The sequence below is a fragment of the Zeus faber genome, assembly GCF_960531495.2.
Source record: "Zeus faber genome assembly, chromosome: 2".
In the NCBI taxonomy this organism is placed as follows: domain Eukaryota; kingdom Metazoa; phylum Chordata; class Actinopteri; order Zeiformes; family Zeidae; genus Zeus; species Zeus faber.
Window position 1 is genome coordinate 3,747,065 of NC_137189.1, and position 72,089 is coordinate 3,819,153.

General features: G+C 42.6%; 3 protein-coding genes across 4 annotated transcripts in view; 1 reads left to right on the forward strand and 2 right to left on the reverse strand.

Annotated features, from left to right (window-relative positions):
• Positions 1-3,911: 3,911 nt before the first annotated feature.
• LOC307227613 (grainyhead-like protein 1 homolog) lies at positions 3,912-12,599 on the reverse strand (the record flags this gene model as incomplete). The annotated part of the gene is made up of 11 exons (XM_079996992.1): positions 12,541-12,599; positions 12,012-12,162; positions 11,320-11,431; positions 10,716-10,810; positions 8,764-9,038; positions 8,562-8,658; positions 7,936-7,964; positions 7,622-7,710; positions 5,691-5,776; positions 5,037-5,101; positions 3,912-4,026 (listed from the first exon to the last, which is right to left on the reverse strand). Exons 1-11 carry the CDS (start codon positions 12,585-12,587, stop codon positions 3,912-3,914), a joined length of 1,161 nt encoding a protein of 386 aa, XP_079853118.1. The 5' UTR covers positions 12,588-12,599.
• Positions 12,600-24,014: 11,415 nt separating this feature from the next.
• Positions 24,015-34,926, reverse strand: taf1b (TATA box binding protein (Tbp)-associated factor, RNA polymerase I, B). Its single transcript, XM_080022548.1, has 15 exons — positions 34,836-34,926; positions 33,460-33,558; positions 33,105-33,189; positions 32,847-32,944; positions 31,769-31,861; positions 31,551-31,656; positions 30,867-31,026; positions 30,693-30,792; positions 29,882-30,029; positions 28,993-29,161; positions 28,826-28,869; positions 27,203-27,293; positions 26,381-26,451; positions 25,412-25,640; positions 24,015-24,948 (listed from the first exon to the last, which is right to left on the reverse strand). The coding sequence occupies exons 1-15, from the start codon at positions 34,851-34,853 to the stop codon at positions 24,717-24,719; spliced, it is 1,743 nt and encodes a 580-aa protein (XP_079878674.1). The 5' UTR covers positions 34,854-34,926; the 3' UTR covers positions 24,015-24,716.
• A 25,795-nt stretch (positions 34,927-60,721) lies between these two features.
• The window catches only part of LOC307227599 (14-3-3 protein beta/alpha-1-like), a 15,759-nt gene continuing 4,391 nt past the window's right edge, over positions 60,722-72,089 (forward strand). For both annotated transcript variants that reach the window (XM_079996973.1, XM_079996974.1), the window contains exons 1-2: positions 60,722-60,840; positions 61,874-62,306. In XM_079996973.1, coding sequence (XP_079853099.1) covers positions 62,013-62,306 — 294 coding nt within the window. In that variant the 5' untranslated portion in view covers positions 60,722-60,840; positions 61,874-62,012. The remainder of the gene's footprint in view (positions 60,841-61,873; positions 62,307-72,089) is intronic.

Genomic DNA, 72,089 nt, shown 5'->3' on the forward strand with positions numbered 1-72,089 from the left:
GCGTGTGTGTGTGTTATCATGTATGTATGTGTCTACAGGGCCTGGCGTCGCAGCTGCAGCGGTGCACATTACCACGGGGTCAGAAATCACTCCTCCCTCATGCTTTCCAAGAACCCCCCCTCCCGCCGCTGTTCCTTTTTTCTCCTTCTTTTCTCGGGGGAAATGTGAACTTTGATCCTCTTAGCGTGGACGTCCGAAGACAGCAGTTCTCTCGGTTTTACCTGAAAGAATACCCTTATCACAGCAGAGGCACTGATCTGTGGTTATAGTCTGGGATTGTCAAATGGTGAGTTGGGAAAAAAATGATGTCTGTTTTGTTGTTTTTAAAAAAAAATTTCTCTGCTATCTGTTTTTCTGTTGGATCGATGTTTTGCTCTCCACCCTCTTCTCCGGAGCTTGCATGGAAAAATAAAAAAGTTAACGCTTCTCAATACTCCCTTTTTATCCTCACTTCTCTGAGATCAGATTAGTGTCGCACTTGCCGTGGATGTCCCCCCCCCGACTCCCCCGCAGTCCTTCACGAGGCCCCAGGGGGCCCCCAGTGAAATGAATAATAGCCCAAACCTCACCATCGTTTCACTTAGAGGACGTCAGTACCGTGAGGGATGGTACAACAATGTACTGTTTTGATCTTGGTTTCGCTAGGATCTTCCACACTTGTAGGGTAGAGTATCGACACTAAATCATATCCAACAATAACACTCCTCTCAGACAGTGGTCCCAGGGACAAAATCCTATTAAATGGGGGTCATGACCTAATGCGTATGGAATGAAGGGGTCTTGATGTGTAAACGTTTTAGAACCACCGGTCTAGTGTTACTCAAACTTGCAAGAACCTTGTATTTTGTGCTGTAAGGTAACTGTCGATAAAAAGTGCCCAGCGAATGGCAGATCCTATGTATTTTAGCCTTGTGGCGTCTCTGATTCAGTTGACCTGTCAGTTGGGAGCGTTAATCTCAGAGTTCCGGCCCGGCAGATTCCCGGGGGAACCCAGGAGAAAACCCTGCACAGGCCTCAGGGAGTCAGAGCACAAACTCGCCCCACGAATGCAGTATGAGTGTGTCTTGCGGGGGGGCGTGTGTCTCTAGGTGGGTGGAGTTGCTTGAATGTAGGTCACACTCCGTCCAAAATAGGCCGGCTCCGAATCATGCACCCAGATGTAACACGCTCCGGATAATGCACTAATTCTGCTCGCGCCCTCGCTCACCTCGAACCTCATGATGAGACAAGTTTCACAAACTGCGGGAGGATGGCGTTGAAGAGCATTCCTAACTTCAACATTTCCACACCGAACTAATTGTGTTTTTTGAAAAGAAAAGCTTGTGAGCAGTAACAGATTCCCACTTAAAACTGCAGGGTGCCAATTTTGCTGTTTTTTGTTTTTTTTGTTTGTTTTTTTATCATGCAAGTTCACATCCTCTGACTCCTTCCAGCGGTTTTCTCTCCCGTTGGGTTCTGTTCTTCACGGTGTTGTTATACACCGGAGTGTGAGACTGTGGCCCACATCTCTGCTGCTCAGAACCCTTGAGAATGTCGAGACTTCACCCGTTACTGTCCTTGCTGACTCTTCTATGAGCGTCTGTGTCATTCAGGCTCTTTGGTAAAATTTAAACCCATTGTCTTGTTTATGGTTAGGCCGTCAGCCCAACATGAGACCCTCATGTTATTCAGGCTCTTTGGATGGGAACTGGAAAGTTTTTCTGTCAGTCTTTAAAGCCTGCTTCACACCTAAAACGACTAACGACGAGTCCATTCATTCACCAATATCAATAAATATATTTTTTTATGGGAGTGAATTGTGTGTTATTTTTCCCCCACTTTGAAAACACTATATAAAGGGAGTTTTAAACTCTGATTCATGGAACATGTTGCAGCTGAGTAAACTACTCGCTGTGTTCGGCCCGTTTCCCCAACATGTTTTGTGACCCAAAACTCAGACGCAGTTCACCCGATGACCATTAGGAAGGAGGAGGAGGAGCCGACTGTCGGATAAGCTTACGCATTTGATGTGAAGCAAGCTCAAGACTATTCTTGACAACAACAACAAAAGAATCACTACGTGTGGAATGACAGTGGCAAACTTATTTTCCGTAGACTTCCAGAAGTTTTGTCTGGCTTCCACACTTTTTTTAAAACACCTCTTAAATGCTGTAGTTAAGATATGAAGTCATCCAAAAACCAAAACCACAGGAAGTCACACGCACGTTTCTTTAATGAAAAAAAAAACGCACATCAACGCACTGTATCGTATAGTACGCACAGCGACCGCATCTGTGCACATGACAACGGCAAAATACGTTGTTTTGGGGTTCCCCCCCACCCCGCATTGGACCATTCGCTGAGGCAGTCAATTCCAAACCCCAGTCTAACACACTTGAAACAACAAACACTTCCTGTGGAGTCTGCTCTTCCCAACTCTCGTATCCTGTCGCTCCACTCGTCTACTCGTATTTTTTTTGCCACAATTGCATCCAAAATGAAAGATACACAATCCCTTTCTCACACACACACACACACACACACACACACACACACACACACACACACACACACACACACACCCACGAGGGTGATAAGAAGGGTTTAGTCACTCCTCTTTGTACTCGCTGAACATACTATCAAATAATATAATAAAATCACAAGCAGAACATTCTTCTTTAGGTAACCCAACACCACGTTAGGAACATTGATAAATAAAATAATAGAATGGTTTCGTGCTTCAAAGAGAGGAGGCGGCTGTAGAATTTGCTTCTGTCATCCATCACCTTTGTGGGGTGAAGGGACTGTTGGTGACCCCTTTGGGCCCCCGGGGGTCAACATTTGTTTAAGCTCCAGGAGGCCCTGTCCTGACCCCATGCAGGGCAACAAACCAAGAGTGATGTAGTTACATACAGTATGTGGCTGGAGCAAATCCCGTTTTAGAGAGTGGAGCGCTGGGAGGAGTGTGAGACCCCACCAGACTGGACAGACTGGATTGACAGCCATGGATGGGATTTGGATCAAGGAAATTAGTGTTGCAGTGGAATTGCAGAAGAATACTTTGGTGCACTGGGCAGCTCCCAGTGCCCAATAGTAGTAGACTGGAGTTGCAGCAGGCAGCTCCCAGTGTTCCATGATGGAGGACAGTGGCTGTATCGGGACGATCACATTGTCTAATGATGGACAGCGGTGGTCGTACTGGCCAGCTCAGTGCGCCCAATAGTAGAAGACCGTGGTTGCACTGGGCAGCTCACTGATGTGTGAGTGTGTGTGTGTGGCAGGGGTGAAGGCATCCAGTGTGTTTTATGGCTTTCAAAAGTGCGGTCAATCAGCAGGGCGCACTTGTTCATAAACACCATCACTTTCTATGTATTACATGTTCCATATAAGAAAACAAGAAATGCTCTCGGTAGTTTCACAGTCTGTTAATCTGAATCCTATCAGAATTGGACCCGAGCATTAAGTGGTGTGTGTTTACCATTTGCAGGTTGATGTATTTTGGCTGCCAAACAAATGAAGCCCAGCCCAGACTCATAAGCGTCAACCAGGTGACCTTTGTTTCCACTCCACGCAGACCGTCACAGATGAGGAGTGCAGGCCAGGCAGCGCTGGGCACGCCTGTGTCTCCTTTGCGTTAATACGATACCCTGTTACCAAAGGTGAAAACTTCACACTTCAAAAACGTCACTTCTAAATTAGTTCTCTGCTGTGCTGCGCAGTGTGGATTGAAAATGTTATGAAGTTCTAAACACTCAACCCTGAAAAGTGGAGCAATCTCATCAGGAATTTACCTTGACCTCCTACTTTGACATAACGAGTCGGTGTTTGTAAAGCCGGCGAGGGCACTCAATCCCAAAACGCTCATCTAAAATGTGATGGTGCAGGGAATGGCCACCTCCTGACGTGGATGGTGTTTAAAGTCTGATCCGGTATCAGATCTCCGTCAGCGTCAGAACAACCCGCCCACCCACGTCCTCAAGGTCCATCTGGAAGGTGTCCTCATTGGAGTAGCGCTGGATGACATTGTCGTCCATGTTGAGCAGGATCCTGCGGGATGGACAAAGTGCGCCGCGTTAGATCACGTCTCGGTGGAGAATGTACTGTACATCCACATAGTAGCTTTTAGTGACACAGATACCATTACTAGCGCTATGGTGAGGATCGTTTTCAGAATTTCTCTGAGAAGTTCAAGATGAATTTGAGGGAATTGGAACTTGAGAGAAATTATGGAAAATCCTTTGCTGAGGAATTATTATGATCCTTCCATGTCATGTCATAAAAATCACAATCATTAATCAACCATTACTCCTGATATGATTAATGATATTGCCATAATTATCACTATTTATAGTAGTTGAACCACAGTAGAGCTACTACTACCAGCACCACCATAATATTATTGTGATTATTATTGTATTATAATAATTATAATATTAATAAAAACTATGTTTTTTGATGATTTATGTACATAATTTTATGTAAATATTTTTTAAGAAGCTTTACTTAACTTTTTTATATTATATAAAATATATTATATATAAAATCCTTGTATGTGTGAGCCTACTTGGCCAATAAAGCCTGATTCTCATAATAACAGTTTAAAACATGAATGTGATTTTCGTGTGGGGGTGGTGTGGTTTAAGCAGCCACATCTGTGATCCATCTTGGATCTACAGTAGGTAATTGGGCCGGGGATCCGGGTGGCTGTATGCCTGTTGCTCGTCAGAAAAATCAACGAGCAACAGGTAACCCCCCCCCCCCCGCACGCACACACACACACACACACACACACACACACACACACACACACACACACACACACACACACACACACACACACACACACACACACACACACAGGAGGAGCCTCTGTCATGACATGTGACCATCTGCTTCCGGCTTGTTCCACCTTGCCAGGGAGCCCTGAAAACGCAAGTAGGGTGGCATGTGGCAGGCGGAACTGCCACATTGATAATACAATTCCTCATAATGATAATAATAATAACAACTAAACTACTCCTAATAACTTTATTTGTACGTTATTGGAGCCACCTTACCCTTTCTTGCACCTCTTGTAGACTTTCCCAAATCTATCCAGAGGGATATCATACTTTTCATTTACCTGGAGGGACACAAACATTGGAGAAGGAAGTGTGAGAACAAAGAATTTATAATGCTTCTCTTTCTGCTCCTAGAATTTGGAAGGCCAGCCGCTGAAATTCAGCTTGAAAGATGGGACGTGTGCAACAGAATGAAACTACATGAATACACAAACCTGCCTCCATTTTTATTTATTTTATTTTTTTTACCATGGTGACACACCAGATTACATGACCCTCCCTCCTAAAAAAAACTCCCTGAGAGCCCTGGAGTAAGATGTGTTTTGTTGAGGGTCAACACGTCCCACAGACCAGAATGACCACTTCCTGCCAGACACAAACAGGAACCCCCCCCCACTTCCTGTCACACAGCAAACCAGACTATTCCACAAGCATTTCTTTTCGAGATAGTGGCAGAGACAATAGTGACAGGATGGGACGGCATCAGTCAGAACGGAACCAGAAATGTCAGGCGTCCCCTCTACCCGGAAACTGCGTTGTGGCGTTTTGAAGTGGTGGGCGGTCGGTGGGCGTTGGTGCCTCCACAGACAACGGCCACACCAGGAGGCCATGTGGCCGTTGGGCATCCCGGCCCTAAAGTGTGTGACTCACAGCTTCGAGCAGGCTGGACAGTGTCGCCGTCTTCAGCATCAGAGCGTCAAACACCTCCTCTTCCTCTCTGCGCACGTACAGCAGCACTGGGGAGGGAGAGAGAGAGAGAGAGAGAGAGAGAGAGAGAGAGAGTGACAATGGAAGACAGAACGTGATTTCTCTTTTTTAATCGACCCTTTATTTAACCAGGAAAATAACCCTTTAAGTCTCCTTTTCCGAGGGTGACGTGGCCAAGAAGGCAGTGGCAGTAACACAGTCACGCTCAATACCCGTATCACATCCAGCTTATAAAATAAACATTTACATTCCTCCTGAAGCAAACTTTCTAATAATGCCCTTGAATTCCATATTCCAGTAGAACTACCAATCACTTCACCATCGGTACGATAAGACAGATTGAAGATTAAATTAAGCATCGAGCAGAGCCTCAAAACCTCCAAAACAACGCATTGCTGTGTCATATAAAACAAAGTGCCTGTGTCAGGAGCCCCCCCACACTGACAGCAGCAATGTTGGAAGCAGGGGATTCTCACAATGGCGGGACACACACACGCACACTCACACGCAAGCACCACCCCTGACATGTGAATGCCAAAATAATAAATAAATAAACACAACATTGCGGATGGATGAATGGAAGCTGGATGGATGGATGCCAGGGCAAACATAAAACGCTTTCTCCTAAACCAGCCAGAATGTTGGCCAGTGAGAGAGAGAGAGAGAGAGAGAGAGAGAGAGAGAGAAAGAGAGAGAGAGAGAGAGAGAGAGAGAGAGAGAGAGAGAGATAGAGGGAGGGAGTGAGAGAGATGAGGGGAGCGAGAGGAAGAGAGATTAATAGAGGGGAGAGAGAGTTATAGAGGTTGAGAGAGAGAGAGGGTGGGAGAGAAAGAGTGGGGTGGAGAGAGGGAGCGAGAGAAAGAAAGAGAGATGAGTGAGAGAGAGATGAGGGGCGAGAGAGAAAAAGAGATAAATAGAGGGTGAGAGAGGAGGGGAGAGAGTAATAGAGGTTGAGGGAGAGAGGGTGGGAGAGAATGAGAGATGAGTGGAGAGAGAGAGAGCGAGAGAGAAAGAGAGATAAATAGAGGGTGAGAGAGGTGGGGAGAGAGTAATAGAGGGTGAGAGAGAAAGTGGGAGAGAATGAGAGATGGGGGAGGGAGAGAGACAGGGAGAGAGGAAGGGAGCGAGAGAGATAAATAGAGGGTAGGAGAGAGAGAGAGATGAGGGGAGAGAGAGAGCGAGAGAGGATGGGAGAGAGAGAGAGCGAAAGACAGCGATGAGGGGAGGGAGAGAGAGTAGGAGAGATGAGAGAGAGAGCGATGAGAGAGAGATAAATAGAGGGTGAGAGAGAGAAAGGACTGTGTGTATGTGTGTCAGATGGGGGGAGGGGCTTAGCTTCCAGGAAGCACGTGTCCTCTGTTTACAAGCGCTGCAGTCAGCTGAGCTGAGTGGGAGGAGGCCTGGCACACACACACACACACACACACACACACACACACACACACACACACACACACACACACACACACACACACACACACACACAAACACACACACACACACACACACACACACATCCCTATTCATGTCTCATGTACATGCATGAACAACCGTTTCCCATGGTGTTTTTTTTTAATACCTATTTCTACATTGATTTATCTGACTGTCTGCTTCGGTCCCATGTTTGAATCTCGTTAAGATGAGGAAGCTATTGCCTCACAACAATTGTCAGGATTCCAAAATGTTTTATTATAACTGTCCGTATTTATTTGTTTACATTTTAGGAAGGAGCAGTGCTCTTTTTTTGCACAATGCTTAGGAGACAAACCTTTTACTTCCCCCTCTCTCTACTCTTTTCTGTATTTATTTTTTTAAATTTCACAAAGTGGGACATTGTTATTGGGACACTTTTAACCTCCACACGGCTGCTTTACCTCGGTGAGGCTCACTCTGCCTCAGTCTTTTGGCCGGATTGGGGTCGATCTGCTGCTCGCCGTTGCACAGCGGCCTCCTCTGCCCTGAACTGAAGGTTGGGGGGCGGGGTGGGGGGGGGGGGGTACAAAAAACTCGAAACTGCAGCAACATTCTGACGTCGTGAATCAACACAGACCACTCACCAAAGAAATACCCCTACAACTCATGGGGGTTTTCCCCGGCCCTTCAGCCGCTCTGGTGTCTACTAGCTCACCCAAAAATTATTAATGCACCTATTACCATAAGACATGGAATTAAAAAGCAAAAAACATACCTTTCCACATCCTCACCGCTCAGACCGACCTGTGTTAAACAACAGGAGGGAAAATTCTGTTTAAGATTAACAGCTTTGTCTCTGTTGACTGCTACAGTTAAGCTGTTGCCTTTGTGAAATCTCCCCGGGGGGGAGGCGTTTCAATCACAAAAACAACAACAGCAGAAGCTGACATCACATCATCAGGATGTTCACCAGAGTCCTCTAGAAGTCGCAGATCACTTACTGTAATCCGTCCCTCGCTTATTGGAATAAGAAAACTGTACTTATGACCGAAAAAAAAACATTTTTTCCTCCAGCCGTTTTCACTCTTCTGCTTACTGTTGACGTTAGGATCCGAGAATTGAAACATATCAAAGTGTGAGTCCAGAAAAAGGAAATGAAAGTTAGCCATTCTCCAGCTATTCTCAATATATATATATTTTACATTAGAATTAATTTTGGTGAGAAGTCAGGGGGGCACAAAACAAGGAGTGAAGCAGAAAACAGCTTTGAAGTAGTTCAAGAAGTTAAATGATCAAATCTGATCCCAAGTTGATTTACAGTATACCCGTTCCCTATTTGGGGGTATTTTGTGAAACTGAATGAGGGGTTTGGTTTGGAGTGTTTCGGGGTCGTGCTCTTACGTTTCTCTGAAGAGCACAGATTTGGGACTCGGGGATGAAGAGGACAGGCTGGGACTCCAGATCGCTCACGGATTTGAACACGGTGATGTCCAAGTACCTGACGAGGTCCTCCACTAAAAAAACGAGACAGGACGACGCCAGAAGCTCAATCTTCATGTTTTTTTCTTAGTTTATTTTTAAATTAAAGTTGAAATACTCTCACCCAACGCTTCTTCTCTCCTGTTCTGAGGTTGACGTACCCGCCGGCGCACCGTCGAGGCCTTTCAGCCGCCTGCGCGTCTGCTTGCGCTCCTCATCGCGGATCTTGCGCTCGGCTCCCTTGTCGCAGAACACCTTCACCTGGCCGGCGGCGCGGTGCACCAGCAGGTCGCCGTGGCTACCGCACACATAGCTGTCGATCTGCAGGTTGAGTGGCAGGCCGCGGACGCCCTTCTGCGGCGAGAAGTCCGTGCTCAGGCAGTTGACCGAGATAAAGATCTGTGGAGGGATGGGGGGGCGAGTAAATGTATAAGTGGTCATAAAAAATCAAAACGTATTTAACTCTTAACTCTTCTTCTTTTCACAATTGCACTTATTTTAAGTCTCTATTGATAAACATTTCTGTTAAATGAGTGAATATAACGTCAGCCTTGGAAAATTTGCATAGATATGTTTTTTGTTTCAAACAAGGCTGCAGTCACTCCACCTTGTCATAAACATTTGTGTCGATCTGATTAAATAATCGATCAATTTTACAAGCTCATGATACACAACGCACGTTAATGTTCATTTATACCAAAAAAGCCTGCATGTATGAAAGATATATTCATTTTGCTTATATAGCAATACATGTAGTCTAGTGAATAGATGTAGAATTATAGAAATTGTTGTCGATGTAGTGATAGAACATTATATAAATAAAATAATAATAATAATAATAATAATAATAATAAAATAATAATAATAAAAATAATAATAAATACAAATAAAATAATAATAATAATAATAATAATAATAATAATAATAATAATAATAATAATAAACTGTATTTGTATATACCACATTCAGCTAACGGTGCTTTACGTTAATAGAAATTAATTAAATAAAATTTTAATAAAATATTGATTAAAAACGCAAATAGGCAAAATGCAACACGTTATATAATAAAAACAAGCAAAAATAGAGATTGAAAATATCTATTGACGCCTTTCTATCCTTATAGCACCACAACAATGACTCAAATGCATGTGATCCATAGTCTGCTGAAGTTACTGGACAGCCATGTTAGCGCCGCAATGATGCGTCGTGCTTGTTGCTGGGCAACTTTACAAGCTGGGCCTGTTGCCATGGAGATCACACGACGAGACGCGGTGCATCCTGTTCCGAGAGACGCAACTTCAACAGGCGGCGTCCGTGCAGGTTTAAACGACGATATAAATAATAGTAAAATAGTTCCCTTACTCCACTTATCAATATTTGTACTACATATCTACTGTTTGTATTTTGATTCATTGGTTTTTTTATATGAATTTATACATAATGTTTAAAATATTTTCTCCTATCTTCGCTGCAATTCGCAAAAATATCTCTGATGATATCGCAATTCTAAAATGTTCCACAAATAAAAAAAAAATGTAATGAAATCATCTATAAAACCAGCGCAATTGGACAAAAAAAAGAAATAACAAAAAAGAAGGCTGTATTCATATAGGTTTTAACTATTATATCCTCATGGAAAAGATAAATAATGTAATAATAATTATAATAATAATAATAATAATTAATTATAATAATAATAGTTCCCTTACTTAAATTGTCATTGTAAAGGCTGCATATTTACCGTTTACATTTTGTTTTTGTTTTTCTATTTTTTTCTTATCTTGGCTGTAAATCACAAAACACCTCTAACGACATCGACATTTTCTTCAAAGCTTAGCTCCAACAAACAAATAAAAAAAACCCGATAATAATATTAAAACGTGTATGAAAACGCCAGCGCGACCGAACAAAGCGACGCGCGTTTCCAGGCGGCGGCTCCGGTGCCGTTGTGCGTGTCTCTCCCTGCCGGACATCACGGGTCACTGCACCGTTCACAACCCGCCGCGCTGTCGCTTCTTTGTTCCTCCGGCGCAGCTCCACGTCGTGGAAAACAAAGAGAAATGCCACTCATCTCACCCGGGCTTCGCTCCTGGAGTCCCAGGTGAAGGAGATGGCGTTGTACGCAATCTCTTCCATGTTGGAAATGGTGTTGAAGCTCTCCTTGTAGTCGGCTGGAGGTGATAATGAAGTGCTGAGTGAGTTATTATTATTATTATTATTATTATTATTGAAGTACAGTGCAGGAGTGACAGAATATAAAACGGTTTAGACATTTCTGCCAAGAATGAAAAAATAAAAACTGGCTTCAGTGGTGTTAAACTTGATCTGACCAAGTTTGGGACCCCACTGAGAACAATCATTTATTATTGTAATAAACTCACACTGTGGGAGTCTGGATTAAAACCGTAGGATTACATTTTGTTGACCTGTGTGCGTGTGTGTGTGTGTGTGCGTGCGTGAGTGTTTATGGTTGTATTTACTTATAACTTTTATTTTCAGTATTTCTTTTTCTATATTTTGCCTGCTTTATCAGTATGGTTTTTGCATTGTTTTGTATGTTTATGCATTTGTGTGTATATTATTCAAGTTCCTTTGGCATAAGCACAGTAACAATACACAATGGCAGTGTACGCTTGCGTGTATGTATTGTATTTATATATATATATATTTGTGTTCTCACCAATATCCAGGCAGCGCTGTTTGATGGTGTGTTGTCGACTCTGCCAGAACCTCCAGTGTTTCAGCTGGTCGTCACACACCTTCTCCTCTCCAAAAACAAGCATCACCACGCTCTGCAACGCGCCACACAACAGTTGTCGTTGTATCAGGGTCGGACGAGCAGCTGATAATAAAGTAAAACCGCTGTAGCTTTTGGAATGACTCAAGTAAGCAATCCCGAAAAAACCCCAGATTATTTAATATAGTATATCAAGGAGTAGAAGTATTCAGATCGCTAGAAGTATAAATACCATGACACAAAATTTGTCTTGTAAAATGAAAGCACCGCAGTGACATTTCTTCTTAGATAAAAGTATAGAAGAACTTGCTGTTAAATGTACTTAAAGTGATAAAAGTACTTAATTTACTTAACACAAAATAAAGTGCCGACCGCGCCTATTTTCTACAGAAAAGTGAGTACAATAAAATAGTACAAGTCACAATGTATAAACCTGATGAATCACTGATGAACAATCCTAAATCGGTACTTTGACAAACACTAAAATAAAATAAATACTTGAGGAAGTACAGATACTTGAAAAACAAAAGAACAATAACAAAGTCATCGTACTTTGTAATATGAGAGAACACATTTGTAGTAAAGGATGTTAATGCAGTGGTGGAAAACGTAAGGAACGTTATTTGTCTTCCCACCCGGATGGTGTGGTTGTGCTGGGCTGGCGCTCCCCCCTTCTGGCGCAGCGTGATGGGGTAGAACTGGCCCTTGTTCAGATAGCTCATGGGGCCACTGGACGTCTTGGGTCTCAGGGACAGGGGGGCCTCCAGGATGTGCTCAAACTGGCGACTGTGATGGTGAGAGAGAGAGAGAGAGAGAGAGAGAGAGAGAGAGAGAGGAGTCTTAATTATAACATACTAAGAAGAAGAAGAACCTAGAAACCATTAAAAAACCTCAATGTCCTGTACACAGTTGGATTTTGTAATTCTACCAAGAAACGCCAATTCCAAAACTATTGATTGATCGTTAGATGATAGACAGATCATCAACATCATCAACATCAACACAAGAGGAAATAATAATAAAGTAATACAACTTCGGCAGAAATAATATAGACCTCAGAAGCCTAAAACAATTTTTTTTTTTTTTTTTTTTATATATATATATTTTTTATATATATAGAATAAGAATACTACTACTGCTAATAATATTAATAATGAGCCGTACCCTTTGGAGCTGTAGAGTTCCTCTGGGCTGATGGAGGACAAGTGCATCTTGTCAGACAGTGGAAAGACCTGGAAAAGCGATAGACATAGATCATATAATACCAACAAACAAGGCAGGAGCTGGCGACTCCACCTACCTGTATCTGTTAAATGTCACTACTGTGAAACTACATTAGATAGTTGGACGATATGTTCAATTTGATTTATGCAACTGTTCAAGAGGTTTATATCTCACACACATATACATACGTTCATACATATATGCAGTTAAAAGGCTTTGCAATGCCCCCGGAGATTATGCACAATAGTTACTAAACTATATACTAATGCAGTTAGTGAATAGAATGATATATATTAAAATAAAATAAGACTCAAAAAGGTAATGCAAAGTGGGGTATGAGCTTTTGGCAGACAGAGTGATACAAACCGGATAAAAATACTAAAATGTGCATAATCAACAAGAAGCGCCTGTGCAGGCAGCTGCAACAGGCGGCGCCAGGTGTTTGTCCCAGCCCAGAGAGAGATGACCTCATTGAAAAGATCAGATTGTAAAATACTGTATGAACTTGTTGCATCACCATCAAGGATCATGTGTTTGGTTATATTTGATGTATTTTCCTAGAAAAGACTGTCCACTATTGTGTAACTACTACTTTTGGTGTTGGACTGGGAGGACCTAACAAGCACCAAACAATCCACCCTAATCCGCCATCGCAGGGTTCCCTCTGCTGTGTCAGTGAGAGGGAAGCCTGGTGGTGGGTTTGTCCGTCATCTCACAGAACTCCCTGCAACTGTAAAAGATCAACTGAAGAAATGAGGAGCTGGCGTGGCACCTTGCGCTGGAGCACGTCGGCTGATACTCAATTCAATACAGTTACATTAGTTGAGCTTGGATTGGATTGTCCTTTATCAAATCCGGTGAGTTAAACTGTGTTATCGCATCAGAGCTGAATGCAGCTTATAAACCAGTAAAAAAACAAAAAACAACACAGTGTATATATGTGTGTGTGTGTGTGTGTGTGTGTGTGTGTGTGTGTGTGTGTGTGTGTGTGTGTGTGTGTGAGTGTGTGTATATATATATATATATATATATATATATATACACACACACATATACATACATACACATACACACACACACACACACACACACATATATATACACACACACACACACACATATACACACATTTGTATATATATATATATATATATATATATATACACACATATATATGTATGTATGTGTGTGTGGCACAGACGGTCCTGGGTTCAATTCCCGCCAGTGGTGCTGTTGGCACCGCGCTCCGGAGGTTATCTCCTGATTAGGGGCCTTTCTGCGGAGTTTTCTTGTTTTCCTGTGCTCACATGTGGTTTCCTCTAGAAACATATACTGTAAGAACCCCCACTAAAAACATGGAAATTGGTCCCCAGGCTGGCCACCACTCCTGGCCTGCCCCCCCAGAGGAAGGAGAAGCTTTGATGGGATAAATGCAGGAAAGACATTTCACGGCCTCCATCTGCGTATGTGTTGGCCGTAGCTGCTTGTGGTGTTTTTGTGACAATAAAGTCCTATTTAATATGTATATATATACACACATGTGATGGTGTGTGTGTGTCATTTCAACACACAATACCATTTTGAGAAGACGTAACATTGTTTTGAATGTAGAGTTTCATTTTGCAGGACATTTGTGGAGTTTTGCCTTTTGTGAGTGTGTTTTTGGATTTGTGTGTGTAAACAATATAAAACAACAATGTTCCATGTGGAAGAGAATCGTGCCGCTTTGGGTGGAGATTTTGGGCTCTGCCGAGTTATATTTCCTCCCATTTCGGTTTATTTATTTTTTTGTTTATTTTCCTTTCGTTGAGTCATAGTAAAGAGAGATTGGAGAACCAGAGATCGAGAGAGGAAAGACGTGCACCAAGTGTCCCGGGTTGAGATCTGAGCTGAGAGAGAGTGGCTTGTGAGGGGTTTCGGCAAGTGACACTGCTGCTACTTTGAGAACATGGCTTTGCATCACCAAGCTTTGCATGCTTTCTCCGATGGCACGGTGCACACACAGTTCACTGTGTGTATTTCTGTATAGTGTGAATGGCTGAATGTGCATTGTAATCATTTTGTTATAACATTGAACAATTTGCACCAATGAATAACATCTGTTGTTATTAATGTTCATATTATTGTACAGATGTTATTCATCCTTTACAGAAATATCCCAGTTATATTCAAATGCATGCCCATAGCCAATACTAACATCCGTGCTGCTACTCAGCCCCTGCGACAGCTTTGTGTTGTGCATATAATACATTCAATACTTCCTCTTCATTTGGCTGCTCCCGTTAGGGGTCGCCACAACAGATCATCTGCCTCCAATACCTTCTGTTTTGCACATCTTCCTCCCTTACACCAACCGCCTGCATGTCCTCCCTCACCACATCCATAAACCTTCTCGTTGGCCTTCCTCTTTTCCTCTTGCCTGGCAGCTCCATCCTCAGCATCCTTCTCCCAATGTAACTCTCATCTCTCCTACACACGTGTCCAAACCATCTCAATCCTGCCTTTCTCACTTTTCCACCAAACTGTCCAACCTGAGCTGTCCCTCTAATGTACTCATTCTTAATCCTGTCCATCCTTGTTACTCCTAATGAAAATCTCAACATCCTCAACTCTGCCACCTCCAGTTCAGCCACCTGCCTTTTTGTCAGTGCCACTGCCCCGAAACCGTACAACATAGCTGGTCTCACTACCGTCCTGTAGACCTTCCCCTTCACTCTTGTTGGAAAACCTTCTGTCACTGATCACTCCAGACACTCTTCTCCACCCACTCCACCCTACCTGTACTCTCTTCTTCACCTCTCTCCCGCACTCTCAGCTGCTTTGGATGGTCCACCCCAAGTACTTGAACTCCTCTGCCTTCTCCACCTCCACTCCTTGCATTCTCAGCTTTCTGCTGCCCTCCCTCTCATTCAGGCACATGTATTCTGTCTTACTCCTGCTGACTTTCATTCCTCTTCTCTCTAATGTATGCCTCCACTTCTCCATGCTCTCCTCAAGCTGCTCCCTACTCTCGCTACAGATCACAATGTCATCTGCGAACATCATAGTCCATGGAGACTCCTGCCTGATTTCATCTGTTAACCTGTCCATTACCATTGCAAACAAGAAAGGGCTCAGAGCTGATCCTTGATGCAATCCCACCTCCACTTTGAATGCCTTCGTCACACCTACTGCACACTTTACTACTGTCAGACTGCCTTCATACATATCCTGTACCATTCTTACGTTCTTCTCTGCCACCCCCGACTTCCTCATGCAATTCCACATTTCCTCTCTCGGCACCCGATCATATGCTTCCTCTAAATCCACAAAGACGCAGTGCAACTCCCTCTGGTCTTCCATGTACTTTTCCATCAGCATTCTTAAAGCAAACATTGCATCTGTAGTACTCTTTCCTGGCATGAAAAGAGACTAATGCTCGCTGATCCCCGCCTCTCCTCTTTACCTAGCCTCCACTACCCTTTCCAATAGCTTCATGCTGTGGCTGATCAACTTTATTCCCCTGTAGTTACCACAGTTCTGTACATCTCCCTCATTCTTGAAGATGGGTACCAGTACACTTCTTCTCCACTCCTCCGGCATCCTCTTTCTTTCAGGATGGTGTTAAGCAGTCTCGTTAGGAACACCACTGCCATCTCACCTGAACATTTCCATGCTTCCCCAGGTATGTCATCTGGCCAACTGCCTTTCCACTCTTCAGCTTCTTTAATGCTGTTCTCACCTCATCCTTGCTAGTTTGCTGCACTTCTTGATCCACTATCCCCACATCATCCACTCTTCTCTCCCTCTCATTTTCTTCATTCATCAACTCCTCAAAGTACTCCTTCCACCTTCTCAACACACTCTCCTCACTAGTCAGCACATTCCCATCATTATCCTTCATCACCCTAACCTGCTGTACATCCTTCACAGCTTGGTCCCTTTGTCTTGCCAATCGGTACAAGTCCTTTTCTCCTTCCTTACTGTCCAACATCTCATACAACTCGTCGTATGCCTTTTCCTTTGCCACTTCTCTCTTTGCCTTGCGCCGCATCAGCTTGTACTCCTGTCTACTTTCTTCATCTCTCTGACTATCCCATCTCTTCTTAGCAAACCTCTTCTGCTCTATGCTCTCCTGTACTTCCTCATTCCACCACCAAGAGTCCTTGTCTTCCTTCCTCTTCCCGCATGATAGAGTAGGTACCTTCTTGGCCGTCTCCCTCAGCACTTCAGCAGTTGTTTCCCAGTCATCTGGTAACTGTTCATTCCCACCTATTGCCTGCCTTACCTCTTCCCTAAATTGCATGCAACACCCCTCCTTTTTCAACTTCAACCATTTTATCTTTGGCTCTTCTTTCACTCACTTCCTCTTCTTGGCCTCCAGAGTCATCCTACAGACCACCATCTGATGCTGCCTAGTAACACACTCCCCTACCACCACTTTGCAGTCGCTAATCCCTTTCAGATTGCACCTCCTGCATAAGATGTAGTCCACCTGTGTGCACCTTCCTCCACTCTTGTATGTCACCTTGTGTTCCTCTCTCTTCTTGAAATACATATTCACAACAGCCAATTACATCCTTTTGGTGAAATCCACCACCATCTGTCCTTTCACATTCCTCTCCTTGACACCATACCGAGACACCTTCACTGACATGCCCATTGAGATCTGCTCCAATGACCACTCTCTCTCCCTTGGGGATGCTCTCCACCACTACATCCAACTCCCTAAAGAATTCTTCTCTCTCTTCCATCTCACACCCAACTTGGGGAGCATATGCACTGACCACATTAATTATCACCCCATAAATTTCCAGCTTCATGCTCATCACTCTGTCTGACACTCTTGTCACCTCCAAAACACTCTTGACATATTCTTCCTTCAAGACTATCCCTACCCCATTTCTCCTGCCATCCACTCCATAGTAGAACAGTTTGTACCCGGCTCCGATACTCCTGGCCTTACTCCCCTTCCACCTGGTCTCTTGTACACATAGTACATCTACCTTCCTTCTCTCCATCATGTCAGCCAGCTCTCTCTCTTTACCCTTCATAATGCCAACGTTCAAGGTTCCTACTCTCAACTCTACTCTCCTACCCTTCTTCCTCTCCTGCTGTCTCTGGACACGCCTTCCCCCTCCTCTTATTCTTCTTCGGCCAACAATAGCACAATTTCCACTGGCACCCTGTTGGCTAACGGCACCAGTGACGGTCGTTGTTAACCCGGGTCTTGACCGATCTGGTATGGAAATCAGATTGGTTGTCCGCATGTTTGATTTGCCATGGTTTTTATGCCGGATGCCATTCCTGGCGCAACCCTCTCTATTCATCCAGGCTTGGGATTGGCACTGATGATACACTGGCTTGTGCACCTCCAGTGGCTAGATTATAGAAGACATTCTGTACATTCTTCTGTATTTTGTTGTGTCATTAAACTCATATTTTGTTTTTGTTTATTTTTCTGTCAGTACAAACAATGCTTTTAAGACAAATTCCTTGTATATGAAAATCTACTTGGCCAAATGAACAGATGCACATTTTGATGTATTTACTTTATCTGTACAATAACATATGATGCTGTGTGTAATGCAGTGTCACTCCAGTCCAAGACAAAATTTCCCCAAGGGGTCAATAAATAAAGGAAAATGTTTAGTATAGTAAAGTATATTTTACCTTATTTTACCTTTTTTATTATATCTACTCTCACACACCTTGCTGGACGGCTCCGTGGAGGTGGAGCCTGGGGTCAGGGCCGGAGTCCCGGGGCCGCAGGTCCTGCGGTCCAGGTTCCGGTGATCCGGGCTCTGGCTGAACCCCAGATGCTGCATCTGGGAGCTGTGGCCCGTGGCGGGGTCCGCCACCCCAGGAAAAGAGTGCAGGGTGGCGGAGTAGGTGGGTGGCGGTGCAAAGGATTGTGGGTAAGGGCCGCCCTTCCTGCCCAATATAGAGGGGCTGCCGTGGATGACAGAGTGGAGCGGGACATTGGTGAGCGGGGTCATGGTCAGGAGCGAGTCCTGGTGGGGAACCAGGAAGTTACTGAAGGAGGGAGAGTGAGACAGATTATAACCACAAGGAACCGCTTTCAAACTCAACAATTACATTGAAATTAATTTAAAAAATAAATGTAATTTTAAGACTACAATGAACAGAAAGACATTTGGAGGAGTTATGGGTCATTCCATCACCGTTTCCATTCCATTCCATTCTGAGTTACCATTGAATATTAAGGCTGAGGCCACGAGAGAATGAACAGGAGTAGCAGTCAAATCTAACGTCACAAGCAAACAAAAAAAGTTTTTACATTTTGCTGGAGTCCAGTTCCTCTGAAACAATGTTTTCCGTTTTGATCTGAATGCCGCCGGCCCGGGGATTCTGCTCAAAGAACAAAAACACGGCGGGTCAACCAAACGTCTTTTGTTCCCACTGCTTTACATTCACGGCAAACCATCATAAATATGAGAGAGAATCCATTTATCTGGCATTTATATATTATATATTTATTTACCGTTTGTATAAATAAGGACTTTCACACTCAAAAAAGATAAACACCACAAGATTATGAAATTATATTGACAGGATTGAAGGAAATAGATTAAATGATGTATTGATTGCCATGTTTGATTGTATAGAGTGATATAAATATAAAGCATTATATATAAAGCACAGCAAACACAAAATACACTGCAGATCAATTATAAAAAAAAAGGGAGAAGTTTTTTTTATCTTAATCTTATTGGGGTAATTACAAAAAGATTTTATATGATCTTTTTTTAAATAATAATAAAATAGATTATCAAGACATGAATATCCACAACATTAAAAACAGTGAGCAACGGGAGCATTCCAAATTGAATTCTTTCAAGTACTTTTTTCAAGCACCATTTTTTCATTTAGAAGGACTTGCCACAAAACAAATATAATCAGTTTTCAATGTGATACTTATAAATTAAAATATAATATAATCTTAATCTCATTGTCTATTACTTACAGTATATTCCTATATATACTCATATATATATATATATTCCTCTATATATATATATATATATATATATATATATATATATATATATGAATATATACTCATATATATATATTCATATATATATACATATATATGAATATATGTGAATATATATGAATATATATATATATATATTCATATATACATATATATATATATTCATATATACATATATATATATTCATATATACATATATATTCATATATAAATACAAACTAAATAAATATATATACACACACACACACACACACATATATATAAACACACACACACACACACACACACACACACACACACACACTACTCACAAAAAGTTAGTGATCTTCAGCTTTCGGGTGAAATTTCAGGATGAACCTAAAATGCACTATAACCTTTACAGGTGAACTTAATTTGACCTTCTCTAAACTTTTGAATGCACATGTCCAACTGTTCAATGTTTCAGTACTTTTTGCACAACTTGCTGTTCTCTAACAAGTAGCTGAATGGCAAAATTCACAACAGGTGTTTGATCCATGAATCGACCAATACATTTCCTGGTTCAATTAGAATTGGTATTTAAACAGTCCTCTTCATCATGCTGTTCACATTTTGACATCATGAGACCAAGACGACACCTAACAGTTGATCAACAGTACCTCGCCATTGTGAGGCTTCAAACAGGATGTTCTCAGAGGGAAGTGGCCACTGAGCTTAGAGTGTCACAGAGTGTCATCAGCAGCTTGCAACAGAGATACAGAGAGACTGGAAGAGTCACAGAAAGGCATAGAAGTGGACGTCCTTTCACACTGATGACCACTTCATTGTGAACAGTGCCCTGCGGAACCGGATGATGAATGCCACTCAACTCCAGGCACATTTAAGGGAGGTGAGAGGCACCCAAGTGTCACGTCAGACCATTTGAAACCGTTTCTATCAGCGTGGTCTGCGTACTAGACGACCTGCAAGGGTACCTGACCACACCACCAGGCACAGGCATCATCGTCTTGCATGGGCCAGGGAGCGTTGATGCTGGACGAGGAACCAGTGGCATCAGTGCTGTTCTCTGATGAAAGCTGATTCACGTTGAGCAGAAATGATGGCCGCCAATGATGTTGGAGACATCAAGGAGAGCACTATGCATCAGCCACTGTTGTCACCAGACGAGCCTTTGGTGGTGGTGGTGTTACAGTGTGGGCAGGTGTGTCTAGTCAATACAGAACTGCCCTACACTTTGTGAATGGTACAGTGACAAGCCCATATTACCTGAATAACAACATTAATCCAGTTATTGTGCCCCTGCATGAACAACACAGGCCTAATTTATCTTCATGGACGACAATGCTCCAGCTCATCGAGGTCGCATCATTAGGGAACGGCTGCTGGAGACTGGGGTACCTCAAATGGAGTTGCCTGCACTTTCTCCAGACCTGAATCCCATAGAAAACCTATGGGATCAGCTGAGTCACCGTGTAGAGGCTCGTAACTCTGTGCCCCAGAACCTCAATGACCTGAGGACCACCCTTCAAGAAGAGTGGGGTGCCATGCCTCAGCAGACAATAAGTCAACTTGTGAACAGCATGAGACGTGGTTGTCAAGCTGTAATTGATGCTCAAGGGCACATGACAAGATATTGAGACATTGACATTTTTTGTTGTGGTATACCCACCACTGTTGTTGGCTTTTGTTTCAATAAATAGTTTGAGATGAGGAAATCACCATTGCATGCTTCTACTTAAATGCCCTACTTTCATGATATAATATCACTGTAGCGTGAACCTTTTCCATTTTCCATAAATTTCACCCGAAAGCCAAGTATCCCTAACTTTTTGTGAGTAGTGTATATTCCTAAGTGTCTATTTCCAACCATGCTGGATTAAATGTACATTTCCGTGGAAAAATCACGTTGTTTCCAGCATTCAGACCGTTATTGTGGATGCTTCATTCGCGTCGGAGGGAGAACAAAAGAGAGAGGGAAAAAAAGAGATCCTGGAAAAATTGTAATTACGCTACCATTTGAATAACAAAACCAGGGGGAATTTCACAGGTTTTCAATGACCACAGTTTTTCCCCAAGGACTTTCACTACAAAAGGGGCTATTTCCAATATATTCCAGTACTTAAGTATGTAAGAACCCTGATTCCTGAGCATTCCTGTGCAATTCCGTATTTAAAAACTGAATGGAAACCCTCGCATTTGAGGCTTTTCTGCAACTCAGTCCGAGACGACAGCGCATTTATAACTGGAACCGAACAGAGAAACACTGTAAAAACCGCTGCGAATGACCGTCTGGACCCTGCGTGTCACCTTGTAGTAGTCGTACAGCAGACCCAGGGAGCTGGACCCACCCTCGTCACCGTTCAGGCTCATCATGGCCTTGGAGGCAGCGCTCAGGGGGCCTTCCAGGAAGGCGTGCCACATGTCCTCGTCCTCCGAATAAACCATCTGGACGCCGTCGTACGACTGGTCCCCGCTGAACATCACCATGCCGCGTTTCCTGGGCGGGAAAGAGAGAAGAGTTAAACACCTGATCAATGGTTCAAGGAGCAGGATCAGTTTGGTCGTACAGAACAATGCATGAAGTTGATGCAGTTTTACTAACCTTTGCTATTTCAAGGATTTGTCAAATAAACACTATTTTTGTGTGGTGATCGACAGATAGCAGACAAATGGGAATACCAAGCAGAAGAGAGAAAGTGAAGAATAGTTCCTTACTTTCCTCAGACTGTGAACTGCTGACACAGGTTTATTTTTTTGGGGGGGGGGGGGGGGGGGGTCATTGGGTTAATAGTGTTAATACAGGATCCAGGGTCTTGAAAGTATTTTGATTTATCGCACGTAATCCACCAAAATTCGAGTATCCCTGTCACGACCTCAGCATGACAGATAAGCTGCTTTGGCATTGTCCCTTTACAACACATAAGAAATGAATTTCCTGATAGAGAGGTTTACAGATTAATGTCAGTTTTTAGGGTCATTCTCCATCCATCTGAAATTGCAGTGCAATACTGTGAACATTGTGACCCTAACATTGCTCTTACATACAAAAGTCATTCATAAGAGGTTTTGGGTAAAGGTTACGCTCACTCTGCATCCGTAGCAGAGATGGAACATGAAGGAAGATCGATGTATGTTGAGTTTGGGCTTATGACTAAATGAAAGTGAAACACTGTGACCCTGCTCCACCAGCACAACCAGTCTGAAGAAACCGCCCGAAGGCTTTCTGCAGAACGCAGCAGTGACATGGAGGACAGAGATCACTAGTAAATATGCACTATAGTGTGGTGTTTGAAATGCAGCTCAATGTGCTTTACATCAATAGAAGGCGGTCAAATAGTAATAAATAATACAAAACAACTGGGTAGATTATATGAAATAAATAAAAGACCATCGCAAGACGATCCTATAGTTAAAAAGGCAAACTTCCCAGAAGAAGGTAATAGATAAACACACAGTCATTTTGTGGAAGTTAACGGTGTATTTCATCTCATGAAAGAAAACCACATTTCACATCGGAACAACAGATAAAAGACCGAAAGTTGTGTGCCGGGTGCGTCATACCCTGTGTGCACTCACCTGGAAGCGGATTCCTCATTCATGTTCCGTTGGACTGGACTTTCTAGTCGTCAAATGGATCCAACTCTGAGATTCTCTGTGTTCTGCCGGTGGAGCTCCTGTCAGCTCCCGAGAACAGGTTCGGTCTGATTTTCCGGCTCCGAGGTGTGTTACCTGTTCAGGTGACTACAGATGTGATGGTGGGTGGCGCTCTCTCTCTCTCTCTCTCTCTCTCTCTCTCTCTCTCCCTCTCTCTCCCTCTTAGGTAACCATCAATAAGTACTTGCTGTTAGGTGTACTTATAGTATTAAAAGTACTGGTATGTCATATGATTCCTGATACAATTTTGATTATAATATGGCATCATCTGCTTCTGTACCTTTCTTTCTGCAGATAATGCAGCAGTTTGAGAGATACAATCCTGAGTGATACAGACCGAGAGAGCACAAGTCTTTCCTTTCATGGAGAAAGATGCACACAGGCAGAGGGAGGGGTGTGATCTTGATAAATGAGTGAAAAACCAAAACACTCTCCCTCCAGCTTCAGGTTCCAGTGGGGAGACGACGAAGATTCGGACGGGCCCACCCTGTATCACAAGACGCTGGACGGCAACTTGAAGCAAACTGATGGAGTTCAGATGCCGTCCAATCAAGTTTACCGGCACCCGGTTCTGAGGAAATGCCCACACAGGTAGAATGCCATTCCATGCTCTGAGCTCTAAACGGATTGTTAAGACCCCGGTTTGACTCCAGTCCGTCCTTTCACGCCCACCCCGTGTATATTACATTTCAACATCCATGAAGAAGGCATGAATTATTTCTTTGTTCTCTCGGGGCTCTGCACCCTTACCGCCGGACTGAGACACTGCAAATGCACAGCCTGTGTCTGAAAATATATTTTAATCAAAAGTACACAAAAGCATAGAAAATCAATATTCTAATGTGAAGTCAGAAGACAGAACATCCCCCTGACTTCCAAATTCAGTACCGATTTTGACATAAGCCAACGCCATGCACTTTTCATTTGAGTCATTTAAGAGGCCGAGAATGGTACACGTGGGGGCTCTTCAAAGGGATATTCCAATTTCTGGAGATATTTTTGGTCTGACTTACCAAGATACACATGAGAATTTAAAGACTAATTTCATCATTGTCTGTCCAGCCCCCAGATAATACAAGAATGGAGAGGAGATAAATCAAATACAAATAAAAACATGAAAACATAGTTTTTATGCTTAGTTGACTGAACTGGCAACGCAACAGCACCAACAAGTTGAGTTTCACAGACGTCTTCACAGTGGACACATCACATAAATAATTCAGCTTTTCAGATGCTGGAAGGTTTCTTCTCCCCAATTTCAATGTAGCTAGGGCCAGTTGATCCCCTCTCTAGCCCTACATAGGGCTAACACAGATAGCATGCAGTCTGTCGGAGGGATGAAATTGGTATCTTCTCGTCTGAACCTGGGTAAAATAGATAAGAAAAATCCCCCAAATCTGGAGTATCCTGTCATGAGCTCAGCATGATAAGCTACAGTGAAGTTGTCCTTTTACAAAATAAAACAAATTAACATCTTGACAATTAATTATCATCCTCTTCACAAAAAGCGGGTTTCCTTCTTGCATTTCTTGTTTCCCCTCTGCAGGGTTTTCTGGGTGGGGCCCTATGTTGTTGTTGTTTTACGATCAGCCTCTCCAACCTGAGCACCTCCTCATGCACGGTGGCAGGTTTCACCTCCAGCAGGAAGCAGAAGAGCGCCAGCAGCCATTTGTACATCCTGGGCAGGGTGGCTCTCACCTCTTCAAAATGGCTCCTGCAGTTCCCGGGTGGAGGAAAACACTTGGAATTAGTGTCTTGTTTTTTTTTTTGTTTTTTTGTTTTTTTGACAATAAATTCAGTGTAGTTTGTGCATGTGGACACATCAGAAAGTGCCAAAATCACCTCTCTTCACACTTTAACCCCAACTTCTATTTTCCGGCCAAGTGGTGGCAACAGTGAAGCCTATATTAAACTGTAGATGGTGTAGACTGCAAAATAAGGTTCCACAAATAAAACATATATCTTAAACCTTAAAATCTTACAACAAAACCATACAGCCACATTCATTCCTGAGGGTGATTTTATATATATATATATATTTTTTTTTTAAACATATACTATATTATACTATACAGTAGCACCCCTGCTAATCCATCACAGACCCCTAGGGGGCCGTGGAGTCAAACCGGGGTCTTAAACGATCTGTTTAGAGCTCAGAGCAGGGAATGGCATTCTACCTCTGTGGGCATTTCCTCAGAACTGGATGCCAGTAAACTGGGTTGGACGGCATCTGAACTCCATCAATTTGCTTCAAGACGCCGTCAAGCGTCTGGTGATACAGGGTGGGCCCGTCCGAATCTTCGTCGTCTCCCCACTGGAACCTGAAGCTAGAGGGAGGGTCACACTGGGGGTCTGGCAGTGATCCAGTCACCATCCCGAACGTGGCTTGCAGGTTTTCCACCGATCCTGGATTCACAAAAGGTTGGAAAAGCATTTCTGTCCGGAAACCCAATACTGTGACATTTATGCTGACCTTTGACTAAGCGTCATGGACTTATGCAGCAAGTCGCAGCGTCATTTAACATGAAGTTACAAAAATCTTGTTCCATGTCAAAATAGGATTCCACCCATATCAGATAAACATTTTTATTGGGAATGGGCTTCATGTAAACCATTTCCCAAGGTCCCGACCAGAGCAGAGCAGTATAAAAAAGAATGTTGTGACATTTAAAACGTTCCTTTCTACCATTTTGGACTCATTGCAGTAAATTTACCACATCCCCGGAAGAGAGACACCGAAGTGCGACAACCGCATTGAAATCAATTGCATTTGGTTCAAAATACTGCAATTGGCGTATTTTGAGTACAAGGAAAATAGACAGAACCTCTGAATCAGTGTCTGGTTAAAGTATCACGAAAGAGAAGAGGATCTCACACATCTATGCCAGCCCCTTGACACATTCAGACAGTTAAACTCACTGGACCGGTTTTGAACCATAATTACAACACTACAAAATGGTTTTGGAGAAGTGCTTGTGTTTCCCCAGACTAAAGACAGTATTTCCCATGACTTCCATAACCGCAGTCATAAAGAGCTTCTTTGATATTTATGTGAAGGTAGATCGACAGACGTAGCGTAAACTCCACCTGTGAGAGGTCCTTCTCAAAGCGGATGAAGAAAGTGAGCTCAAGAAGTGCACACTTACGTCTCCTTTTCATCATGATGGCTTTGCTCTTCCAGGAATAGAATATCGGGGTCTGGGTCTTCCAGCCCCTCCTGCGTAGGAGAGAGCTCATTTTAGTTACGAGGTAATGGTCTGACAGTGGACCTTGTGACACACCGCTTCAGAAACCCTCCAAATGGTGGAAATCAACAAGTTTTTCCACAGGACAGAAAGACTTACGGGGAAGGACAAAGAAATGCTTGTTTTCCTGGTGAAAGTTATTATTATTTTGTAAGACGTGGGATTTTAGAAACGGCAAGATAATCGCAATCGGAAGAAATCAACTAAAAGTTGACATTGCAGGGTCAAACAAGATAACTAGATAACTAAACATGCATATGGTTCTGAACCCTCATTTGGCAACTGTGTGTATGGAACAAAATATGATTAAACCACATGAATCCACATGTAAAAGTCTGGAATTTAAGCATATTTGTAGTTAAAAACAATCTAGATTTTTCAATATGAAAACGGTTTAACATAATTTACAAAAAATGAATCTTTTGTAAATTATCATTATATTAAGAACGTGATTGATGACTAGTGGCTCGTTGGGGATATTCCAACTATATTCCACTGTTAAACTATTTGAGCTGCAGGTATTATGTAACCTATAATTCAAGCAAACATAAATGAAGGAAGGGTATTTGGATGCAGGCGCCAATGAGCGTGAGATTCACCTGTGAGGCAACGCACGTACAGGCGTGTGAATAAACATTTCATGAATCACAAGAATTGAAAACTGCCTCTACAAACTCCGATAAATGAGGGCTCCAATTGCCATCGGTGTCCTGGCGGTCTCACCTGGCGGTGCCGTCCTCCTCTCTCTGCCCGGCTCTTCTCAGAGCCGTCTGCAGCAGCTTGTACCACCTCCGGATGTTGAAGCTTCTCTGTTCTGTTGCCCAAGGAAAGAAAAGCATGCGAGCGTGTTATTTATTCATCGAAAAATAACAAAAAAAAAAAACTGTACACTAATATTTTGCTGAGACAATTGTACAAGCGAGGAGTTGCACCCAAACAGTCTGCCTGTGTAGCGTATTCTCAACTTCCCCAGCTTTGCGCTTTACCAGGGACGCTGAATGGCTAATACAATACACTAAACATGTTTAATGTTACTTCATGTATTTCCAGAAGAAAATCTTTTTCAGATTTCTATTTATTATTTCTACTCATGCCACTATTCATTGGAGGCAGATAAACTGCTGCAGCAATCCTAAACGGGAGCAGACGAAAGAAGAAGAAGAAGACGACTCATGCCACTATTCAGGTGGCATGCTGGCAGTCCACTCAATCACGTCACTAGCAGCTGTGTGTATCTATGTCTGTGCGTGTTTGTGCGACCCCGCCTTAACTACTACCAGGAAAAGCTGGTAGTAGTGATTGGTGATTTTCACCGGTGTCACGGTGGCGCAGTGCATTGCACTGCCCCTCACAGCAAGAAGGTCCTGGGTTCGATTCCCGCCTGGGGCGCTGTTGGCACCGTGCTCCGGCGGGTTATCTCCCAAATAGGAGCCTTTCTGTGTGGAGTTTGCATGTTCTCCCCGTGCTCACATGGGGTTTCCTCCACCTCACGTCAGTAAGGACCCCCACCAAAAACATGCACACATCATCGTCTGACCAGCGATGGACACTCATCACCTGGTCCCCGGGCGCGTCCACGTATGCTGCCCACTGCTCCTGGCTGTGCCCCCGGAGGAAGGACAAGCCAGAATGGGTCAAATGCAGAGGATCCATTTCACCGGCCACCATCAAAGCATGTGCATGTTTGTGTGTGTGTGTGTGTGTGTGCAAGCATGTGTTGTAGTGTGGTGTGTTGCGTGACGAATAAAGACTGTTTCTTCTTTCTTTTCTGGTTTGACTGAAGCATATTCATTGTCATTTTAAGCTGGAACTACAATGGGGGGAAAAAAGTTGGTTGTGAAGAAGAAAAAAAGAATGCCAAGTAAATTCACATCACATATTTAGAAGGCATTAAGCTGCATTCTCAAAAAAATAAAACTAAAATAAAATGCAGTTGAGATCAAATATGTTTAAACTGATTCAAAAACCCTGTGGGAAAGCTGTCCAACAATGCCACTGCATTTAGGCGGAGCAGAGAATTAATAGACAACAGCCATTTTAACCGGAGAGCACATGCCAAATATTCCTTTGCTAAGAATGACTTGAGTCTGTGGTTAATGGAGATATGTCGTTTAATGGCGGGGGAGTCAGAAGAAAAGAATGAAGACAAACAGACTAGACGGGATTCCACAGTCTGAAAGAATGTCATAAAAGCATTTTGACCAAAATAAGGAACTACACATGAGTAGAGGAAAAAAGGTAAACCCACAACCACACACCTCCCAGTGTCAAAACAGCAGCACAAGGAAAGTCTTTAAATCAAGCGTAAAAAAAGTTGTGAGAGTAAATAAAGAGTTCGATACCTACCTGGGTCTTTCTGGTTTTGTTCACTTGCATCATTGGACAAATCCCTTAAAAAAAAAAATATATATATATATATATATATATTTTTTTTTGTTTGATGTAATTATGCTTTGTTACAAAACAATAAAAATAAAAATAACATGACGGGACAAAGTATTTTCAATTGATACCATTCAGTTTGGTCGTCACAGCCGAACAGGAGCTTGAGGGTGACAATGATGAGCGCCGCGGCCTGGACGTCGTACAGGGGGAGACACGGCTTGGAATTGGGGGTGAAAATGTGACACACATCCAGACCGGCCATCTGCATGACCCTGCACACCCAGACATGGAGCTCGTCTGGGTGGGGGTGGTGGAAAGAGAGGGACATACACAGCACCAATGATTAAAAAAAGGAAATAAAAAATAAATGGTAATGATTACCTAATCGCATGATCGCACTTATTTGAGCTGATCCCAACCCTTTCAGCATCATATGTTTCAACCCAAATTGAGAGCCACTGCTAGAAACAATAAATAGAAGATTTTCATCAGTTGGGTTGAGGCCAATACATTTTTTAAATGTTTATGTTCCAGTATTCTTGTATTTCTTCCTAAGGTGACTGTGTATTATATTGGCCTAGTGACTAAGTGAAAACACATCGTCCCCGACCACTGCCATTTAAAATCCTAGCCATAACTTGGCTCAAGAAGAATTGGGCTGAATGAGTTCACATTAAAATAATTTAAAAAATCACCTCTATTCCTTTTACCCCTCTATCCTTAGAGGCTAAGCATCCTTCTGAGGTTTTCAATACCGGTACCAATACCACTTGCCTGATGATAAACATTGCTTTAGAACAAATAAGATACTCTCTCTTTCTAGGTTAAAAATAAATAAATAGTCAATATGAATTGACACATTCATTTATTCTTAATGTACAAAGAAGCATCACCTTTATTTTTGAGTCAGTAACACAGAAGAGGTGAAAAATACTGAAAACCCCCCCCCCATTCAATCTGGACCACAGCAGAATGTCATTCAGACACCCAGCCCTCCATGAGCGAGTGTCGACCCACCGGGGAGGTTGATTTCCGTCAGGTAGCGGGCGGTAAGCAGCATGGGGTGCAGCAGACACTGGGGGCTGACGGGAGGGAAGTCGGAGAGCTCCATGAACACCGCCAGAATCTGGGCCTCCTTATGCACCACCCCATAAGAGGGAATAGACTGTAACACGCACACACACACACACACACACACACACACACACACACACACACACACACACACACACACACACACACCTTTATTGTGTAAGCCAAACAAATTTCCACTTGGGGAAAAGACAGTTTTGAGATTGATTTATGGATTCATTGACTCTAATTGACTGACTCTCTCTTGGATAGCATAACAAAGTATCAGGATGCAAGGACTCCCGCCCCTTGTCTGGTGATACAGTACATGTTGTATTTCATTACTGCCAATAGTGGGTTGAGAGGGGTGTTTGTGAGGAGAAATGTAAATTTACAGTAGCTGTAAAAGTCGTAGACATGTGTAGGCAGGCATAGGTTTCGGTTGAACTGAAGCCAATATACCTGGTCCCGGATACTCATTTTAACTCAAGACAATGTTCCCATTTACCCGGAGCAATTCTAAATATTCCACACAGGACAGCTGGGAAATCGTTCACACGAGACTTTTCTGGAGAAACTACAGCGTTTACAGCCTCAACAGAAGAGTTTATAGCTCACCTGTGGCCAGATTCATTATCTCTGGACGGTGTAGGCTTCTCAGTGCCTTGCTCAAGGGCACAGTACGACATAAATGCAAAGTAGTCGTTTAGGGGCGTGACGGTCATAATTCAACCATCCGTTTATTCAAAGGGCTCACCTCAACTTTGAAAATGTGAGCGTCTTTGCCGAACAGCTTCATCTCATCAGGTAGACACTCGTAGGCGTTGATGTAAGGCATATGGCCGTCCCTCACCAGCCTGCAGCACCAGACAGGAAACACTTTGGTCTAACCTTTCACTCAGACGATGCTCTCACAGGAGGCGGCTGTTACCTGAGCAGGTCCGCCAATGTGAGGGCCTCTCTGGTCCACAGCAGGGCCAGGTGGATCAAGGCCAGGGTCTTGGTCATGCACATCAGCCCTTTGTTCCGTCTCAGCTGCGGCGTGAGGTAAACGGATGAGTCCTCAGAACCAGACAACACTTTGGAACCCGCTGCGGGGAGAGCGCACACAGATATAAGGGAAGACTCCCAGGGTTTTTATTTTTATTTGGCTTTATTTTTGGGGGGGAAATCCTTCCCACAGTTTAAATGTCAGATGAGTCTGATTTGGTACTTTTAAAGATGAATTTCAATGAAATTTAAGACACATTTTTGGACTAATCAAGTATTATATAATTTGGATCATGGCAGAGGTTAGAATTAGGTAGAAATAGGATTAATTATGAACTGCTTCATTTATGTCCAATTTTTTGGGATAGATTGGCCTTTATTGTAGAGAGCAGTGGACAGACAGGAAGAAGAAATATATAGACAAATAAAATCGGATTAATGTTCATGTTCGTAAGACCATAAATCTAAAATGTAAGGCAATTTATTGACTTTAAAGACCAAATATTTGTAAAGTGTTTTAAACTGATTCAAGTAAACTTTCCTCACTAAGGCATTACTCTTCCGCCCAAAAATTCCCCATGTGGTTTAGAGTTTTTACCCCCCAACCTGTCTCGACGGGTGTTACCTGACATAGAGGCTGTAGATTGAGCTGTCGATTGGTTCCCTTCCGTGTCACTGGATGAGGCACAAGATGACTCCGCCATGGTCTCCATGTCCGTATCAATGAAACGCTGAGAAAAGAGGAGTGAAGCATTGCTCTGGGTCTTTAGATGACCACTCACAATGCAACTTGCTTTTCTTTATTTCTTGGGCTATGGAAGCTATTTGGTAGTTTACACTCACCAGACTGAACACTGTAGAGGAGACGGGGTTGGTGGTGTAGGCCTGTTGGCTCTTCTGCAGGTACAGCCTCCACAGCCGACACAAAACCTCTTCCTACCAACCCGACAGCAACCCAGGCCATAGTCAGATGATTAAACTGACACCTGTTAGCGTATAGCATGACCATACTGTGCATCTATCCTATATACAGTATGTGTATTATAGTAATAGGAACTGTAAACAAAGATTTTGGAAAATAGCTTCCAGTGTAGACATTTATCAAACTCTGTTTCCGTGTATTCATGTGGAGGAGGTTATATCGGCACTTTTTGAAAACGCTGATGTCAGGACCTCAACTTGCGCCAGGAACTTATGAGCGACGGCTGACGACCAGTGTTGTTCGCCGTGTCTACATTAAAATTTCAAAAATCTCTCCAACTTTTGGAATCACGCCCATACACATAATAATTCATATTATAAATATTGTGTATGAATATTATGAAGAAGCTCAATATGTACGCTCCTAATGTTCTTCTGTGACATTAAGTTTTATGATATTAACACCCCCTACTGGCCTGGCATGCTTATGTGGGTATTTAAAATCATTTGTGTGTTTAATTGTGGACAGTTTTTTTTTTCTTTTTTCGGATAAACAGAGGGGGGGGGAAAGCTTTTTCAGAAATATCCATATACGTGTGGATGAGGCATTAGACTGCTCAGTCACCTACAGAAATTTCCACTATACTCTTCCTCATCTGTTAGGAATTTTCACTACTTTCTTATTTACTAGATGTACAAATAAAAATCTTGAATCTTGAATCTTGAATCTTGAATCTTGTATTGTTCCTACAATACTTGAATGAATAACTATTTTCCCTATCCCTTTCACACATAGTGCTATGCAACTTTGATCTCTTGCCTTTTTGCACCATTAGGATGTAACAAGGCCACTGTACTCCAGTGCAGGATAATGACCATTAAGTTAATTTAATTCAATAATTGTGAACAAGGCAAAGCACATTAGTTTGGAATGGCATGTGTAAAAAAGTTGCAGTTTTAGGGATTCACAGTTTTACAGTAAAAATGATGATATATAGACCTTAAATTGAGGATCTACTCCCAGCTTTAGCAGAGTATCAGCCTGATGTTTGAGGATGAACTGGAAGCCCTCACACACCATCCACTTGCGACCGTATTCTGGAAAACACACTCACGCATCAGTTAATGCAGCTCAGAGTGATTGGTTTTCCTGAGGTTACATTGAGAAGACATGCGTAATCTGGACTTAACAGTAAACAATCCATGAAGGTCATATCACCATACAGTATTATACAGAGGCAGTAAAGGTGAGACCTACCAATGGTCCGGCGCCCTCGTCCACTCAGAATGGTTGTGACTCGGTGGTTGAGAAAATGTGTTTCACTTGTCAAGTCAATTGTTTTCTGAGTGATTGGGAATGTTGATTAAATGAGCATATTGCGTTCAGGATTGCATGTAGTTCATTAGACATAGGGAGGCAACAGAAATGTTAGAAGTTCCATTGTCTGCATAGTTCAATGGGCACAGCATGGGAACTAATCTGCATTAAGGATTTTATTTGGACACTCATTTACTATTTTTATTCATTAATACACTTGTTCAAATTGTTCAGGTTTGCATTGCCGAGGCCTAACAACCATGCCAAAACAACTGAATCAAACGCTCCTACTTACCTCAATGATAGTGTGGCAGGTCTTGCAAAAGTATTTGCCCTCGTCACTTATGGCCCAGCTCACAGCAGAACACTGTCCACATGGTTCACTGTAGTTATGCTGAGGAGAGCAAACAAATTGTACATCACTTGAAGAAGGACTGACTCGCAAAATGATTCCCTCCTTTCCGAGGCTAAGAAGAAATAATGAAACAGATGTTCAAGCAGAGGTGGAAAACACCAGGTTCAAAAAGTACAACTCCAGTCTGGGATTTTCAGTCAACCATGCAGATTTGCTAGTTCGCACCACCCAGAGGTCCAACTGATGTATAGAACCCAGAATCACGATTGTGGCGCCGCCCCTTGTGGCCGCCCACGTGAGCACCTTGGGTCGATTACGCACATTTATGTATTTTTAGAGCTTATTGTGCGTAATCACGGGGTGTCATGACATTTCAATGCCTATTTGTATGACCTTATGTATATGTATGTGACAAATAAACTCTTGAACTTGAACTTGAATGAGTGAAATCAGCTGGATCAGGGCATGGCTGGAGCAAGAACGTGGAATCTGGGCGTTCTTTTCCGTCGGAACCTGGAATTAGCCAGCTCTAAGCATTTTGGCAAGTGCTTGAGGGTGTTTGACCTTAAGTTATGTATTATGTCAACATGACCTTTCAAAATGACTTGAAACACTTATGAGCTTAAAAAAAAATACAAAAAAACAGAGGCAAGAGCATCGGCCCAGAGGTCCCATCATAGATAGATACTCACAAACAGAAAAAACATAGACAGATAAATAGATAGATAGATAGATAGATAGATAGATACACAGACAGACAGACAGACAGACAGACTATTCATCACCGGAGGAAAATTGCAGTGCAGCAAACATCAAAACAAAAGGCAATAATAAAGTAATGAGAATAATGAAAAACATAAAAAAGGCAGTATGCGATAAACATGATAACTAACTCAATATATAGAAGTAGAAGTCAATGTACAATAAATTTAGAGAAATAACAGCAGACAATAAACCTCTATCAATAATTCACACCGTCACAAATGGGAAATGGTGGCAGTTTGCATACATTATTACATAGAATCTGTACATATACTGTAGTGTGTATAGGGCTGTACTAGGGCGGAAACCATAATGGTTTAACAAGATAAATATACACAGTATCGATGGGAATAAGAACCAAATCATCAAGTTGACCATATGGAATGTCAACATGAACGATGTATATAACATGTTTCTCAATATGTAAACAAAAACATGCGTCTGTTGTACACGTGCTACCACTGCACTGGAATCATCTTTCATTTATTTTTAACCGTTTTAATATCGTTTTAGGCACATATTAGAGAAAAGAGAGGCTGCTGAGGATGACCTACCGTTTCCTTGTCGTCCATGTCAAACCAGAAGACGGTTTTATTTCGGGTTGCGATTCAGGGTTCATACTTTTGTTTTTGAGGCTCAGGGGATATTGCGTCACGAAATGTGGATGCCGCTTCCGGTGTGCGTTTCATTTTAATCCGTCCGGCGGGTTCCAACGCGTAAGATGAAAAAAGACGTTACATAAAAATATTACTTACAAGAGCTAAAGAGAGACATAGATGTAAATTGCTTTTTCTGTGAATTACATCCTGAAACTAGCGCCCATCTATTTTGGTCTTCGTACATTTACACATAAATTGTGGAAAGTAATATTTTTTTATAGCTAACATTTTCTCAGATTTTGCTTTTTATGATAGAAATATTCGATTTGGTTGCTATGATCAAAGTGACAAACACGTTCATGCATTTTTCCTTATTCATCAAATGTTACTTCTCGCCAAATTCCACAATCACAAATATAAATCAACAAACAAACAAAAAAAAAAATTCATGGTATTTATGAAGGAATGGAACAATGTGTATCAACGGGTTCTTCCTGACAAAACAAAAAAGCAACCAAACCAATGAATGTATGCAATACGTTGAAGGTTTTTAAGCGAACTTCCTCGTACTCTCACGTCCTTATTTCTACTTAATTTGTTTTTTTTTTTTGCTGTTTTTTTTGTTTGACACTGCTTTTTGTTTCGTCTGTATGTACGATGATGACTTTTTCTTAAGAAACTGTGTATGTTGACAGTTTGAAATAAAGATCTGTTCGACAGGGAACTTCAAACTTGGCACTGGAGCGTGAGAGTGTCGACACGAGTAGGCGGGTTGACACCAAGCTGTGATATGTCAATCCGAATCCGAACAAGTCAGAAGTGAAATCTCATTGGTCAATCCGAATCCGAACAAGTCAGAAGTGAAATCTCATTGGTCAGATTTGTTACCGGAGGTTAAATAGTTGTATCAGCAGCCTTTTCACCAGCAGAGATGACGGTTACTGGGCTAATTTCAATGTTGATATTACTGTTTGATATTACAGTTTTGGCTTATATTTTCTGCATTTATATTTTGAAGTATTGTAAATATTGTGTGTGTTTATGTTCGACCATATAGTAGAGGCTATTATCAATTAATATACCATATATATGTTATCTATCTTTGGTTTCACAGCATAAAACACTGCAGAATGTATTCAGTGGCCCTGTGGCTTTGACCCTGTGCTAGAAGTGCCAAAAGTACCATTGCCCTTTCTGCCAGCCCTCAATCTTCAAGCCCTGTGACTATGGTGGTATGTGGGCACACATGGTCACGCCGATGGAGGGCTGAGCTGCATAGAGGTAAGCACATGTTTGATATAGTCTTTATTTGCACTGACTTATTAGTAATGATTTGACAATACAGCTTATCCTTGTGTGTAAGGTGTCTTGGAACAGTACCCATTGTATAAGATAATTATTAACAGACGGTGCCAGGGCTCTCAAGAGAGAGAGAGAGCCCATTGTCAGGGGTCCCGGTGATAAGGGAGGTGAAAATGTGAACGGTGACCTATGTAGGGGAATCAGATGGTCAACGTTGTCTCTGGTTAAGCATAAAAGCACCTGCCTGAGTTTTATTGGACAGAGAATCCATCCGGCTCGGTTCTCTCCTAGATGTCCATGGCAAGTCTAGTCTGATGCTGTTCTTTTGTAATAAACCTATTATTTTACTCAAGTCAGCATCAGTGGTCACTCCTTCTTCATCAACACATCAAATTCATCAAGAAACTACATTTGCAATCAGAATTGTTTACGGTAGCCCACTTTAATGTGAATAATCTGCTATACTGGTCTGGTGACATTCACTTTGGCCTCATGCTTACTGTAGTAAGCAGTGCTAGAAGCCTCACAGGCGAGTAGATGACATTGCGTGTCTGTCATCTTGTTCATTGACCTGCTTCCTGCTTGGACTATGAGACAGATTGTGTTCCTCGATATACAGTATTTGAGGAGCTGTCTATCAGACTTATTTGTAGCACACCACATGTACTGTGAATAGTAAAAAAACATATTAGATTAGATTCAATTTATTGTCATTGTACAGAGTACCCCATTCTGATCACTATTTTAGCTACCTAGCTCAGTTAGTCAAATATTTTGTCAGTAAAAATTAAAGTAAAACTTTGTCAGCAAAAATAAGGAACAGGGTTGGTATCCCTCATCTATCTGCTTAGTGCTGATACTGTTATAGGATAAAATCTTTAAATGTAACGTGGCATGGATAACCTTTTCAACAAAAAAATGCCACTCAACTGCATTTCTAAAGCCCTTCTATAACATTGGCAGGCGTCCAAAAAAATTGCATTGGGAATTAAACGCTTCTAAGAAAACTGCAAATTTTTCTTTTGTTTCAGAGTTCACAATATTAATTTGCCACCTAGGCGGAAACATTTCCACTGCCCGAAGACATTCATCAACAGATCACATTTTCTAAAACCCCTTACCCAATATGAGAAGAATGGCATATCTGCCACCACAGTGACACCAACCACCCCGATATTACCAGACACCGCAGTGATACCGACCACCCCCATACTACCGGCCAACACACTGACACCGACCACCCCGATACTACCAGCCACCCCAGTGACAAAGACCACCCCATACTACTAGCCACCACAGTGACACAGACTACCCTGTTATTACCAGCCACCACAGTGACACCGACCACCCCAATATTACCAGACATCACAGTGACACCGACCACCCCCATACTACCAGCTACCACACTGACAAAGACCACTCTGATATTACCTGCCACCCCAGTGACAAAGACCACCCCATACTACTAGCCACCACAGTGACACCGACCACCTCGATATTACCAGCCACTACAGTGACACTGAACACCCCAATATTACTAGCCACTAGTGACACTCCCCACCCCCATACTACCAGCCCCCACAGTGACACGTCCAGGCATCTTTGCTGCCCATACAGCTGTGAGACCTGCTATCAAGGGTCAAACCAAATGTCCTAGCTGCGGTTTGTGGCTTAACAAGAAAAACCTGGAAAAGCATATTTTAAGGAAGCACACCTCAGCAATAAAGGACATTACTGCCTAGTTTAATCTGAAGAGTCAGTGCATTGACCAGGAAAATGGCATGTTTGCAGTGGCAAAGTCCTTACTGGGTGCTTGTGTTCCCATCCATTCCATCAAAATAGCATGGGGTAGTACACCCAGAACTGTGTGTGAAATGGATCAATGGAACACTGTCTGACTTCCAGAGGAGTGGATTTAAGACTAACCAATGTTTTCATCTATGGTTCATAGATTATTGCACCTCAGATGCATTCAAAGAGGACCTGAGGGCTGATGTATTGGCCAAAAAAATAAATAGAGGTGGCTTAAACTGCAGGAAGAGGCCGTCAAACATCGAACCACCTTTGCAGCCCATGTGGATGTTAATGGTTCAATATATAATCACTTCCTTTCAATTACTTCAATATATTAGGCAGGGTGATAATGTTCTCAAAGAGAAACACATGGCATTGCCTTTGTTCTCGGGGTCGAGTGTCTTGCATCCACAAATGTGCAGGGATGTGGTATGTATTTCAAACCAATTGTGATGATGATGATGATGATGATGATGGGGATGGTAGCTCAGGTGGTAGAGCTGGTGGTCTAGTGATCTAAAGGTTGCTGGTTCGATCCCAGGCTCCTCCTGCTAGCATGCTGTAGTGTCCTTGAGCAAGACACTTAACCCTAATTGCTCCTGATGGCTGCGTCCGTCGGTGATTGAACAATTGTAAGTCGCTTTGGATAAAAGCGTCTGCTAAATGTAATGTAATGTAATGAGATATTTTGCAGCAGATGGAGAGACCACATATTGGGCTTTCACAAATTGCACATGATCAATCTCCAGACAACACTAGTGAGGATAACATCATCACAGAATATTCACCGGTAAACCAAGAACTGTTAAAGATGGTCCACTACAGCTATAACCATAAAAAACTACCAGCTGTTTTTTCAGAAAATGTCACACAAAATCTTGATTGCACAATCATCAGCCCGCAGCTGTGTTTATTACTTAGAAACTCTATCCAGGTATGACCATATTGGTGTATAACTCCATATATCTTTTTGTATTTTGGTTACATAGTGTATTTAATATACACCGATCCTCCACAACATTAAAATCACTGACAGGTGAATTGAATAACATTGCTCACCCCGTTCCAATGGCACCTGTCAAGGAGTGGGATATATTAGAACACAAGTGAACAGTCAGTTCTTGAAGTTGATATATTTGTAGCAGAAAAATGGGCAAGCGTAAGGATATGAGCGACTTTGACAAGGGCCAAATCGTGATGGCTAGACAACTGGGTTGGAGCATTTCCAAAACGGCAGGTCTTGTGGGGTGTTTCCGGTATGCAGTGGTTAGTACCTAATGAAAGTGGTCCAAGGAAGGACATCCAGGGAACTGGCGACAGGGTCATGAGTGCCCAAGGCTTATTGATGCGCGTGGGGAGCGAAGACTAGCCCATTGGGCCTGATCCCACAGAAGAACTACATTAGCACAAATTGCTGAAGATTTCGATCTTGGCTATGATAGAAATGTGTCAGAACACACATTGCATCGCAGCCTGCTGCATATGGGGCTGCGTAGACACAGACAGAGTGACCATGCTGACCCCTGTCCACTGCCGAAAGCACCTACAATGGGCATGTGAGTGTCAGAACTGTACCATGGAGCAATAGAAGAAGGTGGCCTGGTCAGTTGAATCATGTGGATGGCCGGATGTGTGTACGTCATTTACCTGGGGAAGAGATGGCACCAGGATGCACTATGGGAAGAAGGCAAGCTGGCGGAGGCAGTGTGAGGCTCTGGACAATGTTCTGCTGGGAAATCTCGGGTCCTGGCATTCATGTGGATGTTACTTTTGCATGTACCAACTACGTAAACATTGTTGCAGGACGTATACTCCTATAAGTATACTCCTTCATGGAAATGGTATTCCCTGATGGCAGTGGCTTCTTTTAGCAGGATAATGCACCATGCCACACTTCAAAAAATGTTCAGAAATGGTTTGAGGAGCATGACAAAGATGTTGATGTCAAGGTGTTGACTTGGCCTTCAAATTCCCCAGATCTCAATCTGATCAGGCATCGGTCGGATGTGCTGGAACAACAAGCCCTATCCATGGGGGCCCCACCTCACACACATGCCATGGGCACACTACACAACTTTCAATGTTGTGAGATCACTGTTCTGTTGAGACTACACAACTTTCTGTTTTGTGATTGGAATCTTGCAGTCTTGGGGTTTACACACTACATGGCTGAGCGGCGAATGAATAAAAGCATAATTTAAATAAGAAACATTAAAAACCTAAAGAAAAGTAAAATAGGTATGTTGCACATTTCTGGCTGCTGCTCTGCTGCACTCCCGCCTCCCCTTCTCGACTCCTCCCCTCCCCCAGTCACTCCGTGTCTGCTCTCATTCACTGTAGCTTGTTGCGTCACTCCCGACTCAATCCCAACACGACCAGATATTAAACTTGTTTGATATCTCGCCGGCATTGGTGAGTGCTCGGCAAGTAGTCGAAACGCGTCATGAGCAGTTCACACCACACGCTCGTCATTCACGGGAGCGCACTGTGATTTTCCTACGACCTGGGGCTTTGCTCGACGATCTGCAAAAACATGTCGGCGAGCAGAAAATCAGTCCGGAATCACGTAGTCTGAACTCGTCATTACAAGACTTAAAGACGGGGATGGTAGCTCAGGTGGTAGAGCTGGTGGTCTAGTGATCTAAAGGTTGCTGGTTCGAGCTCCCAGGCTCCTCCTGCTAGCATGCTGTAGTGTCCTTGAGCAAGACACTTAACCCCTAATTGCTCCTGATGGCTGCGTCCGTCGGTGTTTGAACAATTGTAAGTCGCTTTGGCTAAAAGCGTCTGCTAAATGAAATGTAATGTAAAGAACCTGCTGCTTACGTCTTGGTGCTGTAACAATATATCTAAATCGATGTAATCACATAAACATATATGCACACACATAATGAAGAACATGACCTCATATAACCTCAGTAATGATTCTGCCTTTTAGATGTTCCATTGACACTCAATTCAATTAGCTCTGGGTCAAACAAGCCTGGCGTTGGCTGCCGGAGGCAGTAGTGTTCTGCATTTGTTATTACTCATGTCAATCCCTTTACCCTTTTAATGCTTTACAGACACACATTGCAGTCGGTCGAGTACAGGAGTGAAGTACCCATGCAGTACGGAGGTGTTTCAGAGCTACCTCCACTTTTACGCCCTTACCAATCACAACTATTCCTTTTCATGCAATAAATGTGGCTCGTATCCAGCTGTAGTCATCATGGATCTTCATAGAGAGGGTGTTTTTACCATGCCAGGTTGGTGTTGCCATTCTTTCAATTGTGTGTAATCAGGTCACTTGATGTTTGTTCATAATAAAATGGAAATGTTTTTTAGGTAATCAATGCAAAGGATGGGAAATATATATTCAAATGTAAAATATACTGCTCAAATATTTTCTTATAGTGAGTGATATTGAGGATCCCCCAGAAACCATTTCCCAGAAAATTCTGGGAGTCTGTCTTTGGAGAGAAATGCCAGGTTATTTGTAAGTATATCAATTATTTACTGCAATAGACTTAGAAGTTTATTTGTATTAACAAAGTAAAGAGCAAAATCTAATTGAACTGTACTTAATTTAAGGTTTTGGTGAAAACAGTAAAAGTAAAACCAGATTATCACCACTGGGCTCCTGTGCTGCTTTGCGCAAATCCACAACAGTGCTCAATACTAAATGGAAAAAGGTTCCCATTGCTAGCTGTAGTCAGCATGCAGATTTATTGCACGAGGAAGTAATAGAAGACAGGCTCACCAATGAACTGCTGAAGCAAAATGTATTCTTTTGTTTTGGAAGGCAAGATTTTAAGGTTTCCATTAAGTCACTTAATTATTTTGGTATTGCTATGGCAAGTACTGATATAAAATTATTGAACACATCACAGGTGACTGTTTTTGGGTACACATATTAACAGGTCGAAAGCATCAGAGAGCTGACGAAGGAATGTAGACTGGACAAAAAATGGTCAAAAATTGACCTAGTGCTGAGAGTTAAGCATGAACTGAAGACAAGATCAGCCTATGAAAACAAAACAATAGAATGTGAGTGTGATGTGGGGGTGGTGTGGTTTAAGCACCCACACCCATCTTGTCTTACGTTATTGGGCCTGGGAATCAGGGTGGCTGTACGCCTGTTGCTTGTCAACGAGCAACAGGTAAAACCCGCATCCCCCCACACACACACACAGGGAGAGCCCCTGTCATGACAATGTTCCACCAGCTCCTGGCTTGTTCCATCTTGCCCACTCACTATAATATACTGGTGTGTATGCAACATTTCTGCCTGTGTCTCTGTGTTGGAGGGCCCTGAAAACGCCACTCAGGTGGTGTGTGGCAGGTGGATCTGCCTAATGGCACCTGAACTGGGACTCTCCGGCACGGGGAAGAGACACAGGCAGAGAGCCACAACACAGCCACATTCATGAGATTGTGTTATTTGAAGGCTACTTCAACTCATTTAGACATTCCAACATTCTGAGACACTTTATTATCTTACCATTTATGTCACATCATGGTAGTGTGCTATGCAAGGGTGTGTACTGTCTTAATTTGTAATCCAAACAATCTTTCTTAACCCTTTTAAATGGATGGGCCGTCATAATGTGCCTGTGTTCGGTCATTTACAGTATAAAGTTTCTGTTGAGAGCCAAATCTCCAAGGGATTATAGACATCTTGCTTTCTTGGAAGCATGTCCAAAATGTCTGTATATGTGATTTTGCTTGAGGACTTGCCACCCACGCAAATCTCTGCGACCCTGCCCATGTACTCTTTTTTTCCCCATGAAGGATATCTGTTAGAGCCTACAGTTGCTCACATCAGGCTTGGAAACGAGATAGGGGTCAAAGTTGACTTGCCTTGGCTCAAAGAGAGAAAAGACCCTCCAGATGCTGGTGGCCATCCTCTGGCAGGATCCTCTGAGTGCTTTGCTCTTTATAACAAATTCCACAAAGACAACACTGAAGATGCAAGTGATGTACTGCGGAGAATAGAGCTGGTGCCACAGTTGGCGGGATGGGTTAATTTTCATGTGGTGGAGCAACTCTTCTCTAATATGGAGAAGAACTACTTCTTGAATGTGATGACCCCATCAGCCCACATTGTTTTAATGCGGAACATTATCCACCATTATAATACAGCAGCTCACAAAATATTTGATGAGATGGTAATTACCTTATATGACTAAATCTGTTTTCATATATATTTAGTTCAAGGATTGCGTTCACCTGGAATGGGAGGCATGGTACCCTGGGTACTATACTGACGGCAGTCCAGGATATTGCCACTACTGCCAGTATAGGGAATGTGAAGCTGACGTCACGTTGCTGGAGCAAGCTGCCATATTTGAGGGATCACTCGCATTGACTGTGAATGGCGGTCTGCATGTTTGAGTTAAACAATGGCTTGGAAGTCTTGTTAAGTAAAATAAAACTGCCACAGAAAATCCTGCAAGCATCTTGTGTGAATCCTCGACCCTTCTCCTACTCCCTTCCTTTCTCCATTTTTGTACATTTTGTGTATTTTTGCTATTTCTCTGTGCAATTGCATGGAAGTGATTCTCCAAAATGGTGACTGGAGTTCATAGCAACTCAAACTTCACATCCCCTATTAAAAGGATACATACTTGGAAATTGTTTATATTTTTTAAATATTCTTCTATTTCAATGTCATATGTATACAACACATTTTATTTGACAAATAGCTTTCATAGCAGACATGTCTGCTTGGGTGTCTTAGTTCTTGGAAAAAATGGCAAGGCCACTAGGAGGTATTTTGCATAGCAAAAAAATATTCATTATTCACTGAAGGTTAGTCAAAGCTATCCATGGGTTGGTGCAGGTGCATAATAACTGGGTTGCCGGTTAAAGTGCAGCATTCGCCACCTTTTGAAAACCAGTATGGTCCGGTGAGTCGCAAGTTGCACCCACAGACTAAACCACCTTTATTAAAATATTGTATTTATTCATAAATTATTTTCATAGCTGCAGGTAAGGTATGAAATGAACATAATTGTATTTCCAGGGACTCAAGTGTTTGCAGGGACTCATACAATATCCATCAATTCAGTTGGCAACCTCGTGATGCCCTGTGTGTGCGTTTACTACTCTATTCATTGACTGGTGCAGTGTTATCTAGTGCTATCGGCAACATTACATGGATCTTGGATTGAAAAACAACCTTAACCTCAGATGACCAACCACACCACATTCCGACATGGCCATAGTGTTATCACATCAACTCAAGACACCCGATTGTCTGATTTCGAGATTGCATAATGTATGGTAATGGGGCAAACATTAGATAGATAAGTCCATCGTTCTTATGCACATGAAACATTACCTTTACCACATATCCATCCACAAGACATGCTGTCACAGCATGCTCACTGATGAACCCATTATAACAAAGTGACGTTTGAAAACACTTTTAAATAAGCAAATTGTCATGACATTATCACTTCATTTACACTCCAAACCCGTGCTAACTTAAGTTTGCCAAGCGTCCTGTTATGTTGGTGGTGGACAACGTGGTTCCGGCGGAGAGGCTATTCAGACTTCACTCCGTTAAAGGGAGGCTGAAGTTCCAAATGGAACGAGCCAATCAGAACCGACCGTTTTCCCTCACATGGTTTGGAATCTACCAATGAGTCCGCGTTCGCATCGACCAATCACCGCTTGGTGTCCGGCACGTGTCGGCCCGCCCGCGCTCCAGCTTGGCCGCCATGATTGTCTGCCCCCGCCCGTCTCCGCCCAGAGACAAGGCGGTACTACGGTTGTTCCGGCGCTTGTCAGCGTGTGGATGTTCATATTGGGGGGAATTCTTCGCGTCGCCTTGTATGAGTTGCTTGGGGGCAGACATGGTTTTTCAGTTGCTGAAAGATGAAATACATTGAAAACATCGAGATCCAGGTTTGAGCGCAGTGGTTTGGCGGACGTGTTGGTGTGTTGCGCATGCGCCGCCGAAAGAGGGCGACATAATCAAAATCAGTGTAAAGTGGTGGTGGTAGTAGTAACAACAATGACTTTGTTTATTTAGCGTTTATCAAAACAGAGGTTGCAAATGGCTTCACGGATTTAAAAGATAGAACGCAATTGTGTAAAATAAATTTAACAAATTAAAAAAAATAATGTTTAGAAACCCTCACAGAATCCAGAAGAACACAAACAACAGGGGATACAGCATGAAGCAACACGCTCGCCACTTACTATACAATGCACTTATTATAGAATAGCCAGAGAACAATTTGCTTCATTTGAGATGCCAGGCGACTTAAACAGCGGCCAACTGAATAATTAGGCCAAAACTAAAGACGGTTGTTGTGCTTATTCAGATCCGGGAGACAGTTGACGTACTGCGGAGGACGTGCCAAAGTCCTTGAATGATTGCGTCACAAACGTTTCATTTTTAAAATTTGCAGTATTGACCGGATTCGTCCTGAATGGCGACGTTTTTACGCCCGTTGACACCTGATCCTGTGAATGTTGGTGGTGGGTTTTTTTTAATCATCGTAGGGCGGTGCAATGGAAACCACCAGAGGAAGCATTTCACCTTGGAACCAATATCAGCCTCGCCCAAACGAACTCCTTTCACCTTTGCTACTCTTTATCTACTTACTTCACACCTGTGGCTTTGCTTCCCAGATTGAAATTTGGTTTCCTGTTTAGTGATCTTTTCTTTTATCCTTCTTTCTTTTCTCTTGATGCCTTTATTTATGTTTTTATTCCATAATTCGGGGACAGAGGTCATTCTGAAGAGGTTGCATGCCATGTTGACACGCAAACATTTAATTTTCATCCAAAGGCCACACCTCATTTTTACACGTGGCCCCACAAAACACTTTCTTTTCTTTAGCAACCTGTAATTCAAGATCTTTTGAGATAGATTTTCGAGATAAAAGCGGTTTTTTTTCATCCGTGGCATCAACTTACAATCTCTACTTAAAAAAAACCAAAAAAAAACAACGCAGCAATTTGTTTTGAATGTTTCACTCTCTGTCATTTGTTCTCAGGTGTCACATTTCTGATTAAAAGCCTGGCGACGATTTTGGAAATAACCCCTTGCCATAGCTGTTGGTCAGATGGAGTCACATTCCAGAGCCTGAGGCCTTGGTGGCATGTTTCTGTGGTGAGGTCATGTGGGAACCATACCCTCTCTCTCTCTCTTTATCCCTGTGTGTCCATCTCTCTCTCTAACGTCCTTGTTTTTTTCTCTGTGTGTGTGTCTCTCTATCTCTATGTATAACTTGGTACAGTATAATGTCTGGTTTGTGTGTAATATCAGCTTGCGATTCATGAGAATGGGGTGACACACACACACACACACAATCACACACAGTCCTCTACTATCCCATTGTTCAGAATGTGAGGCCCAGTTGCTCATGTGAAAATGTTGCGTTTCAGTTCCGACCTTTTTTTTTCCTGTCACCTCCCACAACAGTAAAAATGATCTCATTAAAGACTAGACTAGAGTAGAGACTACTAAACTAAAGTAAAAACCCTTGACTTAACAATTGGTACTTGTTGTTATTGAAAGGGTTTTCTTATCATACGTTGCTTTGGAGAAAAGCTAAATGACTTAAAATAATGTAACTACATCACATCATATTTGTGTTTTTAGACATTGTCGGATCTGGACAATCGTTGTATATTTTATTCAGACCTTGTGTTGTGTAATGTTGTGTAATGTGGAGTTGCTATGTGTGTTTTTGAAAGTACTGTCACCACAGACAAAGTTCCTCATGGAAAAATACAGTTATTTGAATTTGAATGCATCCCGTCGCCTTGGTAACTGCCCAGGAATGTTCCTTTCCACCTCCCTGTTTAGCCAATAGTTTACATCAATTGAGGCACACAAGCAAGGTGGCATCATTTGATGGCATGGTAACAGCACTCAAGTCCGTTGTGTACTATTGCACAACAGGCCGAACCAAAACTGAACCCAAACCAAAAACAAAACCAAAACCAAACCCGACAATCAGCGCGATGACTACATTTTGCCCTGGAACATCCTGCTGTGGAAAACCTTGTGGCGCTTACTTTGGGTGTGTCATTTGAAGTCTCCTTCTGTACCGAGACAGTCCCAAATCGCCGTATTTCCTAAATATAGACTTGCAAACGTGACAGAGCCGCAGTGCATCAATTTTCAACATCGGACTTTGGAACGCCCTACAAAATGGCCGACATCCCGGTCAGCCCACTGCACAGTGAACAGTGAGTCAATGGAGAGCACAGCACGGCGAGCTGCCTGTGCATGTGCCTCTTCAACCCAACCCTGTGGTGTCTGGGAGCCCGTCGCCATGGTAACAGCCGACCAAAAACCGACCCCCCCCGGTGGCAGAAGTCTCATATTGTAATATGACATCATCGAGGCGCAGTCTCTTCCTGTCTGTCACATAGACCATTCAGATGCCAGTTTCCTCATTCTTTTACCACATACACAGTGTGCCACACACTGGTTGCCTGTTCTGCCCACCCCCATCCCCATGTTCAGCTCTTCAGAGAGACACAAGGAGCCGTGGAACATTCCACTGCTCAGGCCCGGACAGGATTTGTGAGTTGGAGTGGAGGGGATGACATCACATGCTCACCACCTCAGGGGGTTCAGAGTTTATAGGTTTGATACTGTAGGTGCAGCATCGCACCTAAGCTTTCTTTTAATGTAAAGCACTTAGAGTAACATGTGGCATATGAAAGGTGCTATTCAAATTAATAAATACATAATAATAATAATAATAATAATCATTATTATTATTATTATTATTATTATTATTATTATTATTATTATATTAAAGAGTCTCTCTGAAGGATTCAGTAACAAGAGAAGGAACCAAATCTACGTTACACATCATTTCGAAATCTGGCGTTTCCTGGTCACAGAGGAGTAGTAACTGTTTTATTCAATGATAGAGAAAGTACTACACATTACGACCTTTAACTTAAGTAAAGGTCCAAATAACCTGACACAAAATTACTAGAGTAAAAATGAATGTCTCACGTTGACATTTCTACTGAAGTTAAAGTTAAAAAAAGTACTCGCTCTTGAATGTACTGAAATTATTCAAAGTAAAAGTCATATCCATTGCCCTGATATAACAGTCTATAATACTTCACTGCAGCTTTTTTTCCTGCGGATGTTGCTCATGCATATCCTGATTACAATGTACAATAAACATAGAACAGGTGGTGTCATAGTAATTTACAAGGATATGAACCTATTGAATCATTGATGAGAAATCATCACCAGTTTGATAAATCCAGTCCCTCATAGATTAATAAAAACAACTAAAGTAAGCTGACTGTGTTAGAAATATAGTTCACTAAAGTATAGATATTTGCTTTGAAACGAAATATGCCTATACTCCAGTAAGTGCAGATACTTTTACTTGCTTAAAAGTAAATATAAACTTTAATTAAGTACAATAACAAAGTACCTGTACTTGTTCATTTCCACCACTGGTTTATTCATTTTGCCCAATTGAAAACATTATGTGCTTTTCAATTTACCAACAAAAAGACATTATTCCAACAGACAACGGCGGAACAGAATAACTGACAAAGGGCAGCGAAAAGTTATTCTTTATTGTCTCTTTGAGTTTGTAGCCATCCCATGGCCCTGATGCCAAGGCAGTGAAAGTACACTGCCACGCTTTGTTTGAACCTGGTCTGAGTAGCAGCAGACACATCGGAAGGGCTTCCTGCTTCCTTCTGGCCGGACCCTACGTTTGGTCCTCAGAGGCTAGAATAACAGAAAACACCCTGTGAAGGGTGTCTGACGAGGAGGCCAATCGATGGGACAAATCCCTCGCGGTGTCTGTCTTGATGAACGGCTGAATCCGGGAGAGAATTTCGCTTTAACAGCAATACTGTTCGTGAGTGGCTGCGCGATATTCTGGGTAATTGACTTGCCGTCAAGCTGAACCAAAGCCATTAGGGTTGAAGCTGGTCAGCATTACGGAGCAGCGCCAACCTTCTCTGTGTCCGTCCCGGAATGACCTCTGAGGCGGTTCTGAGAACAAAACACGTTTCAAACGGGGAAGTGAAATCTAACAAGATGATGCCAATAGCAGCATCTTGATACGAGGCTGATTTTTGCTCAAGATATCGTAACGTTTTGGGCAGGTTGTGTCTGGGGTTCAGACGCAGTGCATCCGCCCAGTGAAGCCTATTTTATTGCACAGTCTGATGAATAAAGACGTACAAAGCTGCTGTGACTCACTCAGGTCATCGCTCAGCCTCAGATTCATCATGATTTCTACTCCTCTAAAAACAAACAAAAAAAAAATCATTATGATGATAATGAAAAAAACAGTGTCAGGTGCCTCATTCCCATTGGATCTGCGGCAGGTCCACGCTGCAGTGGAGCTCTTTACCAAAGAGAGGCTCTGCGTCACCATATAGAATCAGAATTCTGCTTTGCATCGATTCACCTTTGTAATAATTTCTTTCTTTCTTTATTTCTTTCTTTTCTTTTTTTTCTTTTTTTGTTTGACTTGCACCTGCGCCTGCGGAGCTGATGCAACACAGGGCGCTGTGGGCAACACACTGAATCACCATGGCAACCGAACACCCCTCTGCAGTGGAGCGGAGTGTCCAATCCCACGTCTGCATGGTCTGCAGACACAGAGAGAGAGAGGGGTGGGGGGGGGGGGTAAAAGAGGGATAGGTTGCAGCAGAGAAAAAGGTTTAAAATGGCTTCTATACAGGGGAAATGTTGCATGATGAAGGCACAGTGAGAGGTGTGTGTGTGTATGTGTGTGTGTGTGTCTGTGTGTGTGTGTGTGTACATGGGTGTGTGCTCAAGAGATGAATGTACAGTCCTCCAAATGTCTGTCTAGATTAGAGATGAAGAGTCATCTCTAATCTAAACACAGTTGTGGGTGTTCCTTCTGCGGAGAAAGACAGACAGACAGATAGACAGACAGACAGACCGTGAGACGGACAGATTTTCAGGTGTAAAGTACCAACATGTTCTCCTAACAATATTTTGCGTTAGTGCACTAGGATTGTTGCCATGACAACATAGCAAAGGAATCTTCTTGCTTGAAATGCACCACGGAGAGATTCACAAAATGTAACAGAATAGGATAGAAACAACATTACTTGCTTTAAATAAATAAGAATCATTCATTGTTTATGTAAAGTATTTGAGTATAAGTAACTTACACCCCCTGTTTTGGGGTGAGCTGTGCTGAAGTTGTGATTTCTGTCTGAATAGGAGCACAACGTTCCAGAACAATGACTAAGATTCAGGATGAAGGATGTTTAGTTCGACACACGCACGCACGCACACGCCTGCACTGGAGTGTTGTGTTAGTCAAACAATAGTACATTTGAATAGATCTTTCTGCGTCGATAAGCTTGTTAATACACACACTCACGTTATGTGGGTGTTGCTAGGTAACAGGATTGTATGCATGCTGATATTTAGGAGTGTGTGTGCGCGCGCGTGTGTGTGTGTTTTCTCAGTTAATTAGAGGACCAGATGAAAGCCAGGCAGACTATGATCCGCCTAGTATTAGCTGTTACTGAGCCAGCTGAAAGCACTTCCATTCTAATTACCATGCGCTCCCTATGCCGCTCGGAGAAAAAAACATGAAAAGTTATTAAAATAAGCAAAAACAAAAAAACCCATGGTGGACAGCAGGACTCTTGGACCTGGAACACATCAAATAAAAACAACAGCAATCTCTTTTGGATTTCAATTATTTTGGCTCTGCTGATATATTGGACAGTAGACAGTTGGGAGAAGTAGACCCTGTGTGTGTGTGTGTGTGTGTGTGTGTGTGTGTGTGTGTGTGTGTGTGTGCATGTGTATACGTGTGTGTGTGTGTGTGTGTGAGCGTGTGTGCCTGAGATCCTACGGCCTTTCCGACTGCGTTGTCTGCTTACACCATCTGTCCTCTAGTTCTCCTCATTCCCTACACAGAGATTCGCTCAACATTCACTGCAACTGTGCTTCAGCCGTTCAGAGGATTTACAGCCACGTTTCATGACATATATGGTTTCTTATTGCAGAAATTATGTTTTTGTGCGTTGTCACAGATGATTATAGTGGAAAATAGTAAGGAAAACGCATGCCATCTCCACATGCCCTAATCTGTTCGTTACCCATTAATTTCCCCCATCCCTGAACCTGATATCTTCATTCTGTACGGATCCATAATAACAATAGTCTTCAAACAAAAAAATAACAGAGGTGTTATTATCCTCTCTCTCTCTCTCTCTCTCTCTCCGCCACCCCCTCAAATCTCCTGCTGATATGGAAGCTGAGAGGAGTTTTACTCCTACAGGGTATCCATCGGCACCGAAGCAGAGGGTTGTACGTAGTCGCCCACCAGTTGTGTAACAACGGGCTTCTCTCTCTCTCTCTCTCTCTCTCGCGCTCCCGCTACCTCTCTCTCCTCCGCTGCTTAAGCCTCGTCCACATTACGTGTTTCTTTCAACCGTGTACGACAATGAGAAGATTGAGCAGCGCACATTTAACAACTGAAATTTGCAGATTTCTCTCAGATTTCAGCCTCTTCTGTCCACACACATAAACAGCTGTCTTTGAGGAGCACAAATCTAAAGATGGAGAACAGACAAACTGAGTTTTGTGGTACTCCAGGTACTCTGTGGTTGTTTCAGCACTGGCATTCGACACTCATCAGACCCTCATGAGCTCCTCCATTTCACAAGTCCACACTCGCCCACTTGCTGCTTTCTTTGGCTTCGCCATCGTGCAGATAGATGCACAATCTCTTTGGCTGCTGAAAATTGCTCTTGCGAATCCTGACCTTGGCCGATTGGCATCGTATAGAGACAGTGTGGCAGTTCCGCCTACTACATGCCACCCGAGTGGCGTTTCCAGGGCCCTCCGGCACAGAGACACAGATGATGGGGTTGAAAACACAACAATTTATTGTAAAGAGTGTGCAAGGTGGAACAAGCCCGGACCAGATGGCCAACATGTCATAGCAAGGGCTCCTCTCCTGTGTGGGGATGGGGGTTTTGCCTGTTGCTCGTTGATTGGTCTATCGAGCAACAGGCGTACAGCCACCCAGATCCCGGGCCCAATTACCCAGACTCAAGACAGGTGTGGCTGCTAAAACCACACCACCCCCACACCACAGAGAGATTTGAATCTTTCACTTACTGTACACACACATATTGATGACAGCTGCGATTCTACACCCAATCACAAATCGTTGACAAATCAGCCTTGAAAATCACATAATGTGGCCCTAGTTTAAGAGGACGTGGGTGGGACAATCACAGAAGCTGTCTGTGTGTGTGTGTGTGTGTGTGTGTGTGTGTGTGTGTGTGCGCGTGTGTGTGTGTGTGTGTGTGTGTGTATGTGTCCCGACAGGCAGGCCCACAGCTGGTTCTCCAACTGCATCTGTGATTCCTTCTGTCTTGTACCTTTTCCACTCTTCTACTCATCATTTCCCAAACATCCATGATGATACCAGCGAGTCAGAATGATATATTCCATCTGCTGCTTCAAAGTGATTATTGTACTGTTTACTCCATTATTATAACACCTTGAAGGCTTCTAAGAATTTTTTTTTTCATAAAAGCGATAAGATTGTTTTGTAAAAGCCTTATCTTTTAAGTTTGATCCTTCTGACAATAATGAACACAATGAACAAAAAGCTCATTATGTTCTTGGTCAATTCAAAACATTGAGGATGCATCGGTCGGAGAAAGGGCTATCAGGACTGACCCAGATATCTCACCATTCAGTTTGTTCTTCCTGAGAACAAACTGGAAGGGTCATCATTTTTAAGATCACAGTAGCAGCCGATTTTACTTCTCCAAATCTGGGATATGCAAATATCACCATCCTAATCTCATAACCGCTGCTCCATGGACTAAGAAATGGAAAAACAATGACTTGACTCGACTATATTGCGGCAGGCCCAGGTCAGCATGTCTGTTCCTCCAGGGTAGCCAGAACTTGGGCCGAGGAATTGTCGCTGAATACTTCCCAGCGCCAGCAGCTACTAGGAGAGACATACTGTACCTGCAGCGTGTGGCCTGATTGACCCACTGCCACACTTTGTAAGCTCTGCCATTTCTCCCCAGGGAGGGGAACAGACAGATAACAACACACAGGAGAGTACTGATAAGACACACAGCTGATAAGAGCCTTTATGGCATACTATGTGCTGCGTACTGTGGTTCAGTGAACTTTAGTATGTGAGTGAAAAGAATGACGGCTTCTCGGACATGTAGCTGTGCCAACTCCTTACAACACTTTCAGGGCTGATGACGGTCTTTGCATAGACCGATTTACCAGCACTCACGATGCATTGTGGGATATGCTTGCCAACATAATGTGCAGTGTTTTCATACTCTTGTATTTGGTTCATCTATACGTATGGTTTTGAACATACTGAAAATGTTCACATATTCATTTGAGGTATGTGTACAAAACAGGATGGTAATGTGCCATTTTGGATGCAAGGCTTTTATACTGTGTCCAGTACGTTCAAACTATCGCAGTGGTCCAGGCTCACCAGGACGTCAACAGGCCCATAGTAGGATCCTGGAGTTTCAGAATGAATACTCTTCTCCATTAGTTACTTGTCTGTATGTACAGGTATCTTCCCAGGTGAGTAATGAAGATAAAACATTTGCACCCTATAGTCCTGAAAAGTGTGTACATTTCCTTTCTCTCTCCTTTCATATTCTCAATAACATACATTATTTGAACTGGCAACCCCGCATTAACTATACAACACAAAAGGACAGGACAAAAAACACAACAGACTGCAGACTATAATCTACTGTGTCTATAAACACATCACTCTACTTCTAGGTATTAGGTCACGCATGTATACTATATATGCGCCCTTGGTGGATAAATGGCTTGTTTGCGCGGGCTCCTTGAAACCTCCATGCATTATAGATCTGGTCTGCCTGTGCTCTAAAGTGGCTGCTCTCCAGAGCCCGTCACCTCTCTCAGCGCAGAAATAGAAACCGTGAGAGAGGCAGAAATAAAGAGAGAGAGTCAGAGAAACGGCAAAAAGAAGGAAAGAAAGAGACAGGGGCTATCTATTAAAAGGAGGCAGCTGCTGAGGGACACGAGACATGTGACACGCACGAGATGAGAGAGAACATCCTTCCTTTTAAGTGTCCTCTTTCATATACCACAGAAACCATCTCACTCTCAGACATCCAGCACAAACACAGGGATACGCAGACGGTAGGTACGCTTTCAGGCTGGCACTCCACCCAAAAAGATCACAAAAACGTGTATATCCCTTTAAAATAACGAAACAAACAAACAAATAAAAACCATTTCTATAAGCAAAATTTTATTTCATTTTTCCGTTCTTGCAAGAAAACATATCCATTCTCTCAGGTTGCGACGACACCCTTCATGTTCCATGGAGGAAGTGACATCACATGGGATTTCAACATCCTTCATCGTTTCTACTCGGAACATAGATTCCATTATTAACCGCCGCCACTTCCTCTTCCGATGTGTTTTATTTCGGAGGCTACCCAAAAATACCTCCATGGTTGGATTCGGGGGGGCTCTCCGGCAGCTAAAATAATATTTCCTTCCAGCTGTTTCAAAGCCTTCACTTCCTTTTTCCTGTCACAGTGAATCTCCGCTTCCAATAGAGAGTCCAGTGTGATTAATTCTCTCCATGTTCACCTTTCCCCTACCCTGTCACATACAGCGCTGGGGACTGAACCCAAAATTCCTAAAATGTAAAATATAATGCCATCATAATGACAACCAATGGACAGTATATGGTGTTGTCCAGGAGCTACGACTTCCATATTGCAAGACATACACCTCTAAACCACCAGGAGATTCAGACAGAGGCTGCATTCCAAAATTCACCCTTACTACTACTGATACTGCTGGACCTTGCCCACTACAAGAAATTGGAAAGGAGCAGTTAGTGGTGTTTAAATGGGACAGCAGACCTGCTTCAGGTCGTTAAATGCCACATCAACTACTGATCCAACATCAAACCAAGTCCCATGACTTCCCCCAAGACACTCACATGCGTTCAACATGGCCGGGACATTCAGAGGGATTATAATCTACTGCATACACATGTCAATTTACATTGGTGAGTGGTAGGGTTGGGCATTGTTTAAAAAATTACGATACCAATATCCTTTAAGTGATACCAATAGAGTACTTCATTTGATACCTTTTTATTCTTCTAAACCCATCATGTAAATGGAAGCATTCAGTTGCGTAAAAAGCCACCACTCCTCCCCATCCAAATTATTTTTACACAAATAGATTTTGAAAGGGTTCAAATTATTGACATTTTTATTAAATAACTGTACAAAACTGAACAACAACGTATTTGAGCAGTGCAATTTTAAACAAATAGCCAGTACAAGAGGATTGATTACCTCGAGAAAAACCTCTTTTACTGTTCATATGGACACCTGACCGTTTTGTGAACGTATTCTTTAACAGACTGTTGTAGCTGCTGCTGTGGTAGTGAGCCAATCATACGTTGCATTAAATCAAAAAAACGCTTGCAGTGATTGGCTGGCTTGTAGCTGCTGCGGTACCAAGCCAATCACACAATGCATTCAATCTGAGAACGCTTGTGGCGATTGGCTGGCTTGTAGCTGCTGCAGTACCGAGCCAAACACAAGTCGCATTAAATCGAAAAATGCTTGCAGTGATTGGCTTCAAGCAAAACCATAAAAATTGACATTTTTTTCTAGATCAGGGTACAAAAAGGATTGAAAGAAGAAAGAAGAAGAAGAAACAGTCTTTATTTATCACGCAACACACCACACTACAACACATGCTTGCACACACACACACACATGCACATGCTTTGGATGGTGGCCGGTGAAATGAGGCCTCTGCATTTAACCCATCCTGGCTTGTCCTTCCTCCGGGGGCACAGCCAGGAGCAGTGGGCAGCATACGTGGACGCGCCCGGGGACCAGATGATAAATGTCCATCGCTGGTCAGACGATGATGGGTGCATGTTTTTGGTGGGGGTCCTTACTGACGTGAGGTGGAGGAATTGAGTGCAGATATTGTTTGACTGGAGAAATTTTGATACTCCTTGGTGTTGTGTTATTTCGGTCGATACCTTAAAGGTATAGACTACCAGTACCCAGCCCTAGTGAGTGGGCAAGTCCGTGCTTGAATGTTGGTGAATTTACAGTAGGAGAGCTACATTTCCTCCAGGCCTTTAGTTCATTGACGGCACCAGAAAACTCTCCAAATGACTTCCTGGTAGGATACTGTGGTTTATGCTGCCTTTTTCCTTCTTCTACAGAATTGGGACTGGGTTTTGGGACGCATCCATTGTCCAATGCAGCCCCTGGAGCATTGCAACCTGATAGCCAGGGGCACAGGCGGTAAATTGGCAGAAAGGAGAAGCACTTTGAACTCATGCTCTGTTAGTCAAAGCGCAATGTATTATTCATGTTGGAGGCATTAGAGAACCGTCTACGCGGGACAATGTGCAAATTTCTTCTCCTGTGATTCGGTCACAAGGGAAGAGGAAAGTAATAAGGTCAATTTACCAGGGGATCAGGGTGAACTGATTCAAGGGGAGGAGTCATCTTCACAACTTGGCCGTTCGAGATTCTTTGAAATGAGCCCACCCCCCCACCGTTCAACAGATACTGTAGCTCCTCCTCTGGAGCCGCATTTCTGAGCAACAGGACATCTATAGACATGATATCACACATAATGATCTTTAATGTAAAACTACGTGTGGATGGCAACCAGTGTCTTTCTTTGTGTTGAAGAATTTGGGAAGTGAGCCAGTGATGGAGGCACGACTCAGATCAACAGTACCAAACTGTGGTTGGACTTGGCAGATCCTGGTCAGAATTTGATTTTACTGAATAACTCACAGTGACCAACGGTGAAAGACTGATATGTGGTCGCAGCAACTTGTAATCAACTGTCCAAGACTGGAATTATACTGGGAAGCGACCAGTGGTGGCATTTGAAGGCTGTGGTTGTAGTGGGCAGCTCCAAGTCTTGCTAAAGTCTTGGTAAAAGGCTATGGTTGTACATGATAGTTTCACATAAATTTGACCAAAACTGCTATTAAATGGTTTGGGTACTGAATAAAATGCTGGATGGTTTCATTAAACAATATATTCTTATAATGTGTGTGTGTGTGTGTGTGTGTGTGTGTGTGTGTGTGTGTGTGTGTGTGTGTGTAGACTGAGTGTGGCATTCTAAGTTCCGGGAAGATTCAGGAGAAACAAAATCAACGCCCAAAGGCTTCTCTCTCTCTCTCTCTCTCTCTCTCTCTCTCTCTCTCTCTCTCTCTCTCTCTCTCTCTCTCTCTCTCTCTCTCTCTCTCTCTCTCTCTCTCTCTCTCTCTCTCTTGCTCTCTCTGAAACAAGAGAGTGCATGTTATGTAATTTTGCCTGGTGGAATGGAGACTGCTCTTGGTGTGCAATCCACACACACACGCACGCACGCACGCACGCACGCCCACACACACACACACACACACACACACACAAACACACAAAAGAACACAAAAAGAGGCACAGGCCTATAGTCGCGCTCAAGTGAGTAAAAAATAAGACATTTTCTTAAAAAACTTTAACAAATTCTTTCACACACATAAAAGACATACAAAACAAGACATCGTCTGGGATTTTTGTGATGGGAATATCTAGATATAGTTAAAAGTTGTTTTTAAGGCTGTATTACAGTAAAGTAGTTCTAATAAACGCCTCTGCCTGCTTGGATAGAATATCCACATTACTAATCATCGCTTTTCAGGTATTTCTTGTGCGTGAATATCTCATAAAAGCACCAATTGTCATCCGATATCGAGGTATTCATCCAAAAATACTGTGATATTCGATTTTTGCACTTTGACAAAGTTCATTTTAAGACTTCATGAACAGAATAATCTGAATCAGAATCGTTTTATTTAGCAAGAACTTCATTTGACAGATTATATTGTCTATATTTTGAAACAGGGAAGGAAACCCCACCTTTACATTTGTTGACCACAGTCTGTTTTAATAAAAAATACCTGTGATTTGTCACATATGGCTCTGACTTACAACTGAACATTAAGCCCTCTTCGTAGAAAATACCAAGATATATATTTTGTGTATCGCCGTTAAGCCAAAAACAAGGTTGGGGGTGGGGGGCACCAGACACAAATTTTATTATCATTGTGGTTAGGTGACCAGGTGACTGTTGATATGATCTGCTTTATGTGCATTGTCCAATGTGTCAAATTAATTATTCTGTCAGGAATCAACAGATAATTACTAAGTAATTCATTGATAATTTACTGATTTACATGAGGGTACAGTTTAACTTCCTTGGTCTATATGTTACCACACAGAGCACAGAGAGCTCACTATTTATTATAAAAACGAAATTTCACAGAGATATATTTGTTAGTTGTCGAGGTTTATTGCAGTTGGGATATGGAGTGCACAGATCATGTTGGATTGCCGGTGGCGGTGGTGTGACATTACAACGCAGCGCATTGTGGAAAATGCCAGAGCTGAGGTGAACTCGTCCTGGAATCTCTTTCACAACGTAACGACAGAATTTGAACCTGAAACTCTGCTCTTGGGAGCAGTACGAGCGGCACGTGTTTCCTTGATGTGTGAAGCGGCCTCGAAAACAAAACATGGCTCCAGCAACCGACCTACTGTGTACCTGGCTGGAAGTATAAAGGGACTCCCCCCACCAGAGCAGAGCAGAGCTGTGCCCATGTGGGATAAATCCTGAAGCGACTTGAGGAAATCTGATGGTAAAAATTTAATAACGTCTGGAAATAGAAACAAAAGCCGTGAGGAACAGTGGAATGAAGTGGAGGTGGAAAATTAGGGGACTGACCACTGTCTCGAAGGCCCATTATACTGATACCCTGATAGTCCGAAAAATGTTGGGTTAGAGATGGTTACGTTTAGGTATAAGCTCAGAGATGGTTCGGGTGTCAGGGTTAGGGTGTCGTCCATGTCCAACAGGACATTTTTCAGACCGTTGGGGTTTCGGAATCATGGGCCGTCGGAACAATGGAATGGCGCCGAAAATCCCAGGTCCAGAAAGTAAATACCCTGCCGTGTTTTTGCACCAGCCCCGGACTGAGGTTAGTCAGACCTCTGGGTTGGGGCTGATGAGCCAAATCCATGCGGTTGGCTCAAAATCCTGGAGTGAAGTTTTCCTTTCTGAACCTGGATTTTCCACCAGTGGAATGGAGCCGCCTTACAGCTCAGCGCATAAGGCAAAATGTTAATTTTCGTATTTAACCATTTCAACCAAATTTAGATTTTATTCCTGGAACATCTACGAATCCATTTCTAGGTGATTATATATGTAAAAGTGGTAATCCATCGAATTGTCTGTGTTTGCGTGGATTGTAGGCCTACTAAAAATCCCAGAATTCTAAACTTTTTTTACTTTTTTTTCCCGACATCCGCGTTCACCTTCGTCTTCACTCTAACGGACAAGTCACTTTCCTTCCTCCAAAGTTAGCCTTCTTCTGATCGATTGAATTATTTTGTTTTCTTGATCACTTGGGGTGGTTTAAATGTTTTTCATCCAAGGGTGCTGTTATTTTATTTTGTGACTGATCATCCATATTGAGGCTTTACTGTAAAGCAAATTTAAAAATGTTTTCACGTCTTGCACTCACCCGGACAGTGCATTCTCTTGCCTCGAAAGGCAGACCCTGCCACTGACAATGGAAACAACATGTAGAGGAGCACGTGCATAACGCAAAGTACATCGAATGGCTGTTTTTTTTTAAAAAGAGCCAGATTTTAGATTTAATTTAATTTTTATTAGCGTACCGCTGATTACCACTATAAAGATCATCTGTGTGTTGTTTCTGCGCGTGTTGCGCTAGTAGGCCGGTTAGCTCAGTTGGTTAGAGCGTGGTGCTAATAACGCCAAGGTCGCGGGTTCGATCCCCGTACTGGCCATTACATTTTATATTTTTTTCATTATATTATATCTTATCTTTATTTTCTTCAGTAAAATGCGTCTAATTGTCTAAAACGCACCTCACGGGGACTCTCTTCGCAAAACAGCCCGATGCATGTGCGACACACGCGGGACGCTTGGAGATGACATGTCATGGAGGTGAACGGGACGACGAGGGCCCGTTCACCTCCACCGTGAACTTCACTCTCACGTTCTGTTGCAGAGGATTCTTAATGGCGCCCCCCGCCGAGGCGGGGGTTCCGGGGGGAGACGACGGTGGAGGTGGTCGAGCAGATCTCCACACCTGGAGCCCGAGTCGTGACGGCTGCGGCGAACGGCGGGGAGGGTGTGGCTCTCCGCCTTCGCCGCAGAAACGGACCGTCTGCAGTCAGTGCGCCGCGCGGTGACCTCCTCCCTCCGGCCCCGAACGCCTGCGGTGCCGGATTCACTCGATCCGCCGTGTAATGCTGCCTTCGGCGGACGGATGGATGATTGATAACTTATTCATCCCATTCACCAGGAAAGCAGCTTATATATAGAATAAAATATAAATAATACAAAATTGGCACTATACAAAGAAATAAAAAATACTAATTATGAGGGAAAGTACTTTATTAAACCCTCCAAACTTTAAATAGAACTTGCAGGGAAAGGACCGTGCATACCTGCGTATACTAAAACACAGCTGCAGTTTAACGACGCGCGTTGCGGTCGCTCTCGCCTCCGCTCCGGCGGCGCTCGGGCGGTAGTGACGTCTCCTTTCTCCTGCGAGGAAACACGTCGCTAGAGCCCGCCCCCTCCGGCCGACACGTGACCCGGCGCGGGCGCTCCGCGTTGGTGGGGGCGGCCGACCGACCCCACCCACTCCGCCAGGTTCGGTTGAGGCGGAAGGGCTGGTTTTATTTCCTCCTCCCCGAATCCCCGGGCGTTCACGGTTACACGGAGTGGCAGCTCGGATCCGCATCAAAGGTTTGCCCACGCGGTGTCTGGATTATTTTAGTCCGTTTAGTCCGTCCTCATAAATTGTATTTCGGTGTTGAAAGACAACGTATCTGTTCCCAAACCAGTCGGGATGGTAGCAGTTCTGCGTCAGTCTCGCTAGCTGCTCCGTCCAGACTAGCCGTCGTTAGCGAGCCGGCTAAGCTAGTTTGCCGCCGTTAGTCGACGAGCTGTTTTACGCGCCGTTAGACAGTCGTTTGTGACCGGCCGCTGGTAGAATACTGCTCACCGACTAGCCTGGCACGACTGGCGACCGGCCGAGAACGGGAATTCGTTCACCGTAAAGCCGATGGATTCCCTTGATGAACGTTTGTTCCACTGGATGGTGTGGATCGATCACACTCCATAGATGGACTGATACTTAATTCATCCCACGAGAGAAATTGCGTTATCAAAGCACCACGCATCAAAACAATCGCAATATTAATAATGTAATAAGAATAAAAAAAAAAAAAACATTTGTGAATGCACAATACTATAAAAATAGAAAAAATCGCGATAGATATTCGAAAAACAATATAAATATATGCTCAGACCCAAATGATTTACATAACACTTTGCATTATGCAATAAACCTAAAAAATAAACTAACTATATAAAAATAGCAATGCCTAATTAACAAAAAAATGGCAATATGCGCAAAACCTTAAAGATTACAATAAACGTCTGTATTAACAACTCACTATCAGAATCAGGGATTTTGCATTAGGTTTGCGTGCATACGGGTATATAAAACTGAATCTGTACATATACTGTGTTGACTGACTTGACCCAATCATCAATATAATTTATTAATGATCTTCTCGCCACCACTAGCGCTAAATATGGTTTTAATCCCATACATACTCCGAACATCTGGCTAGACAATGCTGATTGTGTTCTTATTGATATGCTAACGTTTAGGTTTATAATCTCATTTCGACATGTCAATTCAGACCCTGCAGCTGTGACTCTTGTTCTGTTTGTTAGTGTTGATATTTTCTTTTTCCTTTTCTGTCGCCAGTTAGCCAAGGATTGACAACCTTGCAGCAAGTGAGTGAGTAGAGCCACCTAAGCCCACCACTCCCACTCCCAGTAGCGGCTTGGCACTCCTACCTCCTCCCACTCATATTTAAAAAAAAAAAAAAAAAAAAAAGAGAGAAATGGATAAAACAGAGCTGATCCATAAAGCCAAGCTGGCCGAGCAGGCAGAGCGATACGATGACATGGCTGCAGCCATGAAGGACGTCACCGAGCAGGGTAACGAGCTGACCTGCGAGGAGCGTAACCTGCTGTCAGTTGCTTACAAAAACGTGGTCGGGGCCCGAAGGTCGGCATGGAGGGTCATCTCTGCCATTGAGCAGAAGACCGAGGGCAGCGATAAGAAGCTGGAGATGGTCAAGGAATACCGGGTGAAGGTTGAAGGAGAGCTGCAAAACATCTGCGAAGACGTGCTGGTGAGTGGATGGCAAGTTATTTTTGTCTAGACCAGTGATTCTTGACGTTTTCCATATCTGGGACCCACCGTTTTATATAAATTACACCACAGAATCTGAGAATATTTTGTTTATTGCTTTTGTCTAATGGTGCTAACATCTTGTAAATGAAATAATGACCCGCCCAGACCTACATTTAAAGCACTTACACCTTGAGATGAAGTTGAACTATACGTCAGATGGCCGACATAAGTGTTTCTGTAACACAATAAGCCAAACTGTTTAGTAAAGCAGACCATATTTACATTGGTAAATTGTGTTATGTCACAATATACTATTAAGCTAATAACATCTACATTTTCTGTAATCTCATGAGTCACACTTGACAACGATGTTGGTAGAAAACAATAGACAGATACAATAGACGTGTTTTTCTTTAGTCATACAAAAGTGATTATTCACATAGATGAGTGTGCCTAGAGTAAGGGGTGGATTGCTGTCCCATTCTTTCTTAATCCCGCTGTTTGTACCACCTAGTGTCCCTGCCTGTATTCAGGCTAGCTAGCTATAAGCGCTGGATGATGTCATGCTGTGTGTAGCTAGGTTACAAGTCTGCCACCTATAGGCTTTGACATTGCAGTGTTGTCACTGTGATGATTATCAGAAACGAGCTGGAAATGCTGCGCTGATAGATTCAATGGCTCAGAGATGTGGTGCAATGGAATGACCTTCTTTCCTCCAGCGCTCCAATCAATACATGCGGCTGTCATAGCAGCAGCAGCAGCAGCTGCTACTCCATTGACATGGCCTAGAACAGGATCCCTCAATGAGGTTTTACAGGGGGGCCAGATTTTCTCAGAGGGAACAAATCTCAAATGTTGAAAAAAAGATGTATACATCTATTTCACCAACCATATTTCTATTTATTGAGTCTTGAGAGCCAGGAGTAATTTTCTGGCAAACTGGATCTGGCTTGTGGGCTGCCAGTTGAACACCCCCAGCCTAGAAGACTTGGCCTCAGCCAGCTCAGTGCAATACATGCATGCAGCCACCAAAGAAACATGGTTCAAGTTTCATTGTGGCTGGTGAGTTGGTCCCCAGGAACTTAAAGGCCCCCTCCAGTGTTTTTTAACTACTTAGTGTTTTTTGTTTAATGTGCCCCCCCCCCCCCCCCACCACCACCCATCTCAGTGCATTGAATGGAAGTTTGAGTCTATTTTTATCACCAAAATTTCATGCTCTCGGTAAAACATGACTCCGCTGAAAGTGATGTATGATTATCCAAACTGGTACGCCCACTTACCTCAAAACCAATTTCTTCACACTCATTCTGCCTCTCTTCGACGGAGAAGCTACAGCAGATCAGTGGTTGCTATGTTCACTTCATTATTGACGCGTGCAAGTACCCTAGACTTTGAGAATTAGTTTGAGTATCGCTGGCTGTCACGAATGTGGCGTTCAGTTACAAACCATAGCTCTTTTTTTGCTTCTAAAAAAATGAGGGGGGAAAGCAGGATGTGAAATTGGTTTGAGGTGGCCTTTATATCCTGCCTTGTCTTCAAAAGGCTATATTTGCGATGAACAATTGTGAAGAAATGGCTTTTATTTGATGGTGAATATGCATGCTTTTGCGGTGCTTTTTACAAGCACAGTTTAAACAAGCTTGATATACGGATATTTGCTGCAAAATCGGTTATTTAACAAAAATAAATGGTTGTGACTGTGGAACTTTGTATTGTAGCAGCAAGTGCCATAGAAAACAACATTAAATTGCTTAAAAAATGCATAAAAGACAGGAAATGGCTTTGAGTAGGCAACCAAACAAAGGTTGGTCATATTTTTAATTTCTTTTTTTCCACCCTTGTCACTGAAAAAACTTCCAAATAAAAAAAGCTCAGTTTTAGTGGAAGTAGCCTGAGCTTTTTTTATTTGGGTTTTCAGCAAGTGCTCAGGGATGCAAACATTAGCTTGCTATACTGTTGCTTCGGGTTGGTGGGGTTTTAGCTCAGACAATGCTGGACAGGGTTTTTTTTAGTGTACCAAAGGACCTCTCTGGCTCCCAAACTAGGAGGAAAAAAAAAACTGCACACAGGGAATTAATTTTATATATATATATATATATACACACACACACACCCCCACCATGTGATGTCCCAGGCCAAATACATTTGCACAGGAAATGGTTACCACGTTGCCTAACTAGGCCTTTTTCAGAATGATTGGACATGTACATCCAAACATACCTCTACATTGTCATATGTGTTATTTCAACTAATTTTCTGGATCATATGCATTTGATTTAAAGATTGCGTAATGTAGTGGTAGCAGTGTAGAAGCAATGTGAGTTCAATTTTCTAGGTTAAATAAGGCAGGAGCACAAGATCTGGGCCATGGGGAGGATGGGTAGAGCAGCACACTTACAGATGGGTAGGACTTGAGCCTCATGGACTAATTATCTCTTCATGTAATTCCAATTTATTAATTTACATTGTGGATGTGATGAGCAATTTCAAAACCTAACCATTTTGGAAAATTTAAACAACCTGCAATCTACTTTTTTCAAACTGAAAATTCTGTTAAATCTGTTGAAAGGGAGGCATCTCCTTTGACGAAATTACATCTAAATATCCAAAAATCTGATTTTGACACAAAACATCTTTCTTGCTAGTTCTCAAAATGCTTATTCTGAAATTGTTCTACGTTACCTTTTGGTCCAAGCCCCACCCCACCAATAGTAGGAATATCAAATTTATAATCCAATCCGGCATTCTTTTTTTTTTTTTTTTTTTTTTTTTAAACAAAGTCCCACTTGGAGATTAATAAAGACTCCACGTATAAGCGTTCCTAACAGAGAAAGCCATTATGTCTTTCCGTTTTGGTTTTGAGACCTTAATATCGGGACAAGATCAGTTGCTTACATTTAGTAACAATTGACCGATATTGCGGAAGAGGTCTTTATTAAATGCATTTTGTCAATGCAGAAGTCCTTTAAAAAATGTAGGTTGCACCTGCGAATTGACCCCAACAGCCCTATGTTAGCTGATAAAGAACATGATGTGCTTCTGGAGGTAGGAGCCCTCAGTAGCAGTGGTGTGATACCAGCGACTATTTAAAGGGCAGGGAAAGCCCCTGGGCAGGGTGCCTGGGAGGACGACATGATCTTTGCTCTCTGCCTTCTCTTTGCCAAGGCAAAACCAAAAAAAGGCAGAAAACCTGTTGTGCTTAGTATTGCTGTCTTTTCTACATGCCACCTGCATGTGTTTGTGAATAATGTTCAATGTTTGTTTTTATCCCGCATGGAGCTCCAGGTGGGTGGAGATTACATAATGAAGTTTTGTCAAGTTGCTTGTCAATCAATTACCCCCATTACACCCAACGACTTTTCCAGTCGTTGCAAAATAATGTGCAGTGTAATTATTTTATCGAATTCCTATTGGCACCTTGTCACACCTCTTGTCACCGACAGTCTCTACGCCCGAATAAGTGGCTTATTTGGGCGTAGAGACTGTCGGTGACTTACTATGATGTAGAGATTTCACACAGTTGGTGAAGAGGCCCCAAGCTTCTGCTGATATGAGGGTAGTCCTGAATGTCTTGGCTGGTTTTTCCTTTCAGTTTGCTTCCTGCTCACCGACACAGGCTGTGATGTCCTCACAGCCATAACGACTATTGGAGCAGACTTACAAAGTCGGACCCACACATTCTTATACAATAACAACTTGTTTAAAATCCAGGGCAAAGCATTAAAAAAAAAAAAGGATAGTTTAACGTGTATGATCTTGATAAATAAATGTTTTGTTGCCAGCCTGTTTTCCGCAGGGGTGGGCCAGTATAATCATAGTCTTCTGTTGGTCTCCCTAGACTAATCAGGCTCTAATGCCTTGAAGTGGTTATGGGTTAAAGTAGACAATGGTGAGTTGTTTTTTTTTGTTTGTTTTTTTTATATTCTTTTACCCCCTTTTTTTTTTTTTTTTAATCTACTTATTTAGTTCTAGCGGTTATGGAATTCACCTATCTTGAGTGGCTTCTTTCCCAATAGGAAACCAGGCTGGGAAGGGCCCCTCCTGTCAATCTGTGACATGGTCAGTCAAGTTGCGGCATGTGGGTAAAAATGTGCAAACCCGAGTGGAACTATCTGTTCAGGTCGAAAAGAGATCTATATATGTATCTTAATATTAACGGAAAATATATATATATATTTTTTTTTTCAGTTTTTTTTTTCTTTTTTTAAACATGTGGAGTTAATTTCCTGATATGATAATTGAAACTTAATTATAGATTGATGTTAATGTACAATGCCATGCTAGTTTTCATTTAACTTTTTCGCAGTGTTATTATTTTTGGGATTCATTTGTGTATGATGAGGCCAAGTTCACTAATCGTGCTTTGAGGTTTATGTTTGTCTTGTGTAATGTTATCTCACATTTGCACTGGATGGCACCTAGATGGATGCATTGTTGGGTGGAAGATCATTTTTGTGATAACTTGACATCTGTACAATTCATTGATGCTTCTAAGTAGAGCCGTAGCTATTATTACATAATTTCCTCACTGCAGTTATTTGAGATGACCGTGATTATTTTCTCAAATCAAGCTTCTACAATCGTATGTTTCATCCAAATGCCAGGGGAATTTTAAACCAGTGTTTGAAATGTCACAATACTTATAATACCGACCTTCTACACCAGTACCAATGGGGATAAGTGATGTACACTCACCGGTGGACATCTTACACACACACACACACACACACACACACACACACACACACACACACACACACACACACACACCACCACACCTGCTTCGAGTGCACCCCAGTACCCTCCCGGTTGCATTCCTCTCCTTTCCTCCCTCATTTACTGCTATAACTATGACAGGAAGAGGCCACGTGACCAGTTGTAGTTCCAGTTTTCCTGGACCTAATTAAGTGTTTCAATACATGTTGTCATCCAATGTTTATTTTTGTGTAAATGTTGTTTGGTTCTATTTTTATATGTCTCACCCGTGGTGATTCTCCCCTTCTTGGAGTAGTGATCAGTTGTTTATAGACCCAAACATGATAAATAGTTCTCCAAAGAGGGTGGTTTGCTATAAATGGAGTTTTGAATTTGGTACATTTCCATCAGTCCAGTTGAGACAAAAGAACTTCTTCATGTTCAAAGTCATTAAATGGCTCTTTATATAGTGTGCATATTATTACACTGTTATAAGTTTGTTATGAAATTTACATTAAATGAACAAAAATAACTATTGATTGGAATTATTTGTATGACAATTAATCGTCAACAAAGATATCATGATTGTTAGTGACCTACTTCCATGTGCAAAATACCAATGCCTCTTTTACATCAGATATAGCCAACTCCCCATTCAAAGAGATAACAGTCCGGTCTGGTTATTGGCAGACTTCCTGCCTGGGAACACTTGCAAGAATGCACCCAAGTAAACCGCCATCTATTAAAATAAAGGGACCTTGCGGATGAAACAGGCGTTCAGATTTTTGATGAGCCTGATTACATCACTGTATAGTCCATGAATCCTATGTACGCAGTGTCTCAGCAGCGTCCTTACCCTACGCCCCTCGGGAAGCATGTGTGCACTGTCTTACTATAAATAGGTTGGTGATATTAGTGCTTTTGGCAGATTAAGAGATGCCTGTGCTTAACTGCATTGTTGAGCTTAGCTCCATGTACACTAGAGCGTCTTCAACATCAGGACTGTAAAAGAGTGGCTAGGCAGGGGAAGGGGGGCCCCCTTTAACAAACCCACGCTACAGAATGGAATGTAACATCCACCACACAGGAACCAGCTCTAGGGGTGTGGATGGTGTCATAAATAACTATCAGTGCTTGTTTTAATCTCCCCGAACACCAGATGGGTGGTGTTTGTCATGTAGAACAATACGGCTGCCAGTATGTTCAAAGAATTTCAGAGGAGCCTGTGGAAGTCAATTTTGGTCTGCGTTTTTGACTGACATCATATTTGACTAAACCTCATTGGTCCCATGTAGTTAAACCCCACCAATGTAGCAGCAGTTGTTCTGGATGCTTGCGTTCTGACCCATTTCGTCAACATTTGCCACTGGACTACTCCACACAAATGCATCAGACAGGATGTAGTGCATCCTCACTTCTCCAGAGAGAACCCCTTCAGTGACAAGCCAAATGTTACATAAGGTTTTAAATGGGCTCAAGTGGGAACATGCTCGGCCTGTAGAAGATCACACTGGCCTTATAGGACATGTGTGTAAATGGGGGCGATCTGAGTCAAATTTGCTCCAAGGTCCTGCAGGGAAGCAGAAAATTACTTTTTGAATCTACTGTAGCTGAGAGAAGAACAATACTTTTGAACTGTACCCATCACATGGGTGTGCAAATCTGAAGCATCATCTCCTGCCCCCTTGAGTAATCGATGTAGACCCGATGTTGAGGCTGTGCGATATACTTTAAAAGCAAAACTACGATAGATTGCATTGGATCGTAATACCAGATTTGACATTGTCATGGCGATTTACCAGCGTCATCTGAATTTATTGGCAGTACAACTCACTGCGATAACTTATAGATAAGATGACACTTCATTAATCTGGGTACAAATTCAGGGGGAAATGTAACTTAAAATGTAGGCTTTGCATTTGCTAAAATTTTGTTCTCTAGCTGCATCCAAAATATCTGATAAGATTTTTATTCTTCAATCTGATTTAATCTAATCTTCCACACCTATCTATACTTGTAAATCAGGAGATAACAGTGAAACTATGATCAAAACAGCCGTTATTGTACATTCACTCATGGTGATGCTATTCTGTAAATAGAAATAATGGTGAAATTAACCTATTATCATTTTGAATGGCCCAAGGGGGTTCCGGGACCCCACATTGAGAACTACTTGGTGGAGTATGCATTGGATGTAAAGCCTTGGCCAAACGGCAGATGTTAAGCCACGCCCACATCATCACATCTTCGAACAGCTAAATCCGGTTTCAGTGTGGATCTGTGACCCTGATGCACATTAACAGCTATTCAAATGGAGGCGTGTGGGTGGGTGTGTCTCACACTTTCAGAGCAAATGGGTCACAGTTGCCAGCATCTCTGTACTCTATTTTTTCTCTGGCCATCTGCTATAGTAGAAGTCATTTAGATTCAAAGATCTGAATGGTCTGGTTACATAACAGAATTGTGTTTTTTAGTATTTTCTCTGGCCTTGCCTCTGCCATAATACTCAACCACAAAGATGAGAAATGCCCACAACTCACAATGGTTAAATTCAGAATGTTGGGGCGTTTTCTGGCAGAAACACTTTTTTTTTAACAGTAAACAATTTGGCTTGATTTCATAAAAGGAAAAAAAAAATAGGTAATGGTAAAAATGGCGCTTTCTATCATTCTTGGTTCCATCATTCACTGTGAGTGGTTGATGTGGTAGTTGGCTTGTTGTCCTGGCTATCCCCTCTGACTATTCAATAAAATAATCACTGTGATAAACCAATCCCTCTTAAACCACAGAGGTGTAGTTGTAAAGTAACCTGTTATTGATGGGTGCCAATTGACAGCCAGGTCATGTTGTGATTTTGATCCTCTGATTTTGAATTGTTTTAAAACTCTCAAACTACCAGGAAATGTGTGGGGGGTTTTTTTTAGTTTTTTTTTTTTTAAATTTTTATAATGTTGCAGCAGGGTTCGGTGGATTACATAGTCGCAACATCCCTGAGCAGGTACCTTACCCGGCCTCCTTCCTCAGCACCGTCTTTCAGCTAGGCATGTGCCACTATACATACTTCAAAGTATTATTTCCATAGTTATCAAATCTGAAAATTAACTTCTGAAAAAAAAATGCAGTGTTTCAGCAGAAATTTATTTTTCATAAAAATGTTGCGCGCATACGTCCACACACACGGAGTGCCACTCCATCTGCTCAGGGACAGCTTTATGCTAATTTAAAAAAAAAAAAAAAAAAAAAGACGCATTATTCTGGAAGAGGCGCCACACGTGTTCCGGGCTCTGCCAGCAGCACAATCCACGCAGAGTGCACGGTGGCTGGAGCACGGGGTCTCACCGGCAGCAGCGTGGACAAACAATCGGAGCATGGAGAAAGTGTCCCCATTACGCACGGTTTCGTTCCATACGCAGTTGTTTCGTTCCATTAGGAAACATAAAATAAAAACCCACTATTCTGGCTTGCGCATCGTCGGTATCAGCGGAGAGGGAGACGGGTGCGCAAAATGTGCCCCGACGCTCCCCCTCGCCCCCAGGGTGGTGCGCTAAGCAGCTGCCTATCTGGCCTATAGGAAGAGCCCGCCCTGGACAGCCCTATTGGTTAGATTGTGTAACATAAAAATGTAAAATGACAACAATTCGTGATCGCAGGCTTTGTGATTTGGAAATTGTGTTCTGTTAAATTGCGATGTCGGTTTGAATTTGATAAATCATTCAGCCCTAGTAGTTATCTCTACCTGTCAAACATCAAGTAGTTATCTGAAGAGCCACATTGTTATGAAGCATATTATTTATGCCTTTATCAATTTCCTTCCTCTTTATTACACGTTTCATGATGCACCATATAGATCACCAACAATACAAGCAGCCAGGCAAGAAGGTCAAACGTCACAGATTGCACCGTGAGCATTCCTGTGAGAAAATTGTAGAGATGTGAAAATGGTGCCCATGTGAGATTGGAGCCAATTTATTAGACTGGATTTGAATGAACGGTGTAGTCGTTCCTGTTCTGACGGCATTCCCAAACGTTCCCCCTGGCTGGTGCATTCCACATCACTGCCAGGGGACTTTATGGCTGTGTTGTCATAGAAATGTGCATTTGCATGGTGAGACGAGACACCCTTGAGACGAGATGCCATGGCAAAGGCAGGATCTTTCTCAACAAGCAGACTGTTTGTTTTTCCTGGGTTTGCTTTTGTGGACTGGACAGTTGGGCTTGATTTACTTTTCACTTGAGTTTTGATTTCCCTGATGGCAGCCTGTTTGTAATGGCATAGCACATACAGTATACACACTGGAAAGGAGAATTTACAGTATGTAAAGTTCTGGGCTGCTTGAGCGTAGGCCAGATGTACAAATCTACATTCTTGTTAATTGTCTTCCAGTGAAAGTTAGAATGCCGATATTTATATTATATAGTATTATCACAAAGCCCTTGCTTCTTGTAAAACTTTGTACTGAAACTTTTCCAGGTAATCTGTTAAAACTATTATTTTTGTATGTTTTTATTAGAATTAAACATGCAAATCTATAATAAATGAATTGGCAAAGAACATTAAATAAGAACAATAAATTGCATATAAAATAATGGCAATATCGGCACATTCATTGACAATTGCACATTCTGCTACTTGTTTGTACATCCTCAAGTGTTAGGTGAGACTATGTAGGATATATTTATTTTTCGTAACATTGTTAGAAAATAGCTATAGTGGTGGCACATCATTAGGGAGAACCTTTTTTGTTCCCTGTCTGTTCTTGCAATTTTGTATTTATTCATTACACTACTGTGTGGTGACCCCACCCCGCAGCAACCTTCCACAGTCCAACCACAACAGGCAGACAGAGATGGACCTCCTCGCTTGCTTGTTTTTTAATGACGGTGGTGGTGCCACAGATATCATGTAGACGTCCCAAAACTATGCAGCGATTGGCCCGTGTCCGGCATCCCAGTGCCACCACTTCTCTCTTCATCCCCTTATTCATCTTCATCATAACACAGGCTCATTTGTTTGAGTGAATCGCTGGAGCATTCAGAATTGTTACATTTTAATAACAAGCTGAAGAGTCCGCCCGAAATGGAATTG

Excerpts from the sequence above, each read along its gene's own strand:
- taf1b (XM_080022548.1), bottom strand. Across the intron at positions 31,027-31,550 it reads ATCTACAGCCTCTATGTCAG|CGGGTTCCAAAGTGTTGTCT; the intron begins GTAACACCCGTC and ends CTCTCCCCGCAG. Across the intron at positions 30,793-30,866 it reads ACATTGGCGGACCTGCTCAG|GCTGGTGAGGGACGGCCATA; the intron begins GTAACAGCCGCC and ends CTGGTGCTGCAG.